The 72,089-nt window shown below is 39.3% G+C and overlaps 4 protein-coding genes and 1 non-coding gene across 14 annotated transcripts; 4 read left to right on the top strand and 1 right to left on the bottom strand.

Annotated features, from left to right (window-relative positions):
* The first annotated feature begins 26,140 nt into the window (after positions 1–26,140).
* On the top strand, positions 26,141–39,634 carry LOC107770400 (F-box protein SKIP19). The gene is made up of 2 exons (XM_016589701.2): positions 26,141–26,546; positions 38,697–39,634. The coding sequence occupies exons 1-2, from the start codon at positions 26,230–26,232 to the stop codon at positions 39,295–39,297; spliced, it is 918 nt and encodes a 305-aa protein (XP_016445187.1). The 5' UTR covers positions 26,141–26,229; the 3' UTR covers positions 39,298–39,634.
* LOC142170088 (small nucleolar RNA U3) lies at positions 36,206–36,422 on the top strand. Its single transcript, XR_012699684.1, has one exon. It is a non-coding gene; the product is annotated as a small nucleolar RNA U3 (small nucleolar RNA).
* An 838-nt stretch (positions 39,635–40,472) lies between the features above and the next one.
* LOC107770398 (photosystem I reaction center subunit psaK, chloroplastic) lies at positions 40,473–42,643 on the top strand. Its single transcript, XM_016589700.2, has 3 exons — positions 40,473–40,671; positions 40,883–40,963; positions 42,342–42,643. The coding sequence occupies exons 1-3, from the start codon at positions 40,588–40,590 to the stop codon at positions 42,567–42,569; spliced, it is 393 nt and encodes a 130-aa protein (XP_016445186.1). The 5' UTR covers positions 40,473–40,587; the 3' UTR covers positions 42,570–42,643.
* A 577-nt stretch (positions 42,644–43,220) lies between these two features.
* LOC107770397 (putative F-box/LRR-repeat protein 9) lies at positions 43,221–53,778 on the bottom strand. 10 transcript variants are annotated; one of them, XR_012699181.1, is made up of 5 exons: positions 53,341–53,778; positions 48,883–49,571; positions 48,699–48,748; positions 47,649–47,745; positions 43,221–43,660 (listed from the first exon to the last, which is right to left on the bottom strand). XR_012699181.1 is itself a non-coding variant. In XM_016589699.2 (2 exons), exons 1-2 carry the CDS (start codon positions 53,727–53,729, stop codon positions 48,959–48,961), a joined length of 1,002 nt encoding a protein of 333 aa, XP_016445185.1. In that variant the 5' UTR covers positions 53,730–53,778; the 3' UTR covers positions 48,471–48,958. The 10 variants fall into 10 exon arrangements, 1 of the variants encoding a protein (XP_016445185.1); XR_001644603.2 differs by having other exon boundaries at positions 48,699–49,571; XR_001644607.2 differs by lacking the exon at positions 43,221–43,660 and having other exon boundaries at positions 44,780–47,745; positions 48,699–48,769.
* Positions 44,864–45,439, top strand: LOC107770401 (uncharacterized). The gene is made up of 2 exons (XM_016589702.1): positions 44,864–44,869; positions 45,032–45,439. The coding sequence occupies exons 1-2, from the start codon at positions 44,864–44,866 to the stop codon at positions 45,437–45,439; spliced, it is 414 nt and encodes a 137-aa protein (XP_016445188.1).
* Positions 53,779–72,089: the final 18,311 nt, after the last annotated feature.

Here is a 72,089-nt window from a genome sequence, read left to right as displayed (position 1 = left end):
AAAGCCAAAAGACTTACCGGTTATCAGTTGACAAAAATAGACAACAAGAAAGAACTAACTCCACAATACTCTAAATATCAATCAAAGAGCGAGAACCCAGAATCTTAGTGCGTCAGAGTTCCCAAGGGCTTCGAATGAATCCCGGGAAGTGTTCGCACCAAAAAAGTTGAAAAATCGAAATTCGGTAGCCTTGGCTTTTAGCCAGCCAAGAATCAGAGTATAGAACAAGAGAATAAGAGAACAATAGAGTAATCGCTTCTATTTTTAGTGAATCCGGGTGATTAAAGTGTCTCTCTTAAAGGGGAATGTGGAGGAGTTTATATAGCAGTAGGAATTGAACGAACAAACATGGAAAATAGTCAATCAAGTGCAAATAAGGAAAGAAAGTAGCACATGCTATCAGTAATGGAATGGGTAAAAGGAAAAGTATAAAATTCTGAACCCTAATTAAACGTAAATCAAGGAATCGACCAAAGGTTTTGGAGAATCGGCTTCATATCGCCTTGCCATGAATGTATATGGACGGAATACCGTCTAGATCTTGAAGATTGAAGACGGTTTTCACATGATTCGGGACTGGTACTTGCCAAACATAGGCAAGTACTAAGTGATACGAAAAATCGTGTAAGTAAAACGGAGATGGAGCATATATGGAAGGCAAATTATGGAGAGATTCCATATTAGAACTGGAGTTGGGAGATTTAGAAGAGGCGACTGATAGGGTTTGAGAGGAGAAGAGAGAACAAATGGAGGGAAATGGGGATTAGGGTTATAGGGTTGGGTAGTTAATTAAAACGGGGGAATGGCTATGGGTCGTTGATCATTTGAGATCAACGGCCAGGATTAGAGGAGAAGCAGGCGGGTCGTGGAACAGGTCCCGACCGGGTTATAACTAAGGGGTCGTTTGGTCTTGGGCCAGGGGGTTAGGCTAAAGATATTGGGCCAATTTGGTTCAATTAGTTTAAAGCTAGGCTATTATTTAAATACACGAAAATAATTTATAAAAATACTTGACAAATAAATAAAAATATTATTTATACACTGAAATACTTAATAATAATAACTTTGTATTATAAAAAATATATAATGCTATTTTGACACAAGTAATATAAATAAAGAGCATTTTTATATAGATATAGGCTATTACTGCAAAATTGCGCAAATAGCTTAAACAATATTAATGTAATAACATAAAATGAAGTAAAATATTTGAAACATGTATTATAGGTGAAAACATAATAACTTTAAGTAGTTAAGTCATCATCAAATAATTTGAAGGAGTAATTAATAATTATTCAAGTAATTTAAGTGCAAGAAAATCAATTTAAAAGTTCTAAAAATTATGAAAAATTATAGAAAATGCTTGTATAGGTTTGTAAATTAAATTATGATTCAAATATGCCATTTTGAAAGTATATATGCATTTTTAAGAAATATGAGGGAAATATTGGGTATCAACAGATGTCTCTCTTTACCCGGGAATGATGAAAGAGTTGTCGGGTAAAGAAATAATGACCAATTTTGACCGAATTGGATGATTTGGAAAATGGAGGCCGAACCCTCGCTCATGAGTTGCCTACATATCCATGGTGTTATGGGAATCAGACCGTGTGTAGTTCTTGATCCAACGGTGAACTGAACCGATGGAGTTGTTATAGGAATAGTCATATGCTTCGAAAGGGCTCTTCTAGGTAGGACAATGTCAAATGAGTTTATCATGAACGGGTATTTGAACAGTTATCAAGTAAAGTAGGTAACTGATAGTGGTTGATAGTGTTTGAAATAATTGGGGGTTATGAGCATTAAACGGAAACCGGAGCGAAGATTGCTCCCGTTAAGAGAACGGTTACCTCCTGGATTTCCTGCAAAACTTAAACACAATGCATGTAAGTATATATGGGATTATTTCGAGAATTTAAACATGATGAAAATTCCCTTTGGACCATGAAAGTTGTCTTTAGACGGTGAGGATAATGTCCTTAGACCATGACGTCCTGGGCCATGAGTCTTGTGATAAAGGATTCGCAGGCCATGAAATGATGTCCTCGGGCCATGAAAATGGTGCCTCTGAACCATGACGCCTTTGAATAATGATGTGCAATCCCGAGAGATCCTTAGGCCATGGAATGGTGTCTTCCGGCTATGAGGATGGTGCCTTAGGACTATGACGCCTTTAGACAAAGATGGCGATGTTTCAGCCCATGAGATGCAAAGATACGATGCTAGGTCATGTGCGAAGATACGACCAGACAAAGCTTAGTCTTGTGTAAGATGAGGGCAGTGCTTAGCCCTAGGTGAACAGAGGATAGTGCTAGATCTTAGGTGGTGTAGTGGAGATAGTATTTAATCCAGAGAAAAAGGCAGTGCTTAGCCGTATGCAAGAGGGGGAGGCAGGGCTTAGCCTCATGCAAAAATAGGAGACAGTGCTTAGTCTCATGCAAAGAAGGCAGTGCTTAGCCTTGTGCAGTTAAGGAGGCAATGCTTTGCCTTATGCAGTTAAGGAGGCGATGCTTATCCTCATGTAAATAGGAGACAATGCTTAGTCTCGATGCAAAGAGAGGCAGTTCTTAGCCTTATGCAGTTAAGGAGGCAATGCTTAGCCTTATGTAAAATAGGAGACAATGCTTAGTCTCGATGTAAAGAAAGGCAGTGCTTAGCCTTATGCAATTTAAGGAGGCAATGCTTAGCCTCATGCAAGAAGAGAAGACAATGCTTAGTCTCGAAGTAAGCAAAGGCAGTGCTTAGCCTTATGCAGTTAAGGAGGCAATGCTTAGCCTCATGCAAAATAGGAGACGGTGCTTAGTCTCGATGCAAAGGAAGGCAATGAAATTTAGGGAGGCAATGCTTAGCCTCATGTAAGAAGAGGAGACAATGCTTAGTCTCGATGCAAAGAGAGGCAGTGCTTAGCCTTGTGTAATTTAGGGAGGCAATTCTTAGCCTCATGCAAATAGTAGACACTGCTTAGTCTCGTGGGGAAAAGTCAATGCTTAGCCTTATGCAATAAAACGATGAATGACAGTGAGAAAGTAAAGTATTTCTTAGCTGGAAGTGTTTGCGTTTGGTAACTTGTCGTTATGAAAATAGTGGTTTTTGTGAATATTCCTGTTATGTTCTTGTGCCTGCATCCAAAGAAAAAATCGTGAGCTTTGTGGGGAAGGTTGGTCCATGCTTTCACCTTCTTGCTTTGCTTTTGCTTTTGTTTTGAGATCCTGTTCGAGTTATCTCGAGTAGCATCTGGCTGTTTATAAAATAAAGTTTTCGAGAAAATATGCATGCATTTGATAAATATAGTTATTTGAAATGTAGTAGTATGCGATTTCAAATAATTTAGATGAACCTGTGACTATGACATATTTTAGAGACATTATGACCTTCTTGCTTTAGAATATTGAGGGTTCCCCTCAAAATTCTGCCCCAGTTTAAATGCAATACTTTGGTTGTTCCATGTATGACGATCTCGGCTGAACTTGCTTTAGAATTTTAAGGGTCCTCCTCAAAATTCTGCCCCAGTTTTCTGATCATGGTAAAATGAAGATTTTATTAAGATGTGACCGAACCCACGTATCCCCTCTTAAACGGAATCATGTCAAGCGTAGTTCAGCTACATCAGATGAAGAAATGTAAACAATCCTAAACATAGTATCTCTTGACTACGTCTGAGTTGATAGGTTTTGGCCAAATTTCTCCGTCCATTTCTGCAAGTATAAGTGCTCCTCCTGTTAGTACTATGTGAACCATGTAGGGTCCTTGCCAATTGGGTAAAAAATTTCCTTTGGATTCATCTTGATACGGGAAGATCCGCTTCAGCACCAGCTGCCCCGGTGTGAATTGTCTAGGCCTGACCCTTTTGTTGAAAGCTCTGGATATTCTGTTCTGGTAAAGTTGACCGTGACATACTGCGTTCATTCTTTTTCAATCAATGAGAGCCAGTTGCTCATAATGACTTCGTATCCATTCTGCATCACTGAGTTCAGCCTCTTGTATGATTCTCAAAGAAGGAATTTCTACTTCGGCGGGAATGATAGCTTCAGTGCCATAGACCAGCAAATAAGGAGTTGCCCTAGTTGATGTGCGAACCGACACGATATCCAAGTAGGGCAAATGGTAACTTCTCGCGCCATTATTTATGATTTTCTACCATCTTCCTTAATATCTTCTTGATGTTCTTATTGGCGGCTTCCACAACTCCATTCATTTGTGACCTGTATGCTGTGGAATTCTTATTCTTGATCTTGAAGGCTTCACACATGGATTTCATCAAATCACTGTTAAGGTTGGCGGCATTGTCGGTGATGATTGATTCCGGTGCCCCGAATCGATAGACAATACGATCCCTAACAAAATCTGCGACAACTTTCTTGGTTACATCTTTGTAAGATGCAACCTCAACCCATTTTGTGAAGTAGTCTATGGCCACTAAAATGAACCTATGCCCATTTGAAGTGGCGGGTTCGATCGGACCGATGACATCCATTCCCCAAGCGACGAAAGGCCAAGGTGCACTTGTTGCATTGAGTTCATTTGGTGGCACCCGTATCATATCTGCATGTATTTGGCACTGATAACACCTTTGAACATACCTGATGTAGTTTATTTCCATAGTCATCAAAAAATATCCTACTCTTAATATCGTTTTGGCTAAAACGAAACCGTTCATGTGTGGTTTGCAAGTTCCGACATATATCTCTTCGAGCAGCTTAGAAGCTTCCTTGGCCTCAACACACTGTAATAATCCTAGGTATGGAGTCCTTCTGTACAGAATTCCCCCGCGTTGGAAGAAATTGTTGGATAATCTTCGGAGTGTGCATTTCTGAGTATGATTTGCATGCTCCGGGTACTCTCATTTTGCTAGGTATTCTTTGATGTCATGAAACCACGGATTCCCATCAGTTTCTTCTTCAGCATGAGCACAATAAGCTGGCTGATTATGGATCCCTACTGGAATAAGATTGATGAAATTCTTGTCTGGGTGTTGTATCATGGAAGATAGAGTGGCCAACGCATTTGCGAACTCATTCTGGATTCTCGGAACATGTTTGAACTCTATTTTTGTGAATCTCTTCATCAACTCTTGCACGTAGTACAAATATGGCAATATTTTTGTATTCTTTGTAGCCCATTCTCCTAGAACCTGATGTACCAAAAGGTCTGAATCTCCAATTACCAGCAATTCCTGAACGTTCATGTCAATGGCCAACTTGAGCCCCAAGATGCAGGCCTCATATTCTGCCATATTGTTGGTACACGAAAATCTAAGTTTTGTAGATACCGGATAGTGTTGATCCGTCTCTGATACCAAAACTGCTCCAATACCTACTCCTTTGAAGTTTGCAGCTCCATCGAAGAACATTCTCCAACCGCCATAGGTTTCAGTGATATCTTCTCCTACGAATGATACCTCTTCATCAAAAAATTACGTTTTCAGTAGTTCGTATTCTCCACCCACAGGATTCTCTTCCAAGTGATCTGCCAATGCCTGTCCCTTGACCGCTTTCTGAGTTACATAGATGATGTCGAACTCACTCGATAGTATCTGCCATTTTGCCAACTTTCCCATAGGCATGGGTTTCTGGAAGATGTATTTTAACAGATCCATTCTTGATATAAGATATGTGGTGTAGGCACAGAAGTAGTGCCTCAACTTCTGAGCTATCCACGTCAAAACATAGTAGGTACGCTCCAGCAAAGAATATCTTGCTTCGTAGGGTGTGAACTTCTTACTTAGATAGTATATGGCATGTTCCTTTCTTCCCGTCTCGTCGTGTTGTCCCAAGACGCAGCCGAAAGCCCCATTCAGTACAGATAAATAGAGTAGCAGATGTCTCCCAGGGTCTAGTGGGACCAGAGCAGGTGGTTTGGATAAATATTCCCTGATCTTGTCAAAGGCATTCTGGCATTCTTCAGTCCAACTTGTTGCGACATCCTTCTTTAACATTTTGCAAATCGGCTCACATATCACAGTTGATTGTGCTATGAAGCGGCTGATGTAGTTGCGACGCCCCAAGAAGCTCATCACATCTCTTCTTGTTCCTTGGAGGTGGCAAATCCTGGATAGCCTTGACCTTTGACGGATCCAACTCAATTCCTCGGCGGCTGATGATGAATCCTAACAACTTTCCAGCAGGGACCCCAAAAGCACATTTTGCGGGGTTCAGTTTTAAATTATACCTTCGAAGCTGATCAAAGAACTTCCTCAGTTCTGCTATGTGATATGTACCTTTCTTGGATTTGATGAAGATATCATCCATATATACTTCTATCTCCTTGTGTATCATGTCGTGAAAAACGGTTGTCATGGCCCTCATATAGGTGACTCCAGCATTCTTTAGGCCGAACGACCGAACGACATCATTTTGTAGCAATACGCTCCCCATGGTGTAATAAAGGTTGTCTTTTCGGCATCCTCTTCATCCATCCAAATCTGATGATATCCCGCGAAGCAATCCACAAAGGATTAGAATTCATGCTTGGCACAGTTGTTAATCAGTATGTGTATATTGGGCAAAGGGAAATCATCTTTGGGACTTGCTCTATTTAAATCCCGATAGTCAACACACACTCTAACTTTCCCGTCTTTCTTTAGAACTGACACAATGTTAGCCAACCAGGTCGGATATTCAACCACTCTGAGAACCTTGGCTTTGATCTGCTTGGTGACTTCCTCCTTTATTTTCATACTCATATCTGGTTTGAACTTTCTGAGCTTCTGCTTTTTAGGCGAACACATAGGGTTAGTAGGTAGTTTATGAGCCATTATAGACGTTCTCAAACCGGTCATATCATCATAGGACCATGCAAAAATATCTTCATACTCTTTCAGGAAACGGATGTACTCTTCTTTCTCTGACGGTGATAGGTGAATGCTTACACGCGTATCCTTGACTGTTTCGGAGTCTCCCAAATTAACTGTTTGGGTCTCATCCAAATTAGACTTAGGCTTGTTTTCAAAGTTTTTCACTTCTCTAACAATTATTCAGGGTATTATATCCTCTTCCAGATCCTCTGAATCATTATCCTTATGTTGCATTGTCTCATTACATGTCACAGTCGTAAGTTCATTGGGATAGGTAATAATAATGCTGTAGAGAAACAATATAAAGAATAATAATAAATACTAAAATAATAATGCATTAGATAAATCTTGAAAACGTCAAACAAGTATGGCTCGATGACTCGAGCAATTATTTCAAAACAAAATATGCTTAAAACAAAATACTGAAAATGTCTTAGATGCTCATAAAATTGCTTTCAAAATAAATGGTGCTAATTGCCAGGCTACCCAAGAACTCGACGGGCCCTTGATGGTGCAGCAGTCCAGTTCTTGAGAATAGCTCCCTTCTCCATAGTCTGAATAATAAGGCCGTCCTTCTCCTCCTCCTTAACTATCGCACCACAATCCATGTCTTCATCATCCAGAAATAGATTCCTTATGCCAGTTAGAACTTCATCTTCTTCAAACTCCCACATCATGTCGGCTTGATGAAATGACTGGCTCAAATATGGTACTGGTTGCTCTAGAGGGTAATAAGGACCACGCCATGGTGGCGACCAATTCTGATACTCGCGCCAGGTGTATTCATACCTAAGCCCAAAAGTTGTGCCATAAAGCTTTAGCTGTATCGGTTTGGTGATCCCCTAGAGATTCTTACCGAGACCCTAGCCAGGCTCATACTCTGTCCATGCCAATATGCATTATATCTTACTACTCCACCATTTTTCCTTTTCAATTGCGTTGACGCGCTCGATGCGATGATATGTTTCTCCACCCAACTTCCTTCTATTCTTGATGACCGGAACAGTTTGATTGGTGTAAATGGGGTTGCTCCCATCCCCATGGATGATTACTTCTTGATGATTCCATTTTAACTTCACGGCCTGGTGTAAAGTAGAGGCCACAGCCCCAGCAGCGTGTATCCAAGGTCGTCCCAACAACAGATTGTATGTGGCGGATATGTCCAACACTTGAAACTCAACATCAAACCAGGTTGGGCCCATTTGTAGGCTGAGGTTGGTTTCCCCAATGTGGCCCTTTGAGACCCATCAAATACTTTCACATTCATACTTCCTGCTCGTATCTCATGCATGCCTTTACCCAATCTCTTCAAAGTGGTTAATGGACAGATGTTGAGACTTGAACCCCCATCTATCAAAACCCTGGCAATGAATTTGTCCTCATACTGCACTATGATGTGCAGTGCCCTATTGTGAATTAATCCTTCCGACGGCAGTTCGTCTTCATGAAAAGTAATCTTACGGCTTTCCAATACCCGACCTACCATATTGGCCATCTCCCCACTGGTAATGTTATTTGGTACATAGGCTTCATTCAACACTTTCATCAACGCATTCCTATGCGCCTCAAAGTTTTGCAGTAGTGATAAAATGGATATCTGAGCAGGGGTTTTGTTCAAATGATCAACCACAGAATACTCTCTTGCTTGCACCTTTCTCCAAAGATCATCTGGGCCAGTCTCAATGACATGCGGTTTAGAAGTGGCTTCTTTACTTGTCCCTCCCAAATGCTCAGGTGTATAAATCCTACCAGTTCTAGTCATGCTTTGCGCTGCACATGTTTCTTCCATTTTTGTCTTTCCTTTCCTTCTTGCTTCTGCAAAAAAATCCCATGGTATAACATTAGGATTATAGGACGGCATAGGTGCTACCATCACAGTGAAGGGCATCGTCACTTCAACCTCAAACAGAGTTGGTGCAGCCACCTCAACTTCAATGGGTGCTTGAGTCTATACCATGATAGGTGGGAGAGTGACTGGAGATGTTTCAGAATTATCCCCTTCTTGAATGAGCCCAATTGATCCCTCTGGGTCCCATTCTCTATCGGTCTCTATCACGTTAACTCCTCCACCCCTATGATCTGGGAGAGGATTATTACGGACATTGGGTGTAGCCTCCTTTGCCTGTATGACTTTGGTGTCAATTAGTGTCTGAATCTTATCCTTCAAAGTACGACACTCATCAGTAGTATGACCTTTCATGCATGAGTGATAGGCACATGTCTTATTTGGGTTAATCCACTGGAAAGAGTTTTCCATGGCAACAACGGGAATGGGAGTGATATAACCGGTAACCTTCAGTCTCTCGTACAACTGGTTTATAGGTTCAGTAATTGGGGTGTATTGCCTAGGTGGTCTGCGGTCGAAACTTGGTCTAGGTTTTTGGTAGTTTTGGCGGGCTGGTGGTGAGTGGTAGTTTGGCTGGGTGTTATAAGTATGGTAAGTGGCGGACGGTTATTAGTATCTGGGAAGTGAAGGCTAATATGTGGGTGGGGGTGTTTGGTATGTGAGAGGAGACTTTGGACCTTGGGCCACCATCACTGCCCCTACTTCCTTCTTTTTAGAAATACCGCCTAACTGTAAGGCTTTGTTTGTAGCCTGGAGTGCTTCAAAATTTGTCACCATTCCGCTCTTAATTCCCTCTTCTATTCTTTCTCCCAATTTGATGATGTTAGAAAATTTATGGTTTTCAATAACCATCAGTCTCTCATAATACTGCGAATCCTGAGCTCGGACAAAGAACTTATTCATCTGTTCTTCTTCCAGTGCTGGCCTTACTTTCGCAACTTCTGACCTCCACCGAGTAGCGTACTCGCGAAAAGTTTCTGTTGGCTTCTTTTTAAGATTCTGAATGTAGAAGACGGCTGGTGCATTTTCTGTATTGAACCTGAACCGATCCATAAAATTTGGCGCCATGCTTACCCAGTTAACCCATTTCTTCAGGTTTTGACTGATGTACCAAGACAGGGCGTCTCCAGTGAGGCTTCTCATGAATAGCTTCATGCGGATTCTTTCATCCTTGCCAACCCCTACAAGCTTGTCACAATACGTTCTCAAATGCACCTTCGGATCACCAGTCCCATCGAACATTTCGAACTTAGGAGGTTTGTAACCCTCTGGCAGTTCTACATCCGGCTGAATACACAAATCTTCATAATTCAAACCCTCAATGCCTTTGCCCCGTTCGACACTTTGAACTCTGCCAGTAAGTTTCTTGAGTTCCTCCGCCATGTTCTTGATGAGCAGGTCCTTCTCGGCGGATTCGGGTATGTATAGGGTCTGTTATGGAGTGTGGGGTAAGGTTTCCATATATATGAGATTGCTTTGGTGAACTTCGGGAATCTGGGCGTAATGGTGGTCATTGGTTGAGTCTTGCGGGTCAAGAGTAGGTTGTGGTGCATTCTGAGGGGTGTGGTATGTGGTTGTTTGTGGGTATTGAGTTGGGTGGTGATGGTGTTGTTTAGGAGTAGGTATCGGTGGAGGGTTGTGGTTCTGGGGAGGTTTGGCGTATTGATGTGGTGCGTGGGGGATTTTGCGGATTTTGAGAAGGTACCGAGTTTTGGGCGTTTGTGTTTTGTTGGTTAAGGTCGGGGACGTTTAGGGTGAGGGAAAGGTTTGCCAAGTTCTGGACCTGCTCGAGTTCCCCTTGTAACTCTAGTAATTTCTGTTCTAACCGTAAGACCAAGTCGTTCTGTGCTGGAGTACTCCGACCATCTGAAGTTTCGACATTCTCTGCATGTGTAGCGTTGTCTTTTCTGATACCGCTCATATCATCCATTTTAGCTTTTCCTTTGTTTTTGGGATCACTTGGAGGATGAGGAGGTTGAGGAGCTCTAGATCTGGTATGATATGTTGATGATGCCAGTACGCACGAACCAACCTTAGGGAATGGGAATAAACAAAAGAAAATAAAATAAAAAAGGTAAACAAGTCAGTAAGGATTATTAAGAGGATATTTGCAGTATTATAAATTCGCGTCCTAATTTTAGGGACCTCATTGTGCCCGAGGTAGGCCTAAGCGACATATAGATTTGGAGAACATTGATGCCAATAATTGCGTCATTTCATTAATGTGATAAATGGATCAAATCTCTACTAAAACGACAATAATTATAAAGAGTTACTAATGGCATTTTCCTTATTACAATCAAAGTCTAAAATGAGTTTAGAAAGCAAATAAAACATTATTCCTAATCTATTTGGTCCTAGAGGGACCTTCTCCATGCTTGGCCTTCTTGGCTCAATCAATCAGGTTCCTAGGTCGCGTATGTCCAACGGCAGATAAGCCCTTGCTATATGCCCTCATTCGATGCCCTCTGCATTCTGACACTCTGAGATCCTTTTCCTCATCTTTCCCTCAAGCTCCATCAACCCCTGCTCCAAATATTCCAACCTCTCTGTTGATTTAGTAGCGATCCCTTTCCACTCGTTAATTGCTTCCATGTCCACTTTGTGTTGTTCCAAATGCCTGGCTTCAGATTCAAAAACCCTTTTGAGCAACATCCTGTATTTGACTTGTGCATCTACAGCGTCGTCTATGACCCTATTCCTCAGATTAATCCCTGGCTTGACGTCTCCCGCTATATCATCTACCAACCATGATGGGTAAAAGTACATATGGCCGGCGTGATACCGATCTAACTCGATGGTATCTTTCTCCACAATGATCTTTTGATGCCACATATGTTGTGCCTCGAACTTGAATGGAATGGTGTTTCCCTTGAAGTCTATTTTGTACTGGACCATGTTGGAAACTCGAGGTATAACCTGCTTTCTCCTAGCTTGCCTCATAACCCTTATAAGAGCATAAGGATAGATTCCTCTCAACCCGATTAGCACTTGATGAGGAGTCTCTCTTGACCTAATGTTGAACTCGCTGCTAGGGAACCATTCGAACATCCAATGCACTTTTTCATCAGTCAAATTGCTGAAGAAACATACCCAGCTCACAACATTTCCCAGTTGCGCAAACCTGTTTGGGATAAAAGTCATTCTCTTCGGATGGTGATAGGCTATGTGGTCATTCCATGGTCGTCACGGAAGTTCTTGACGGAATTCACCTCTCTGAAAGTGTTCTAACAACCATACCTGCAGCAACAGATTGCAACCCTCGAAGTGCCCATACCCTTTTTTACAACGGTCTAAAGCCCGGTACATCTCAACCAAGATCATAGGGACAATGGTGTAATTTTCCCCCTCAATTCCCTCCATTAAATTCCTAGCGACCATAGCTAGGCGAGTGTGGATCCATTCTCCCTTCATCGGAAATATCAGTATTCCCAGAAAACAGACGATGAATACGAATATCCGACGGTGTGTCCAACCCAAAGAAGTAATGGCAAGTTCATCATGGTAAAGGTGATATGACTTGTTGTGCCCATAACACTCATAAAGGAAATCAAATGGTATATAAGACTTCTTCAGACAAAGTAACTCATCATTTTTCTTGAAACCCATCATTTTCAAGAAACCCCGGGAAGTGTGGTTTTCCGGTACCAACAAACTAGGGTTATCCCATGAGAGTCCAGCGAAGCCTCCTATTTCTTCTAAAAGAGGAGTCATTTCTATGTCGCCAAAATGGAAGACGACTCTCTTCTCATCCCAAAACATGGTGGCGGCCTCAATTAATGCATTGTTTGGCTGAATGTCTAATAAATAGGGTAAATTCCCGAGGACTCTTTTTACATGGTATTTTTCACTTGGTGAGAAGTTTTTCCACCAATCCAGCAGCAAAAGTAGGATATTTTGAACCATGTCGAACCTGGGGACTTCGTGCCTCATTTCTGCAAAACAAATAAAGTTATCTCTTGCCCCCTCTGGATTTGACTATTTACACATTAATGATCGGCATACAAGCATGTTTTTCTCCAAATAATGCACATATCATGATAGTGTCCATTGGGATTACGGAAATCCCGGTGGACTTTGGACAAGGCTTACCTTAGCGGGTTATCACGCGGACAACGTTCTAACCCATACTAGGTTTGGACATGATGCATGCACAGTTAATATTAGAGTGGGGTTTCTAGAAGAGTCTAGACCGGTACCCTCAAGCGGACAACTTGAGAGGGAAAGGCATGGAACCGTCGACTACATCACTGATCGACTATTTTTACCGCAAATAAGCCTTTGCAAATTTAAAGGGTGATTTCGGAAGAGCGCGGACACTCATCAAGCGCCGCTATGGTATTAATTGGGCACGAGTAGAATATGATGTGGAGCATGCTTTATGCAAAGATAAACAACACGTTGTCAAATATTTTGCATGATGAAAACAGTAAATGCAGTACTAAAATGAAACATAAAAGACATGGAAAGAAAGGAAAACAAGAAGAAGTTAGTTCGTGTTGTGTGGAAATCATAAAAAGTAAGCGAGGGAGTAAGGGTGCGGAGAAACATAGTGTAGCAATTTAGAAGGCGACTTGGAGCAAATAAGTACGACTAAAAAAAAGAACACGCATGTTAGAGCCAATTTGAGCAAAAAAAGGGAAAATAAGGGAAGGGATTTGCATATTAATACGAATTCAAATAGAGGGAGAATAAGGGAAAGGGTGTGCATGCAGAAATAAAAAGGGAAGTAGGAGCGGGATATTCATGTAGCAATGAAATAATAAAAGAACAAGGAAACACGTTTATCAGAGAAGACTAATTCATATAAACCAAGTTTGCTATGGTAAGAGCCTAAAAATCCCCAGCAGAGTCGCCATATTGTCGCGCCCCTTTTGTTTTCTCGCGAAATCGAGCCTCAACGTCGTGACAACTCTTTTAAAGGAGGTATTAAAAGAGGAGAGTTGCCACCTAACAGTTTAAGGTGAGTTAGGGCACCTATTTGCATATGACTCGGGTTTGACTAGTTTGCATCACCAGAGATCGGGTAAGGGCTCGAAATTACCCCGAAGAGAAGGTGTTAGGTACTCTTCGAGGTCCATAACTGTGGGTCCGGACCGAACTTGAATTATATGAATTAGTCAGATAAACAAAGACGGAGAAAACAAGAAGTTTGGGAAGTTTGATTATCAAAGACTTAGAGTAAATACAAATACTTGATTCAAAGATAAATGGGGGTCCTAATTTTTTTAGCCTAAAGGATCACCTCGTGCAACATAAATAATACTTCGTAACTCCCTCAAGATGGGGTGTTACTCATATTATTCAGCGGGCACAGACTATCATCTCCTGCTATCCGATTATTATCTTTAAGTTACTACCTAAAGCGCACTAGTTGATTCTAAATCGTGCTTTATGTGTGCACTACCCGTCCCATGCCTATGGTCCAGGAGGTTTGGGACCTCTATTTGGATGGTTCTAGACTTTACTTAGGTTGCTAAAAAAATGATAAATCTAAGCGACATTCAAAACATATAGGACTGCACATAAAGACAATAAATGGCTCAAGTCGGCCTCCACATGTAAGCAACAAATGCACGAGAGCAAGTTCATGTTATAGGCAATAGACAAATTTCAGAATTAAGAACCTTAAGACTTATAGTCATGGTTTCTATGTGACTATGCATTAAAACATACAGGAGGTTTCAAAGGCTAGGCGCTGCTTATCTCCAAATAATTATACGATTGTTGTATGCTGATTAAAGATTGCAGATTTCCTATAGATGCTCTTTCTAGGTGATTTACACACTAAGTGACAATGAAATTTGTCGGGGAAGAGCCCAGAATTATTCGTGCTTTTCTAACAGTAGCATAAACAAACAGCAAACAGCGTTTGGAAAATTAACATTTTAAGGCGAGTAGTAATACCCTATAGGCAGGATCTCTAACAACTGGCGATTGGGACCAATTCTATTGTTATATTTTAGCCTTTATAAGCATGCTTTGTAGGTGAACAGGGCGATACAGTAGCAAATGGAATGATTAAAATACTATAGGCATGGTTTCTAGTGGATATGCTGCAGTTACGCGAATTGGAAGAAAGTTAAGTGGTATTTGTTTCCTATAGGCAGGTTTTCTAGTAATACATAGCAATAGAAATAACTGAAGCATTTGTACTCATGTTTGCAAATAGCCGAATAGTGTAAGTGTGTGCCTCTCCTAATGACATGATTTCTACAGTGCACATGGAAATTGAATGGCATATATAGCAAGTAAATCATTGAATCCTATAGGCATGTCGTCTACCCACTTTGCATGTAGATATTGAATTCCACCCATTCCCTTTTTACTAACACCCTAATTATTTATACAAATATTATTACAGGCTCAATAATGAGTAAAGTAACAATATTATATAATAGTGAACAAGCCCATAATAGGACCAAATAAATAAATAAACATCCAGGCTTACTGGGCCTTAAACAACTCTCACATAGCATACCCAGATTCTCAACAGGGAACTATATCCATCAACACAACCCAGAAACCATAGGAGAATTCAAGCCAAACCAAACAGCCTTAGATTGACCAATATTACCCGGACATTGAATCACTCAAACCAACCAGTTTATATATATTCAGTGGTCAGTATGAAGAAAGAGCTGAGTGTTAGAGATAGCTCAGGTCTCAATAGAAAAGAGAGTGGCTAGAAGATCCCAAATCCTAGTATGTCAGAGTTCACAAGGGTCTCAAATGGACCCCGAGCAGTGCTCACACTAGGGTGGTCAATAGAGAAGTCTTAGTGGCCTTGGCTTTCAGCCGGCCAAGAGTAATATATTCAGAATAGTGTAAGTAACAAATGTGAGTGAGGGAATAGTGATTAAGAGGGCAGAATTTGAAGAGGTACATTTGTATTTTAGAAAGCAGACATGACAAGGGTGACATACAAGCAAAGAGAATCAACAAAACTCAAAGAGCAGGTTGTTATCACAAATACACACACTTAGCATATTGGACAGAAAACATTTTTGTGAAAGACAAGGGCATCAAAGTTTCTGACATTACAAGATTGATATACAAAGGTGCATAATACTAAACGAGTCTGAAGTAGAGTATTAACTGGAAGTATTAGAACCTAGGGGGACCAAATCATGTTAAGTATTCATCACAATATCAAAAGATAGACATGTTAACTTATATCATGAAGCTAAACAGTATCAAACATGGTAAGAAAACACAAGTTGAGATAGCTACTCTAAAGGTTCAAATAATCACTAAGGGATATGAGATTCAGCAAACAAAGACATGACGATGTGTCAAAACTAGCATGGGAGCGGATCATAGTTAATAGTGAACACATTATAGATGCGAGTTAGTTATTACAGGAATGCATAACAGAGTAGGAAAAACAAACTCATGTCAAACAACAAATATAGACATTCAGGTATCAACACATTAAGCTTAATAGGGTCTAAATTATTTAGATGAAATATATTCAAACAACATATCTCATAACTGGCAGCTTTATTTAAAATCAAATGCTAAAGAGGTTCAAAACAAGTGCAAAACTAACAAGGCTGCACACAGAAATAGCCCAGAACACATTAGGTCACGAATTTCAGAGGTAAGAATACGCAAATCGTGAACACAGAAGAACAAAATTGTAAAAGCCAAAAGACTTACCGGTTATCAGTTGACAAAAATAGACAACAAGAAAGAACTAACTCCACAATAATCTGAATATCAATCAAAGAGCGAGAACCCGAAATCTTAGTGCGTCAGAGTTCACAAGGGCTTCGAATGAACCCCGGGAAGTGCTCGCACCAAGAAAATTTGAAAAATCGAAACCCGGTAGCCTTGGATTTTAGCCGGCCAATAATCAGAGTGTAGAACAAGAGAATAAGAGAACAATAGAGTAATCACTTTGATTTTTAGTGAATCCGGGTGATTAAAAAAGTCTCTCTTAAAGGGGAATGTGGAGGGGTTTATATAGTAGTAGGAATGGGGATATGGGGATTAGGGTTAGAGGGTTGGGTAGTTAATTAAAACGGGGGAATTGCTATGGGCCATTGATCATTTGAGATCAACGGCCAGGATTAGAGGAGAAGCGGGCGGGTCGCGAAACGGGTCCCGACCGGGTTATAACTAAGGGGTCGTTTGGTCTTGGGCCAGGGGGTTGGGCTAAAGATATTGGGCCAATTTGGTTCAAAAAATAGTTTAAATCTAGGCTATTATTTAAATGCACGAAAATAATTTAAAAAAAATGCTTGACAAATATGTAAAAATATTATTTATACACTAAAATGCTTAATAATAATAACTTTATATTATAAAAAATATAAAATGCTATTTTAACACAAGTATTATAAATAAAAAGTATTTCTGTACAGATATAGGCTATTACTGCAAAATTGCCCAAATAGCTTAAACAATATTAATGTAATTACATAAAATGAAGTAAAATATTTGAAACATGTATTATAGGTGAGAAAATAATAACTTTAAGTAGCTAAGTCATCATCAAATAATTTGAAGGAGTAATTAATAATTATTCAAGTAATTTAAGTACAGGAAAATCAATTTAAATGCTCTAAAAATTATGAAAAATTATAAATAAATATTTGTATAGGTTTGTAAACTAAACGATGATGCAAATATGCTATTTTGAAAGTATATATACATTTTTAAAAAATATAAGGGAAAAATTGGGTATCAACATATGTCATTCACCCATCTTTTATGGGGCAGGGCCAAGTTGATCCTTATACTCCTTCGAGCCTATAGCTTTTGATCCTCATGGCAATACGACTTTTAAAGTCACGTGTTATCAAACATCACATAATATTCGTATTTATAATGAAACTTTTAAAATTTATAATTTTAAATATATTATAGTATTTGTGTAACTATAAATTTTTTATTAAAATAAAATGAAAATTTAAATATAAATATATTTCAAATATAAAAATATATCTTTTTTAAATAACTAATAAGAAAATAATATGGCATCACGGGAACGGAGGAATTGCTATCTTTAAGAGAGAAAAACCAAACTTGTTATAAAATAAAGACCGTAAAGTAAAGACAAGTATAGAGAGAAACAAATATATTATTCAAACTTCAAACTTATGTACATAATAAACTGAATTCTCCTCTATTTATAGAAGAAAGAAAGTCGTTGTGTAAGCTGCTACTGCAAGCTGTTGTGTAAGCTGTTACTTTAAGCCGTTGTGTAAGCTGCTACTGTACTAGATAAAGATAATCTTCTACCATGGGTAATATTTATCCATAACGGAGTAGCGAAAGGATAAGCTCATTGTACCAGATATAGATAATCTTCTACCGGGGGTAATATTTATCCATAACGAAGTACCGAAAGGATAAGCCGCTTGAGGAGGCTTATTTCCAATAGAGTACTAAATATGTCACGACCCAAACTCACCTATAGGTTGTGATGGCGCTCAACATCCCAACTAGGCAAGCCAACTAATGATTTAAACATATATTCATTTCCTTAAAAATTATCTGAGTAATCAAACTCTTCGAAATTTCAAAATTTAAGAAACATATGAGAAAATAAGATAAATCAAAACCCAAGTAAAAATAATTAAATTCACAAATTCTACTAGTGTGTGTGCCAAGACCTGGTGTCACAAGAGTATGAGCATCTAGTAGATTATACAAAATTCTAAATACTGTCCAAAATAAAATAGACAGAATACAAATACAAGAAGAGGCACTAGTTGTTGCAGAACGGCTCGAAAAGGCAGCTCACCATTAAGCCTATGGATAACGTGGGTGCGCGCCGATAGGTCCTCCGATAGTACCTGTCTCAAGTCCTGCACAAAAAGTGCAGCAAGTGTAGCATGAGTACATAAACAACGTGTACCCAGTAAGTATCAAGCCTAATCTCGAAGAAGTAGTGACGAGAGGTTGACTTTGACACTCACTAAGGATCAATAATATCATAATAGAATATAATTAATTAAACATAATTTTTAGGTGAACAACAATAATTTTATTAACAAGCAGAAACGATTAATTCCTTACATTTCAATAATTTCCAATTTATCAATTAACTTCATAAGAAACAATTAAAATATCAAGGTATCGTGTAATTATTATTATTAGGCACGATTTCTGCCGAGGTCGTACGGCCCGATCCAGAGTATCGTGTACACTGTCGAGGGACGTGCGGCGCGATCCATTGATGCATCTATACTGCCGAGGCGTTCGACCCACTCCACAAGAAAGGAGGACATTTTCTTATGAACCTCCGGAATAAGGAGTTATTATAATATTAACACGTAGGATGTTCAATCTCTATTATCAATTCAATTATTTATACAAAAATTTTAATATATGAAGTTTTGATCTTTTACTATTTCCTCAAACAATTTGCAATATAATTTCAGTAATTTAATTAAATAAAAGGAGCAATTATCACAAGTAATTCATGATTTGAGTCCTAAACTACCCGGACTTTAGCATAAATAGTAGCTATGCACGGACTCTTGTCATCTCATGCGTACTTGCCCCCACAATTATCAATAATTATTAATTTAAATCACTTATGGGGTAATTTTTCCCTTACAAGGTTAGACAAGAGACTACTTACCTTGTCTCAAAGCCTACTTCCCGATCATAATATCGCGAAAAATCTTAATTCGGTGCCGAAAAATCCGAAACTATCCAAAAGTTATATAAAATAATTAATACATGCTTAATAATTCGAAATTAAACTGTTAAATATATTACCCAACCCAAAATGGTAAAATTCCTAAAATTTACCCCGGGCCCACGTTCCAGGATTATGGAAATATTTAGAGGAAAACGTTACCCATAATCTCAAGAACTCAAATATCCAATTTTCATCCAATTCCATAACCATTTTCGTGGTTGAAATATCATTTTTGTCAAAACCTAAGTTTTTCATATAAACCATTGATTTGCAAGATTTACAGGTTATAATCTACCCATAATCTATGTATTTAACTCAAAGTGTGTAGAATTAACTTACCTCCAAATTTGCTAGTTGAAATCCTCTCTAAAAAAGCTCCAAAATCGCCCAAGAATGGAGAGAAATGGGCAAAAATGATTGTTTTCCTGTTCTTAAAGCTTTCTGCCAAACATGCCTTTTGCACCTGCGGCTCCGCATATGCGAAAATGCGTCGCAGATGCGGCTTCCTCCTAAGCCGACCCCGTCCGCTTCTACGGCTTGTACATCGCATCTGCGCTCATTCCGCTTTTGCGGTGTCCTCCACGCACCTGCGAGCTTCGCACTTGCGGCAGGCCAAGCTCATGTGCGGTTACAGCAGAAGCTGGAAGTTTCAGTTGTGGCTCCAAAGTCCAAAATTGATTTGAGCCTCGTCGGGTTAACACCCGAGGCTCCCGGGGCCCGCCCGAACATACCAACAAGTTTGAAATCATAAAACGGACTCTCTCGAATCCTCGGAACGTGTAAAATAACATCAAAACTAAGAATCATGTCTCAAACCAAATTGATTCAACTTAGAAATTTTTAAATTCTTCAAACTTACTCTGAACGTGCTGAAATATACTTATACTACTCAGAATGACACCAAATTTTACTTGCAAGTCTTAAATCTCCATACAGAGCTATTCTCAGGCTCGGAATTCTAAACGAACTTCAATTACTCCAAAACCTACTCCAAACCAAATCTAAAGAACATTAAACCTTCAAATAGTTGATTTTCACTATTAAGCTCCGAAATATCCCTGGTTTGTCCAAAACCCGATTCAAACATACGCCCAAGTCCAAAATCATCATACGAACCTATTGGAACCATCAAATTTTGATTCTGGGCCGTTTTCTCAAAATATTGACCGAAGTCAAACTCAACATTTTAAGGCCAACTTAAGGAACCAAGTGTTCCAATTTTATCTTGAACGCTTCCAAATCCCGAACGAATCATCCCCTCAAGTCATAAATTAATAAAAGCACATATGTGGAGCTTTATTTAGGGGAAAATAGTTCTAAAAGTCAAAACGACCGGTTGGGTCATTACAAAATAGATAAACATATTTACGGCGGAGTCTTATATGGATAAGCTTCTTCAGAAAGTTTATTTACAATGGAGTACTAAATGAATATTCATAATATAATATATTTATAATACTCCCCCTTGGATGTTCATTAAAAGATAATGTGTCTCATTAAAACCTTACTAGAAAAAATCCCGTGGGAAAAAAATTCCAGTGAAGGAAAAAGAGTACACATATTTAGTAATACGCATAACTAGTTGTCTCATTAAAAACCTTATAAGGAAAACCCTGTGGGAAAAAATCTTAGTAAGGAAAAAAGAGTACATCGCGTATTTTACTCCCCCTGATGAAAACCTTGTTTTAAATATTTGAGTCTCCGCATTCCAAACTTGTATACCATCTTCTCAAAAGTTGAAGTTGGCAAAGATTTAGTGAATAAATCTGCTGGATTGTCACTTGAACGGATTTGTTGCAAATCAATGTCACCATTTTTCTGAAGATCGTGTGTGTAGAATACTTTTAGTGAAATGTGGTTCGTTCTATCTCATTTTATAAATCCCACATTCAATTGGGCTATGCATGAAGCATTGTCTTCGTATAAAATTGTGGGTATTTTCTTACATTCCAAACCATATTTTTCTCGAATAAAATGAATTATTGATCTCAACCTTACACATTCCCTACTTGCTTCATGAATAGCTATTATTTCAGCATGATTTGAAGAAGCAGCAACAATAGATTGATTTTTGGAGCGCCATGATATGACAGTACCTCCACATGTAAACATGTACCCGGTTTGAGATTTAGCTTTATGGGGATCAGATAAATAACATGCATCTGCATAACCAACAAGATCTGCACTATCTTTGTTAGCATAAAACAAACCCATATTAAGAGTTCCCTTTAAATATCACAATATATGCTTAATCTCGTTCCAATGTCTCCGTGTAGAAGAAGAACTATATCTTGCTAGTAAATTAACAGAAAATGATATGTCAGGCCTTGTAGCATTAGCAAGATATATTAGTGCACCAATTGCACTGAGATAGGATACTTCGGGACCAAGGAGTTCCTCATCCTCTTCTGGAGGTCGGAACAAATCCTTATTCATTTCAAGAGATCGAACCACCAGTGGTGTAGTCAATGGGTGTGCTTTGTCCATGTAAAAGCGTTTTAAGACCCTTTCTGTATAGGCAGATTGATGGATAAAGATCCCGTCTGCTAAATGTTCAATTTGTAGACCAAGACAAAGTTTTGTCTTTCCAAGATCTTTCATCTCAAATTCTTTCTTAAGATATTCAATTGCCTTTTGGAGCTCTTTTGGAGTTCCAACAAGATTTATGTCATCAATATAAACAGCAAGTATAATAAATTCTAAAGCCATTTTCTTTATAAAAATACATGGACAAATAACATCATTTATATAAACCTCTTTTAGCAAATATTCCCTGAGGCGATTATACCACATGTGCCCAGATTGCTTTAAACTATATAAAGATCTTTGTAATCTGATTGAGTATATTTTCCGAGATTTTGAATATGCTTCAGGCATTTTAAATCCTTCGGGGATTTTCATGTAAATTTCATTATCAAGTGACCCATATAGATAAGCTGTAACCACATCCATGAGATGTATTTCAAGCCTTTCACGTAAGGCTAAACTGATGAGATATCGAAATATTATGGCATCCATAACGGGTGAATATGTTTCTTCATAATCGACTCCAGGTTGTTGTGAGAATCCTTGTGCGACAAGGCGAGCCTTGTATCTTTCAACTTCATTTTTATCATTCATTTTTCGCACAAAAAATCCATTTATGACCAACTGGCTTTGTATCAGCACGTGTTTGGACTACTGGTCCAAAGACCTCTCTTTTAGCAAGTGGCTTCAATTCCGATTGAATTGACTCTTGCCATTTTGGCTAATCAGATCTTTGTCGACATTCTTCGACAGATCAAGGTTCAAGATTCTCACTATCTCTCATAATGTTAAGTGCAACATTATATGCAAAAATATTATCTACCATTATTTCAGATCACTTTAAATTAATCCCATCACCAGTAGAACTTATTAAAAGTTCCTTACTCACTTGAGTCTCGGGTTCATTGATTTCTCCAGGAATCATAGAATTAATCAGATCATGGGTCTCTTCAGGAGATCCCTTTATAGTATCATTTTGATCATTTGTTGATATTCGTTTTCTAGGATTTCGATCCTTAGAACCCAAAGGCCTACCACGCTTCAGGCGTGCTTTAGGTTGACTATCTCTCATTCTAGTAGATGGTCCTGCTGGGACATCAATTCGGATAGGCACATTCTCTTCATGAATATGTGACTTAGTTATCCATTTCAAATCAGTAAATGTGTATGGCATTTGATTTGCTATATTCTGTAAATGGATGATCTTCTGGACCTCCTAATTACATATAGAAGTACGTGGATCAAAGTGAGATAATGATGAAACTTTACACACAATTTCTCTTTTGATTTCTTTTTTCTCTCCCCCTAATTGTGGGAAATTTGTTTCATCAAATCGACAATCTGTAAATCGAGCAATAAATAAATCTTCTATCAATAGTTCAAGATAGCGAATAATAGAGGGTGATTCAAACCCAATATATATTTCTAACCTTCTTTGGGGGCCCATCTTACTACGCTGTGATGGTGCTATTGGCACATATACAACACATCCAAAATATTATAGATGGGCAATATTTGGTTCATGACTAAAAAACTAATTGTGACGGAGAATATTTATTATAATGTGTCGGTCTGAGACGGATAAATGATGTTGCATGCAAGATAGGATGGCCCCAAATAGTAGTGAACAATTTTGTTTTCATAAGTAGTGGTCTTGCTATCAATTACATGCGTTTAATAAATGACTCTGCAAGGCCATTTTGAGTTTGAACATAAGCTACAAGATGTTCAACTTTTATCCCAACTGATAGACAGTAATCATCAAAAACTTGAGATGAGAATTCTCCATCATTATCAAGGCGAATAGACTTTATAGGATAATGTGGGAATTGTGCCCTTAATCAAATTATTTAGGCTAATAGCTTTACAAACGCCGGGTTGCGAGATGACAGTAGGCACACATGAGACTATCTTGAAGATGCATCTATTAGGACCATAAAATATCTAAACAGCCCACTTGGTGGGTGAATAGGTCCACATATATCCCCATGTATACGTTCTAAAAAGGTAGGGGATTCAATGTCAACCTTCATTAGTGATGGTCTAGTGATCATTTTGTCTTGATAACAAGCATCACAAGAAAATTAATTATTTGTTAGAATCTTCAGGTTCTTTAATGGATGCCCACTCGAATTTTCAGTAATTCGTCTCATTATTATTGATCCAAGATGACCTAAACGACCATGCCAAAGTACAAAAGTATTTGAATCCGCAAACTTCTGGTTTACGATAGAGTGTACTTCAACTGTACTAATTTTTGAATAGTATAAGCCAGAAGATAAAGTTGGTAACTTTTCAATAATGCATTTCTGGCTAGAAATATTCTTTGTAATACAAAGATATTCCACATTCATTTCATCTATTGTCTCAACATGATGCCCATTTCGGCAGATATCTATAAAACTCAACAAGTTTCTTCGGGACTTGGAGGAGAACAATGCATTGTCGATAATAAGTTTTGTTCCCTTAGACAGAAATATAATGGTTCTTCCGGAGCCTTCAATCAAACTTATATTATCAAAAATTGTTGAAACATTTGCTTTTTCCTTATGCAAATAAGAAAAGTATTTCTGATCCTTGAATATGGCATGAGTTGTTCCACTATCAATTACACTAATATCTTCATGATTGGTCTTTGATCCAAACATAATTTGAGCATTATACATATTCTTCAAAATGACATAAAAAATATATATTATAGTAAACATCATTATCAAAGGATAACTTTTATTTATGTACAATAATTACATAACCATACTATCTATTGCAAACAACCAAAATTAAAATATTTATATTTTTACAGATTCATCACCGATCACATGACTTGTTTCTCCTTCGGGGAGTGCAAAGTAATAAGCTACATCCAAATGCATGAAGTCTAAATTATTTTCAGAAATAAAATTTGCTTCAACATTTTTCTCTATCTTCTTCAGGGAGGCTTGATAAAGCTCAACCAGGTGCTTTGGCGTACGACAGGTACGTGACCAGTGCCCTTTTCCTCCACATCTATAGCATGCATTTTCTGCCTTTGTTGCTTGCACTGTTTCATGCTTTTGTTCCTTCCTTTTCCACTGTTGGTGGTGAGGAGGGTTGTTTGGTGCATTATTATTACCACGATTAGATTTTCTTCCCCGACCACGGCCATGACCACGTCTGAGGCCACGTCCTCTTCCACGCTTAGCTTGGTGGAAGTTCGTCTCATTCACTTCAGGGAATGGACAAGAACTAGTAGGTCGGTTTTCATAATTTTTCATTAATAGCCCATTATGTTGCTCGGCTATAAGAAGATGTGAGATAAGTTCAGAATTCTTTTTGAATCCCATCTCTCGATATTGCTGTTGTAGGAGCATATTCGAGGCATGAAAAGTGGTGAAAGTTTTCTCCAACATATCATGATCAGTAATATTATCACCACATAATTTCAATTGGGAAATAATTCTGAACATAGCAAATTATATTCACTGATAGATTTAAAATCTTGTAGCCTTAGATGAGTCCAATCATTACGTGCCTGTGGAAGAACGACCATCTTCAGGTGGTCATATCTATCTTTTAAATTATTCCACAGTATGATCGGATCTTTAATAGTGAGATATTCCATTTTCAAGCCTTTATCAAAGTGATGGCGTAAGAATATCATTGCTTTGGCACGATCTTGGTTTGATGCTTGATTTTTGTCTTTGATGGTGTCTGCCGGACCCATCGCATCAAGATGAATTTCCGCATCAAGCACCCAAGACATGTAACTTTTGCCCGATATATCCAGGGCTACAAATTCAAGTTTAGAAAGATTTGACATTATTTAGAAAAAGAAAATTCGTACATGTGATACTTTCAAAGTATTTGCTCGAGATGGTAGAGTCTCGTGCTGATAACGTGTTATAAAATAAAGACTAGTATAGAGAGAAACTGATATATTATTCAAACTTCAAACTTATTTACATAATGAACTGAATTCTCCTCTATTTATACAAGAAAGGAAGCTGCTACTGAAAGCTGCTTTGTAAGCTGCTACTTTAAGCTGCTTGTAAGATGCTACTGTAACAGATATATATAATCTTCTATCATGAGTAATATTTATCCATAACGGAGTAGCGAAATGATAAACTCATTGTACCAGATATAGATAATCTTCTACCAGGGTAATTTTTATCCGTAACGGAGTATCGAAAGAATAAGGTTATTCAGATGTTTATTTTCAATAGAGTACTAAATAAATAAATATATTTAATGCGAAATATCATGTGAATAAATTTCTTGAGCAAGTTTATTTACAACATATTAGTAAACAAACAACAAAATTTAACCTTTCATCTAAATTTGTTACGACTAATATTGAATAGGTTTTTAAGCTTTCTTCCTTATTTCTGCCGAACATTTCCTCAGCTCAGCAAAACCCCCAAAATGGAAGTAGACATGGAAAATCTATTTACACCGCCGTGGCTGGAATTACCGCCGGAGATTACATCGACGATACTACAGAAGCTGGGGACGATAGAGATACTGAGAAATGCAGATAAAGTGTGTACAACTTGGCGCCGATTATGCGAAGACCCAGCCATGTGGCGAGTTATCAACATGCGAGACAATGTTTGGGACATGTTGGAAGGTTACTTGGAACAGATATGCCGCGAAGCAGTGGATCGTAGCCAGGGTCAATTAATTGATATCAATCTTGAGTACTTTGGCAGCGATAATTTGCTCTATTATATTGCTGAAAGGTCCCATTTCTTAACCTTAATTTTCCTGTTTCTTTTCTCTCTCTTGTATATGCTTAATTGTCTTACTTTGGAGTCAGTTTATAGGTACCTTTCTGTTATGCTAGGAACAATTTTTAACTAGAATGGGAAAACAGGATTTTGCTCTAGCTTGAAATTTAGTTACAATTCGGAAAAAATACTCCCCTGTCCCAATTTATGTGAGGGCATTTGACTGGGCACAGTATGTAAGAAAGAAAGGAAGGTTTTTGAAACTTGTAGTCTAAAACATGTCACAAGGAATTATATGGCTATAAATAATCTCATTAAGGGTAAAATGAGACGTTAAATTGTTTCTGGATATAGAAAGTTGTCATTCTTTAGGGATACACCAAAAAGGGTAGATTGTTACATAAATTGAACCAGAGGAATAAGCAACAGACGAAGCTCGATCAAACTTCCTCCATTTGACCCATCACCTGAATCGAATGAGGATAGAACAAAATTAGAATAAGATGAGAGAGAGAGAGAGAGAGAGATTGCTATAAACGTGATTCCTTCTTTCTGGTTTTTGTGGCATTTGTATCAATGAAGAAGAAGAGCCTCCACCATTGATGTCAATTTGTGGATTTAAATTGTGGGCCGTTCTATCTGATTTGCAGTGTTGAGTAAATAAGTGTAATTCAGACTTTTCCTGGTCCAAATGTCGTAATCCCCCTTTTAATTTAACTCTCCGGCTCTCAACACTTTCATTTTATTATTTGTGATATTAATCACTTACTCAATACTTTTAAACATTCTTCACCTAACATTCCACCCTCTCCGAATCAGTATCTACCTTAAAACTGCAAATTGATGAATGTGGGAGAACTGATTCTTCAAGAAATCCCAATCATCTCTCCCCAGTGTAAGATTTGACCATTGCACCAACACCTATACTGCAGCTCGATTATTTTTCTTAATCATCCTCCTTTTTGAAATGTCTATTGGCTACTAGTTCAATGAGAAAGTGTCCTTCTTCTCCCAAGTTTGACAAATTAGTATGAACGGTATTGTTAGCTCCTACCTTCTTTTTCAGTAGTGATATGTGGAATACTTTATGTACTGGGACCCCATAGATAACTCCAATTATAAGACAACTGGCCTATCATCAACAGTGCTTTAGAAGGCCACTGTATTTTGAGCTTAGCTTGAAGTTCTTGCGCAAGGCGATGGAACTTATTCTATAAGGTTGCAGCTTGAGGTACCACCCCATGTCTCCTCATGGAATTCATGCTCAGTCTTGTCAGCATAGTATTTCATTCTGGCTTGTGCTTTGGACAGGTTGTCTCTCAGCACTTGTCTCATGGCTTGCCTGTGCGAGATACTATGTGCACCTTAATGAGTGACTGAAGGCCAAGAGATAAATGAGAGGAGGAATGGAGGATAGCCATAAATAACCTCAAAGGGAATGCAACAGAGAGCAGTATGATAGTTGATATGCACCACCATTCAGCCAAGGGAAGCCAAGACATCCATTTCCTGGCGTGTCACATTGTCATAGCTCTGAGATAATTTTTTTTTATAAGGTAAATTGTATTAATCAAAAGGGAGAAAAAACTCCCGCATACAAGAAGTATACCAAAAAGTAAAGAATTTACATCAGAACATGATTCTCTACAAAAGACGCCCAATCTTCTACACAAGTAGGGGCTATATGTGTGCACCAAAAAACGATCAAAGATAAAAGGCTATTCTTAAGATGTGAAAACGGAGACTCAATCCCCTCAAAAACTCTCTTATTTCTCTCTCCCCAGACTATCCACATGAGAGCTAACAGGGCGAACTTCCACGCCTTTTGTTTGCTTCTTCTACGGAAACCGGCCCAGCTATATAGCATTTCCTTTACAGTATTTGGCATCACCCATTGAACACCAAAAAGATTCAGGATTGCCCTCCACAAACCCCAGGACACAGGGCAATGCAGCATAAGATGATCAACTTCTTCCCCTGAGCTTTTACACATGTAGCACCAACTCACATGTGTAATTCCTCTCTTTCGCAGATTTTCAGCTATCAAGATCACTCCCCTCGCTGCTAGCCATGCAAAAAAGCACACCTTCGTGGGTGCCTTAGGAATCCAGATCAATGAGTATGGAAAAATAGCCTCCTCTCTCACCAACATACTCTGGTAAAAGGACTTTACGGTGAACAAACCATCGCCACGCAACCCCCATCTCCAAGAATCGCAAGATGGATGGGGCCTGTCTTGCCCGTATAGCAGTGCCAACAAATTTTGGAGCTCCGCAATCTCCCAATCTTGCATGTTCCTTCTAAAAGAGAGGTCCCATACTACCCCCTTCATGCTCCTTGCGAATCTGTTGGACCATCAATTCCTTCTGGTTTGAAACTTTGAAAACGTGGGGGAAAGAGACCCTCAGAGTATCCTCTCCACACCACCTGTGATTCCAAAAGTTGATTCTCCTTCCATCTCCCACCCTGCAAGTGATGTTGCCATAGAAAGCTTCCCAGTTCTTCATGATGTTCCTCCACATGCCACACCCGAACGGTGCTGTGATTGCCTTGGTCCTCCAACCCCCTCCCGTGGAATCGTACTTTTCTACTATGACCTCCTTCCATAGAGCATGCTCTTCTATCCCGAATCTCCACAGCCACTTCCCCAACAAAGCTCTATTGAATACCCTAAGATCTTTTACTCTAAGTCCACCCCACTTCTTTGGGCAAGTGACTGTCTGTCAATTCACTAAATGAAACTTTCTAGTTCCATCCGCCGTATCCCAAAGAAAATTCCTTTGAAGCCGCTCCAGTTTTTCTGTGATGCTCGCAGGAGCTTGCAACAAGGACAAATAATAGGTAGGGATACTCGACAAAGTGCTTTTGATAAGCACTTCCTTACCGCCTTTTGACAAGTACCGTTTCTGCCAGCCTGCTAATCGTTTTTCAACCCTTTCAATGACTGGATTCCAAACCGTAGTATTCTTTTGCAAAGCGCCCAATGGTAGACCCAGGTAAGTAGTGGGAAGAGAGCCCAACTTGCATCCGAGAACATGAGACAAAGCATCAATGTTAGCAACCTCACCCACCGGGAAAATCTCACACTTGCCGAGGTTGATTTTGAGTCCTGATACTATCTGAAATCACTGCAGTACCTGCTTCAGGCAGGTCAACTGATCCATATCAGCATCACAGAAAACCAGGGTGTCATCCGCAAAAAGTAAATGAGAGACTCTTCGGGCACTGCGCATCCCAATCGGAGCTGAGAATCCTCTTAAGAAGCCTCCACCCGCCGCACGATCCATCATTTTACTCAGAGCATCCATCACTAAAATGAATAGCATGGGGGATAGGGGGTCACCTTGCCTGAGACCCCTGGAGATGCCAAAGAAACCACACGGGCTACCATTAACCAGGACATAGAATCTGACTGAGGAAATGCAGAACTTGATCCATCCCCTCCATCTTTCCCCAAACCCTATCCGCTTCATAATGAAGTCCAGGAACTCCCAATTGACATGGTCGAAAGCCTTCTCAAGGTCCAACTTGCACAGTAAGTCGGGTTCTTTATTTTTCCTTCTGGAGTCTACAAGTTCATTTCCCACCAGAGCAGCATCCACGATCTGCCTACCTTCCACAAACGCATTCTGGGAGGACGAAACAGACACATCAAGAACCTTCTTGAGTCTGTTGGAGAGCACTTTAGAAATAATCTTGTAAATGCTCCCCACGAGACTGATAGGCCTGTAGTCTCTGATACAAGATGTGCCTTCTTTCTTAGGCACAATAGTAATAAAAAAAGCATTGATGCTTCTCTCGAAAGCACCATTCACGTGGAAGTATTCGATGGCTTCCATCAACTCCCCCTTAATGGTGTCCCAACAGAGCTGCAAGAAGGCCAAGGAGAAACCATCAGGCCCGGGGGCCTTATCACCAGCACAACTCGACACAGCATCGTGTACCTCCTCCTCCTCGAAAGCTCTTTCTAGCCACTCATTGTCTCCCTCCCCTATGTGGTTGAACTCTATTCCCCCCAAAGTAGGCCTCCAACTAACTTCCTCTTTGTATAAGTTCTCGTAAAACCCCACTATCGCCCCTTTTACCTCCTCCTCTCCCTCAATCCTCACCCCATCCACAACTAAGGACTGAAGTTTCTCCTTCGATTTGCAACCGCAACCCTGTGGAAAAACTTGCTATTCGAATCCCCCTCCTTTAACCAGAGCGCCTTTGATTTTTGCCGCCAACTAGTCTCCTGAGCTATTGCTAACTCGACTATTTCCCTCTTAACCTCCCCCAATCTCGCTTTCTCAGATTCATCTAGCTCCCTCGCCCCTTCCCCTCTATCTAATTCCCCCAATTCATGCATAAGCTTCCTCATTTTGACCTCTACCCTCCCGAAGACCTCCTTATTCTACCTAATAATATCTCTCTTGAGCAATTTGAGTTTCTTCGACAGACGGAATGAAGGTGACCCTGATACCCTGTAGCTTGTCCACCATTCTTTCACTTTGTCACCAAATCCTGGCACTTTCAACCACATGTTCTCGAATCGGAAGGGAGCACGCACCCCCTCCCTCTGCATCCATCTAGCAAGATAGGCAAATGATCCGAAGTCAGCCTAGGTAAAGGAATCTGCAGCACATTCGGCACTAGCTCATTCTAGGAGGGCGATATCAAAAATCTATCAAGTCTAGACCTTGAGTTGGAATCCTCCGCCCTGACCCAAGTAAACCTTTCCCCTGACAGAGGAAGATCAGTGAGAAAGTGATCATTGATGAAGTCAGAAAACTCCTCCATGGCCCTCGAAATCAAATTACACCCTAATCTTTCCTCCGGGAATCTAATAATGTTAAAGTCTCCCCCTAGAACCCATGGAATGTCCCATTCCCCCATAATATTGGCCAGTTCCTCCTAGAAAGATACCTTGAACCCTTCCCCTACCGGTCCGTACACTCCTCCAAATCCCCACTCCACCCCACTCACTCTATCTTTGACGAGAGCTGCTAAAGAAAAAACACCCTTCCTAATCTCCTTTACCTCCAAGCTTCTATCATCTCACATAAGTAGAATGCCCCCGGCACTTCCCGCTGCTGGGACCCAGTCATATTTCACCCAACTACCTCCCCAAACACTTCTCACGATCGCATCCGACAAAACTTCCATTTTGGTCTCCTGAAAACAAACTAGGTTGGCACCCCACTCCCTAACTCCCACTTTGATGATGACCCTTTTTTTTGGGTCGTTCATCCCCTCACATTCCATGAAAGAATCTTAACTTCCATAAGTAACAATAGCCCCCATTTCCCCACCCCCCTAGCCGAGGTCCCTTTCTCCCCGTCACACACCCCGTCCCTTCTCTGATACACCACTACATTCCCTAAGTTATTTTGCTTAACACTTTTACCCAACTCCCTCCCCGCGCCTTCGTAAAAAGGTTGTTGCTCAATCTCCCTCAACAGTTCTAGCACCCTATCTTCCTTCCCTTTAAAAGAAACACCTAAAATCTTCCCAAAGTTTAATAGTTTATCCTCCATCCAGAAGGACATATCCCCTTCTCCAATCCGTGACGAAATTGGACATGCGTCTTCTGTAAGTACCTTTTCCTTGCCCCTACCGGAGGAATGCAAGACCATAGCATTGCTAGTAATAGGAACTCTAGGTGCCGGGTGGATCTCGTCGTTTCCTTGAGAGGCACCAACCTCTAATATTAATGCTTCTCTGGCAGTGTATCGTGATGGAGCCTTTGGCGGCATATTAACTGGTATTACTGGCCCGCCACTGACATCAATTTGGGGCAAGCACAACAATCTCCCCAGAAGAGGAAGGAGATTGTATTGTAACCTCAGTACAGCTAAGCATAAAGGGAGATGAGGGGGCAATGGAGCTGGGTTCATCAGAGGCGGGGGGCCGTGGAATAACACCACCAGCTTTTGCCGGTGCTGCCCCTGGAGCAGTGGCCGAAGAGGGGCGCAAGTCACTAGTGCTTGGTGAAGAAATACCACTGTGTGAGGCATCATTGGCCGAAGAAGAAAGAGCGACTGCTCCCATATGTTTAGGAGCCTTATCAGACGCAACTTGATATAATCGGGGCTCCTTGGGATCAATTCTAATAGAATTGGGAAAAGTTGTTAGGCCCATGTGTGGAGGCCTATGCCTATACTTGCTGAAATCTTGTCCGACCCTATGATAGTTAAAAGAGGACTGTCCCATTTTGCCTTTCCAGCCCCGCATCACTAACCCATTCACGTCTTTTCCTCCTGTTAAAATTTTGTCTTCTTCTTCCAAATTCAAACCTCCCGTCACTTCTCGATCTAATGTCTGATTCCAGCTTAGTCCACTGATCCGGTGAGCCCTCCCCTCCCCTCAGAGACTGATTTCCCCTTCCCTCCCTTCTATTTGACCTTCCCTTTTCTTCCGCCACTATTACAAGCATAAAGATAGGGCGAAATTCAGGGCTCAACCAAACCCTATAACTCAAGTAGCCATCTTCCACCACAGTGGAGACAGGGATTCTGCCCCCTTTCCTCACCACAATCCTCACTCACGAGAGATCGTGTAAGCTGCAAGTGACATTAATAAAACCCCCACAGATTTTTCCAATCTTCTTGAATAGGTCAAGACACCAAAGATGCACCGGGAGACCCACCATGTTGACCACCAATGTTTCGCCAGTGAAACGAGGGTCGAGACACCCATCGTGCTCCACCCATCTGTCTAGCTTTAAGAAGTTCCCATCGAACCACTTGTTTCCTCTGACAAGAATTTCTGAAGCTTGAGACTCGTCGACAAATCGAAAGAGATATTGCGTGTTCCCCAGTTGCGATATTTTCAGCCCGTCCTTGACGTTCCATGTCTCTGCTGCCCAGTTCCTAACAGCCTCTGGTGAACCAACCCATTTGGAGAAAGACCCAATCAAACAAGATTCCAAGAAACCCTTATGCCTGAGAGTGTGCTCCTCGGACAGCGAGAAGTGCGGCTCCTGCCCTACGTCAAGCTTTCGATGGCATCTTCCCCCAAGTTCTAGGGCTGGCCAAGAGGCAGCTTTGATGAAAGACATGTTTTCCAGTTTTCTAGATTCTAGGGAGAAGTAGGAGCTTCTCTCTGTAGAGTCCATCATAGCTAAACCAAAAGCCTCGATAGGAGGCTGACCGAAGAAGAGGAAGTTAGAGGGAGTGAAATCTGGCCGGAAAAAGCCACATCTATCGTCGGAAAATAGTAAAAGTGGTCGGAATTTGGAGGTTGGTGGATGGGTGGGGTCGGAACAGCCTCGCGAAGAGGCTGTCTGAAGAAAAGAAGTTGAGATCTGGCCTGGAAAGGCGTCACGCGCCCGCGCGTGGGTTAGAGGTAGTCGGAGCTCTGCCGCGCGTGACGGCGCGTGGGGTGTCGGATTCCGAAGATTTTTTCTGGGGTAGTGTCGCGGCGAGGTTGGCTCTCGTATGGTGGTGGTGAAATCTTAGGATTCATGATTCTCAGGCGTCTCGGGGAGAGTGCCTGGGAGCATTTTCTCTGTTTTTCAAACTAAGGGCACAGATTATAGCCTTGCATTCAGAACTTTGATAGTCTAACTTGACTTGGTGTAGCAGTTTTGGACAAATCCAAAGTGACCATGGTTGATTAGTGACTGATTGTTAGCAGTGGATACATTTCCTTAACTTTATGGGAGTTATAGAGTTGATAGTTTCACTATAAAGTTGCTCCCTTGTCTTCTTGTTTTACCTAACTGTGAAAAGATTCAAAATAAAGAACAGTAGGCTGAAGATGAATCTTGATATCCCTCTTAGTAACATGGACAAGAGAAACAATACATGGTAAGTATAGATCTTCCTAATGTCTGATAGACTGGATTATCTTTCAGTGAAGGCCCTAAGAATATACTCTCAACCAGATTCTTTTTGTGTTTATGGTTCTGTTACGAGTGTTTATGCATTATCATGCTTATTGTGCTTAAACAGGTCTGCACAATAACAAACAGCTTTAAAGCGAGTGTTTTCTGAACTAGTTTTTTGTTGTTTAGGTCAAGAGATTTTCTGTCATGTCGGGTATGTTAATAATATTTTTTGTGGAAGTGTTACATTGTCATTTTACATGCTGCAAAACTAAGCAGCGAGAACAAAATACTTTGGTCAAGTCTCTCAGATCAGTTGCCTAGGATCACCCTTCTCTAGTGACCCTTTTCCTACTCTCTTATCTCCTAGGCGGGAGCTGGATTGATCTTTTTTCTCTAATCAAATAAAAGAGGAATTGGATTTGCACACCTGAGTAATCAAATTAATTCAATGAGGCTTTACATGAGATAGTGCCTTTGTTTAAGTTATTCAGATTATTACAACAAGTCAACAACAACTACGCCTCAGTCCCAAACAAGTTGGGTCGGTGATATGAATCCTCATTCCTTCGTTTTGCTCAACTCATATCATCATCATTACCAAATAAAATAAAAGTGCAAGTAAAAAATTTGTAAATAAATTTAATATATATATATATATATATATATATATATATATATATATATATATATATATATATATATATATATATATAGTAATAATAATAATAATAATAATAATAATAATAACAATAATAATAATAATAGAAATTTTCTACCAAGTTTAAAACCTGTTCACAACTAGTAGGTATCACAAACATGGATTTTTCTCTTCCATTGTGCCCTATCTTTAGCTAAGTTATTCAGATTGCTTAGCTGATTTTGAGAGAAGTGAACACTATCCAGATGTCGCTTAATATTGTTTAAGCTTGAGAGAGAAGTGAACAACCTCACAACCTTCTACGGCTGTAACTTGATCCTTTCCGTTTTTTTAAGTACTCATGGTTCAAATTTAATTGGGATATTCAGTTGATAAATCTTTTTTTCTCATATCTTATTATTGAGCCTCTATAATTTGGATGGTACAGGTTCCACTGAGAATTGGAGCATTTATGTGCTCCTTGATTCATGGTAGAATTAACAGCAGTGATTGTGTTGCACTGAGAAGAGATCATAAATCCTTGAATCCTATTGGATGCATCTTGGATGATATCAGCTGACTAACACTCATCTGTTTCATTGTTGTGCTTAGAAATTCTCTAGTTCTTCGAGCAATCTTTAACACGTCATTCCAGAAATTATTAAATGTTAAAACATTAGAGATTTGGTTGAGCAAGGACGGTAGTATTTAGTCAAGCAAAAGAGAGTGGTTAAACCACTAAAGCTTGGTTTGGTTTAGATTTGAAGAGACACTGAATGCTGAAGACAGCTAAGATGGAGTATAGACATTGGGAATGCACTTTGTATTAACTTGGTTTATTGTTGAGGAGCTTCATTAAGTATAAGAACATAATAATTATCAGCAAGTCTTTTTGATAAGCTTAAAAGCTTTATTAAAGAAAGTACCAAGATGGTGCAAAAGAGTACATGAAATAGATAGAGGCTTATAAGCAGCCTATTACTGTTTCCTTCCTGCTATTGAGAATGGACCGCTGGACGACAAACATAAGTATAAATGTGTGTTTCTTTTTTTTTTTTGAAATCTCTTTACTGCTATATATGAAATTGGAATCTAGAACTTAATGAATTTTCATTGAAGGCAACTTCAAGAAAAGTTTGTCTCCCTTTTTTGGTCATGGCGGGGGAAAAGAAAAGAGGGTTTGAGGCACTGTTGGGGTCAGATTGATTTCGTTCATCCTTGATCAGGAGCCTATAGAACAGGATCTGTTCTATAGGCTCGTACCATTGTATCCTTGAGTTCTAAGGAGACAGAAAACCAAGTCTGGTTGATGAGACGTGGTTATAAGACTAGAGCGTGATTAACAGTCTACCATGGTTACTTGTGGCCTTGGAGCAGTAGAGGATCGTTACAGTCTCCAATCTTTTCTTCTCAAAAAAAAAAAAACTTTGTTCGGCAGGAAATTCATAAAGTTTGCACATTTTGATAAAATGGGACATTATGTGCAAAATCAATGTTGTCAAAGGCTCATATGAGCTGTGCTTAAGCCCTGAAGCTCAAAAAAGCTCGGGAATGCGCTTCGCCTCACTTAGGCTGCGCTTTTGTGTAGGCAAGGCATCTGTTCTATAGGCTCGTACCATTGTATCCTTGAGTTCTAAGGAGACAGAAAACCAAGTCTGGTTGATGAGACGTGGTTATGAGACTAGAGCGTGATTAACAGTCTACCATGGTTACTTGTGGCCTTGGAGCAGTAGAGGATCGTTACAGACTCCAATCTTTTCTTCTCAAAAAAACAAAACTTTGTTCGGCAGGAAATTCATAAAGTTTGCACATTTTGATAAAATGGGACATTATGTGCAAAATCAATGTTGTCAAAGGCTCATCTGAGCCGTGCTTAAGCCCTGAAGCTCAAAAAAGCTCGGGCATGCGCTTCGCCTCACTTAGGCTGCGCTTTTGTGTAGGCAAGGCATCTGTTCTATAGGCTCGTACCATTGTATCCTTGAGTTCTAAGGAGACAGAAAACCAAGTCTGGTTGATGAGACGTGGTTATGAGACTAGAGCGTGATTAACAGTCTACCATGGTTACTTGTGGCCTTGGAGCAGTAGAGGATCGTTACAGACTCCAATCTTTTCTTCTAAAAAAAAAAAATTGTTCAGCAGGAAATTCATAAAGTTTGCACATTTTGATAAAATGGGACATTATGTGCAAAATCAATGTTGTCAAAGGCTCATCTGAGCCGTGCTTAAGCCCTGAAGCTCAAAAAAGCTCGGGCATGCGCTTCGCCTCACTTAGGTTGCGCTTTTGTGTAGGCAAGGCATCTGTTCTATAGGCTCGTACCATTGTATCCTTGAGTTCTAAGGAGACAGAAAACCAAGTCTGGTTGATGAGACGTGGTTATGAGACTAGAGCGTGATTAACAGTCTACCATGGTTACTTGTGGCCTTGGAGCAGTAGAGGATCGTTACAGACTCCAATCTTTTCTTCTAAAAAAAAAAAAAACTTTGTTCAGCAGGAAATTCATAAAGTTTGCACATTTTGATAAAATGGGACATTATGTGCAAAATCAATGTTGTCAAAGGCTCATCTGAGCCGTGCTTAAGCCCTGAAGCTCAAAAAAGCTCGGGCATGCGCTTCGCCTCACTTAGGCTGCGCTTTTGTGTAGACAAGGCATCTGTTCTATAGGCTCGTACCATTGTATCCTTGAGTTCTAAGGAGACAGAAAACCAAGTCTGGTTGATGAGACGTGGTTATGAGACTAGAGCGTGATTAACAGTCTACCATGGTTACTTGTGGCCTTGGAGCAGTAGAGGATCGTTACAGACTCCAATCTTTTCTTCTCAAAAAAAAAAAACTTTGTTCGGCAAGAAATTCATAAAGTTTGCACATTTTGATAAAATGGGACATTATGTGCAAAATCAATGTTGTCAAAGGCTCATATGAGCCGTGCTTAATCCCTGAAGCTCAAAAAAGCTCGGGCATGCGCTTCGCCTCACTTAGGCTGCGCTTTTGTGTAGGCAAGGCACTAAGGTGTGTTCCTCATTGCCCATAAGTTCTAATTGGAATAGAGCCGTACAAAAAAATAAATGTAATTGGCAAAAAAGATGTAATTGTTAAGGAAATTATTATGAATGAAATTCTTATTTTCTTCTTGCATTACATATATTTTTTTCTTCGTTGAACCTTTTTTCACTAAAGCCCACACTTTAATCACGCTTTGCGCTTAAAGCTCCCATAGACCTGGAGCGATTTTTAATGCTTTTCGCCTTTGACAACACTGCAAAATGATGAAAGTAGGATGATATTTACCCCGTTCTTAAAAATTAGGGCCACTTACTGTTTCTTTTTTACGATTGAATCTTAGATGTGCTGGGACCATTATAGAATTAGTTTAGAACTATGTTTGGGAGGCTTTTCTGCAGAAAGGCAACTTAACAGTTGAACAAACGAAAAGCAAGCTACTTTATGTTCACAGTATTTTGGTTGCGACCCAGCTAACTTTCATGAAAACATTTGTACAGGCATAAGCATGTGCTCATAAATGTCTACTACTAAAACTACTATATGTGATGCCTTTAAATTATGTACAACAAATGATCATGTAATTTGCTCGGCCAATTTAACTGTGCGCTACTGCTCCTTCCTTGATCGTTTGATGCCTTTGTATGTTCATATCCCTGCTAATTTTTAAATGTTGCATCTGTCTTTCTTGTTATTAAGTTTGAATCTTTTCAACAGGTCACCTCAGCTCAAACGTCTTAGACTCCTATGCTCCTACAATGTCTCAGGTGAGGCGTTGAGTGCGGCATTGAAGAAGTGTCCACTATTGGAGGAACTGCACCTTTACCACATCTTAATCGGCAAAGAATCCATTGAAAATATAGGCCGCTCATGTCGTGCTTTGAAGTCATTTAAGTTGAACAACCAGGTATTTAGACACCCCTGCATTGAATACGATGAAGAGGCAATAGCAATTGCAGAGAACATGCCTAAACTGCACAACCTTCAAGTTGTTGGAAATAAGATGACAAATGAAGGGTTGGAAGCTATTCTTAATGGTTGCCCTAACCTAGAATCACTTGATCTGAGACGATGTTTTAATGTCAATCTAGGAGGGGATGTAGGGAAGCGATGTTCTCAACAGATCATATATCTCAGACGCCCTCATGACTCCACCGAAGATTATGAACTTGATGCAGGAATGCATGATTGTGAATCATTTGATGAGGATTACCCATCTGGATTTTCTGACATCGACCTTATCTCAGATGACGATGATTACTATGAATTTTCAGATGTCAGCAACTATTCCGGTGATGAAGAGATGTTCTTTGAATAGCAGTTTGACAGCCCTTCTGCTCTATTGATGGTAAACATGCTGCTAGTATTTCATGAATATCTCAATTTCCATGTCATTTGAACACCTATATAGTTGTTTTCAATGGTTTAATTTTCTAAATGTCCTTTTTCTCTCATATTGTGAGAATATAGGAAAATGGAGAAGATTAACTAGTTGACTGGTTTGTAAGCCCGAAGAACGTGTAGATTTGTGGTAGTTAAATTAAACGTCCTTTGCCTCTCTCATTGTGCAGCTACTCACTATTATAAAGTACACACTTTAATCATTTGATCCTTGTAACTTTTCCTAATGATACTCCAGCTTAATTTGCTCTTCAGTTTTTCTTGTTGATGCCATTAATCTGTTAGATTTTTGCCTTTATTTATCAAGTTTGGGTTGAAGTGAACATTGGGAACTTCTACCTGTTGAGAACTTCATTATTATATTTTGAAAGAAGTGTCCACAACATGAGCAAATCTGAAAGATGATAATTCTTCAAAAAAAAAAAGAAAGAAAAATAATAAAGCCTTTTGTGATATACACCGGCCTCTTTAATTCCTGCTGAATCTTTTGTTAATAGTATGACAAGCTGAGCCAATAAAGTATATTATGTTCTAATTCTGCTAAGATTGTTGTTTGCTCAATTAAAATAAGTCTGTTGAGATGTGAAGTGAAACTCTAATACAATTACATAAACAGTTGAGATTCATCCGAATTATTTTGAAGCTCACTGATCGCATATAAGCGAACTTTTCGTTTTTGTTTTTTCCAATTTTAACTGCAATGTGAAACAATTATCATAATACTTGTGACTTAAAGATTGAGTATATGTACTTAAAACAAATATCTTGAGAATAATTTTCACAGTCAATGTTCTTTTTTTGTCTCGAATTCAACTTTTTTTTTCTCTCTCTTCTTTTTCTTTTTTAATCGCAATTAGTATTTTAATTGAATTGGCAATATCATTTATTCACATTCGAAGTTCTGAGTAAAAATGACTAACGACGAGAAAAACTAAAAAATCACTGTTAGGACATCGAATTCAAAACAAAATTTAAGAGATACCCCAAAATCTTTATCCATTTGTAATAAGCCAATATATGACTAACACGTCAGCAAACAAGTATCTAAGTGTATCCAGTATAGTCCTTTCTGTGGCCACAAACTCTTCAGTTGGCTATGCCACAGAAACTTCTTTCCACCCAAAAAAGATTTATAACAATTTAAACAAACAAAATCAACAAAATATAGAAAATAACACACTTTCAATTCTTTGAACTTTCTGCAACAATGGCTGCCACAATGATGACTTCTCTCCCACAGTTCAATGGACTCAAACCCAAAACTTTCTCAACTTCTCCAGTTCAGGGCTTGGTCAGTTCCTCTATTTATATTTCTTTCTATCATTATTTGTTTACAAATTAATTCGTTATAGCATGTTATATTTTATTTTCAAAATGATCATATTACGCTTGTTATGAAAAACAAATACTCGTAATGTATGTAAACTTAATCTATTAATATAATTTTTTTTGTAATAGTGCATAGAACTTAAACTCTCATTTTTTTTGTATATTTTATGCAGGTGGCAGTTCAACCAATGAGGCGTAAAGGACATGGCGCTTTGGGAGCTCGCTGCGATTTCATTGGCTCGCCCACAAATTTGGTAAATAACCAATTACCTAGTGCTAAGACTTATTAAAGAAAATCAGAAAATCTTAATTTGCAAAACATTAAAATGGGCTCGATTATTCAGTAAAACTCATGTGTGGATTTATTTATAGTTTCTACTTGCTGAAAAAAATAACCAAGAACCTTGTATTTGGAATTTAAAACATTCCGAGAAACAAAATAAAAGTAAAATTTCAAGAAATAAAATGGAATCTTAGCACTAATTCTACCCTTTTCTTAAAGTTGAATGTTGAAATCGGTCAAAAGTACTGATCACACTAACAACGGGAGTAAAAGACAGGTTATTTCTTAAATTCTTGATTTTACTTGGCTCAAATTCTTAAATTAATATATCTAATTTTAACTTTTTACAATGACGGAATAAAAGAATTTTGGCACTCACAAATCACCTAAACGATAACTATATATAATTGGCCATAAGTAGTAGAATTAGTAACTTGAAAAATGAACGGTTGCTCTGGAGCAACGATAAAATTATTACCGTGTGACCTATAGTTCACGAGTTTGAATCTTAAAATTAGTCACTACATGATGCTAGCGTCAAGATAAGCTGCCTATATCACACCCCTTAAGGTGCGACCCTTCCCCGGACCCTACGCGAATGCAGAATTCTTATCAGGCTACACTTTTAGTAATCTGGAAAAAAAAAAAATCTTTACGAAGTTAGCGCACATAATTCTTATTCTGTTTATCATGAACAACTAATGACAACATCAACAAATCTAATGTTGTTTGCTGGTAAAGTTGTTTCCGTATGACCTATAGGTCACGGGTTCAACTCGTGAAATCAGCCACGGACAGAATAGGCTACCTACATTATACCCCCTTCGAGTGCAATCATTCCCCGGACCCTACGTGAACATAAGATGCTACATGTACCAAACTACCCTTTTAGCAACCTGAAAAATAAAGCAGTTATAGTAGTAAAAAAAAAATAATTACACAATTAGTGCACATAACTCAAATTCTTGATCTTACTTGGCTCAAATTCTTAACTTAACTCAGTCATAAGTTAATTAATGTATTTGATTTTAACTAAACTTTACATATTGACGGTATAAAAGAATACTTATACTATCAAGTCACCTAAAAGATAACCTGAAAAAATGAAGGGTTGTTTTGGGCAATGGTAAAATTATCTCCACGTGACCTATAATTTACGGGTTCGACCTCGTAAAATCAGCCACTGACATGATAGATTGTCTATATCACTCCCCTTAGTGAACGTATGATGCTTCGTGCAACAAACTATCTTGAAAAATAAAACAGTCATAATAGTAAAAATATTCTTTACGAAGTTGGTGCACAATACTGCACATAATTCAAATTCTCATTGTGTTTATGATGTACAGATAATGGTGACTTCAACCAGCCTAATGTTGTTTGCTGGTAGATTTGGGTTGGCACCATCAGCAAATAGGAAGGCAACTGCAGGACTAAAGCTTGAGGTAAGGGACTCAGGCCTACAGACTGGGGACCCTGCTGGATTTACACTTGCTGATACTTTGGCTTGTGGTGTTGTTGGTCACATTATTGGTGTTGGGGTTGTTCTTGGCCTCAAAAATATTGGTGCTATCTAAAATTGATTTGTACTACTAGACATCTCATTTATCTCTGTTTATACCCTTAATTAATCTTTTGTGAATTATTCCTATTTCTAGCATCTTTTTCTAGCTAGCTCGATTACATTTTTTTCTTTTTGAATCATGGATTTGTTTGCAAAGGAAGGAAGCTATTAGAACGAAAAACAACAATAACAACAATAATAACGCTTCAGTCCCATGCAAATTAGAATTGGCTATATGTGCAGTGGCGTACGCATGATATTTCGTAGTCGGTGTCACAATTTGAAGAAGTGAACTAATGGACAAATCATTATAATGATAAGCGGTGTCACTTTTTATATTTATCGTTAATATTTTTCATTTTTCTTATCCATATCTACTAAAAAATTTAATTTCGACGAAGTGTGTCATGTGACAACGCATGCATCAAGATTAGGGGTGCTTATCGGGCGGATCGGGTGAATAATTATGCTTAATGGTTCGGCTTATCGGTTATCTGATTATAAATGTAGTAATCCGCTAGCCATTCAATAAGATAACGAGCGGATTGATATCGGATTAACGATTATCAGGTGGTTATTGGGCGGTTTATTGGCTAAACCAAATAGAAATTATTTGAACAATCAATACTAAACGGCCAAATGCATAGTTCAAATTGTCTCTGTTAGTCTTTGAACAATCAATACCATTAGCATTGTTATCCACAAAGGTAATACTATGGCCTAGAGAGGAATTCAATTCATGTCCACTCATAATTCATGAGAAGACAGAGACGACTGCCATTAGTTACAGACAATTCTATCATTCTATGTACAACTACTTATGCAATAATGTAGTAACAAATTTATATGCATATGGGTAAAAGTGTAAATATAAAAATTCTTAACGGGTTAACGGTTCACCCGATAAGAAAATTGAGTAATCCGCCCCCAAACTGTTAAGTCGTTAATTATAAAATCTCAATCCGTTCACCATCCATTACTCCGATAATCCAATACCAATAAGCCAATAAGCTATCAGTTCGATTTTGAACAACCCTAAACAAGATGCATACGTTCCTGTGTATGAGTTCTCGCTTCTTCAATTAAGCTCAATGGATAAAAATCCTGCGAAATTCAAGATTTACTTAGAAATCATTTTTATGTTATCAATATCTCAAATCCTCACCTCAAGCTCTCTTCACAAATAAATAAAATGTCCAGAGATTCACAGAGAAGACGTGGAAATTATAGACCCAAATGGTTTTCTTTTTGCTTGTTTTCAATTTGTTCTTTGTTTTAGCCATCCATTGAAGGAGAAGTTACTCTTTGCGAACAATATGTGAGGTATCAATCAACACTATCATCAAAAGACATTAAAAAGAAGAAGAAATTGCTCTGAACAAGTACAACAGAAGTAGATTTTAGGCAAAATATATCGATAGCCCCTTAAAGTTGTTCACAATTTTCACTTTGACACTTTATCTTAAATTTGTTCCATTTGAACACTTTAACCGGACCTTCACTCTGTCATTTAGACACAAAATTTAATAGGCAGCCAAACATAAAATATGCGTGTAATTCACACGCCAAGTAACGAATAAGAAAAAGACACGTGAATTTAATTTCAACAAATTAATAAAAAACATTTGGAGAAAATAAAAGAAAAATAAGAACCCCACCCACCCCTTCCCAGACGACCCCTTCTTCCTTTATCCCACCCTACCACTCTTTAATCTTCTACAAATCCCCTACCGACGACCGATCCTTGTTACTCCGATTCATCTCTTCCATCGGCGACCGGTCCCTGTTCACCCATGCTTCTTACAACCCCCTTCTTTCCGTCGTCTTCCCAGCGTCTCCCTCATCTATTTCACCCTCTTTGGCAAAAATCCAAATTTTTTTATTTACAATTCCCACAAAAAAATTATATTTGCAGAGATTTACAACCCTTGAGCTCCAAATATATTAATAAATGGTACTTTTCTTTTGCAATTACAGTGAAAATTCACATTTCAATAATTGCATAGACTTTTAATTTGTGTAATTTTAGATATAAATTAGAGAAGACTGTATGTGTGCGTGATAATAAAACCTTATTTTGTGTGTATTGAACAAGAAAATAGAGGGGTCAAAGGCAATATCGAAATTGACAGCGAAAACTGGTGGAGAAATGACGTGAAGAGGAGTTGTTTTAGAGGTTGTTTTGCAGTGGTGTCATGGTAGTTTGGGGGTGGTTCAGCTGGGTTTGATGGCTGGTTTAATGGTGTTTGTTACTGTTTTTTTGAAAGAAAAATAAGGTGTATTTAATGGAGGTTTTTATGGTGTTTCATGGAGGTAAGGGCGGACGTTGGTCGGTTCGATTAGGTTTTGTAGAAGTTCGGTTATGTTTTTTTGGTTTGCGATTTTAATAACCAAAACCGAATCAAAGTATTTTTGGTGCGGTTCGATTTTCTTGCGGTTTGGTGCGGTTATTTCGGTTTGATTTTTCGGTTTTAGGTTAGAGATCCAAAAAGGACAGGTAGAGTATGGCTTGGAACTTTTAATACAGTAGAGGATGCAACTCGAGCTTATGATAAAGCTGCTATTGAATTTAGAGGTCCTAGAGCTAAGCTTAATTTCTCATTTGCTGATTACACATCAATTCAACAGCACAATACTATCACTTCAATATCTTGTTCAAAGCAGCAACAACAAGAGCCGGTACAGTTAGAGCAGAGAAATAAAACAGATGCTGGTATTGGAAAAGAAGAAGAATTCTGGGATCAATTAATGAAATGGGATAATGAGATTCAAGAATGCTTGAACATGATGGATTTCAATGGCCATTCTTCAGATTCTGCTGGGAATTTGGAGGGAGTATTGCTCATAGCTTCTGATGATCACTTTCAATTAAACAAGAATTGAAAAGGAAAGTAGAAAAAGAACAAAAGAATTTGCTGTAGACTAAGGTGTTTTTCATGCCCATTCAGTTTTATAAAATTTGGGATATTTAATATTTCTATATTTAGATGTACTTCAAGTTTTCTTCTTTTGTTCAGATTGTATCCATCATTGGTAAATGAGAGGCTGCAGGACTCATACTTAAAAAAAACTTTGGTTTTTCGGTTAACCGAAAAATCGAAATACTAAAACTGAACACTGAATCGAACACCAAAGTTTCAAAAAATATAAACCGCAAACTGACCGAAAAATCGAATAAACCGAATCATATAAACTGAAATTGTTGGTTCGATCGATTTTTCCGATTCGGTCGGTATTATGCCCACCCCTACATGGAGGAGTTTCGTTGGTTTCATGGTGCAATACACCTGAATTTTTATTTTTTTTTATAAATAAATTTGGTTTTAGATGAAGCGGTGGGTATGGTGATAGAAGTTGCCGGCACAGTTGTAGTAGTATCCCATTGAGAAGATGAATAAGAGAAATAGATTTTTATTTAAAAGAATGCCTTTTGTTTCCACCTGTAGTTCGAGCCCACATCAATGGCCATATATATGCAGTTGACGCTCTTAAGAGAGGTGTCAGATACGCGCAATGACATGTCAGTATTTTGTGCAGGGAACTTTTAGTTAAAATTGTACCTTATGTTTTGAGGTAAATTTAACTTTATCCTTTTATCTATTGTCCTTAGCACTTATTGTCCTTTAAGTTTGCTAAACTTGAGCAGGTTTAGTCCACTTAAGAGTTTTTAGCCAAAATTATCCCTTATGTTTGGGGTAAGTCTAACTTTATCCTTTATCTATTGCTCTGAGCACTTATTGTCTTTTCAGTTTGCTAAACTTGAACAGATTTAGTCCACTTAACAAAAAACCCAAACTGGTAGGTAAAAAAACTTTCAGTACTCAAATTTTGCAGCACCGATGTATTGAACCTAAACCTGTTTAACCGGCCGGATTGACTCGGTTCCGGACCGACCTAGACCGGTAGTAAATCGGACCGGCCAGGACTGGTGGAAGGGGGGCGAGTAGGGCTGGGTTTGGGGGTTAGTCCGTCTATATTTTTTTACCGGTTAACCGGACCGGTCAAACTCGGTCAATGAAAATTACTGTTAAATCGGTTAACCGGCCCGGTTGAGAAATAAGACCAATGGGTTCTTAAACAAACTTGAAAAAGGAATTTAATTTTTCAACAGGTCGTTTCAGTAGTCAGAGGTCTACTTTGACAATATTCAATCAGCCAACACCTGAAGAACGGTTGAGAAGAAATCACGTGATTCAAAAATCAGGGTAACGTGTAGAAATTGGAGCACTAAGATGGCATTTGGTTGAAAAATTTTGAGTTTTCAAAAAAAGAAAACTGCGTCCATGAAATCATTTTCTCAAACATACACCACTTCATCAACCAGCTCGTTTGGTACGGGGATAAAGAATAATTACCTCGGGATTAACTTTGAGTAGAATTTATTTTATATTTTGTTGGAATAAAATCGTGGTATAATTAATTCGGGAATTAATTATCCCGAGATTATAGTATTTTTTTATTCCTATGGGAGGGTGAGATAACTAATCTTGAGACAATTAATCATGCAATAACTTGTTTCCCAACCCAACAACCCCTTAGGAGGGATAAGGATAATAATCCCAGGATAAAATTGCATCCATGAAATCATTTTTTCAAACATACACCACTTCATTAGAGATGAGAACTTCATCAATTACTTAGGGTCATTTGGTACATGAGATAAGGATAATAATTGTGAGATAAAGTTCGGGATTAACTTTATCCTATGTTTGGTTTGAAATATTAGCTAATCTCCGAAATAACTTTTACACTAAAATGGTGGAATTAACTATCACATGTAGAAGGTGGGATAACTAATTCCATGAGATATCTCAGCATTGTACCAAACAATCCCTTAAGCCTCAAATAATATTAAACTTTTTAGAGCTTCACATCTTTAATCTGACAAGAAATTCTGCTACGCCTTCATTTGTCATACTGTAAAGTGGTGCAAGACTGATAGGTTTTCAGCAATAGCTAGAGCTACTTTATTTCTTTCATCAACTTCATAAATTAAGGAGCATTCAATTCAAAAAGACTTCAACTGTGGCCAAGAGCTTCAATTCAATGCTTTCTGTTGTGATAGTTGTGTGTGTGTATGTCTCAGACTAACCTTTTTTAACAATTGGAGCTTTTGAACTACTTTAACCAAGCCTTCGCATATTATACCATGGCAATTTGCAATACCAAGTCTTTTCATTTTTCCTTACCTGGTGAAAAACACAGAATTGAAATAATGGCAGAATGAAGCAAAATTACCAAACACAATGCCTACTACAGAAGTTTAGTGCAAGCATACCATAGGATAAAACATTTTGCTACCTTAATTCATCAACCTTTTAATATATATATACACACACACACACACATACATTATCTGCAAACATGTTCTAGCAACAGAATAGTTCCTTTGGTGCTTTGTTTATTATATTTCTGCTGGTGGAGTGAAAGAAAACCACAAACAACGGGTGCGTTAGCTTTACCTATTGATGAATATAGGGGGGAAGAGTGGAAGGGAAGTGAGAAAATGGAACTTCAAAGGCAACACAATAAGAAAAGTGCTTCGAGGAGGAGAATTTCTCGACAGATTAAAGATGTTAAAGTGCCCTTGTGACGCTTTGGTATATTTACAATTACTATTTTAGCCTTGGGGCATGCACTTGATGAATATAACATGTCTGATCAATACATTAGTTTTGAAAAGATCTAGTGATTCCTGTACATTAGAGTTCCAGTAACCTGGTTGTGTGCATTACTCAATGAAATTCAATCAGCGAACATCTGAAGAACTGTTCAAAAGTCAATACTTTGCTTAACTATCAGAAGTTGGATGTTGGAAATAAAAATCAGGTGAATTTGAGTCGCACAGAACCAGCAGCCAAGCCTTACCATTCTCTCAATAAGCATTAATAGAGAAGAAACTACACTAAACTAGTACAACAGAAGTAGCTTTTATACACTAGCTCAAAAGAGTAGATAGAATATATAAGATACATAGCAAACTTGAATTGGAGGGGGGTTCCAAAGCCCTTTGAGGTACGAACAAAAGAAGAGCAAGAGTTATCTAGAAGTCATAGAAATCACCTTAGATGCAAAAGGAAGAGGATTACTTTGGTCATTCTAATTACAATCAGCTGTAGACTATATACAGAACTAAACTCACCTGTTACTGTTGCAAAAAGATGTCATGATAATGCAAAAGCAACCTAAAACCTGCAAAATACCGCGCCTGTTCTGCATCAAATAACTTTTTTGTCTTAACCCTTCCCTTTCTATATCTTGTGGTTGAACAGAACAAAACAAAAGATGGATGAAATAATGCTGGTATTCAAATCATTGGTTCTTACCATCAGTGATTTTCGGTTTGAATATGACCTTCGTAAAAGACAACATTTTCGTCGGGATACTTGCTGCTAAATGGATTTAGTCGTAGTAGTCATTATGATCATCATGGTCCCGATGGCCAACGCTGGTATCAGATAACCAATGAACGTCATCATCAGATACAGAATAATCGCTACTTTGATCTGAGTAGTCAGCACCACGAGATGAATGATCAAATATGTCAGCATCGAATTGATAACCATAAGTGGAATCATGAGGGAGCTTTAGATCGACAATCTGTTGTTTACATCTTCTTCCTAAATCCCCTTCAAGACTGAGATTATAACAGTGGCGTACGTCCAGCGATTCAAGGTGTGGACAGCCATCAAGAATGGCCTGCAGGCCTTCATTTGTCAAGATATTTCCAAAGAGGATCAGGTGCCGCAGTTCAGGCATACTTCTGGCAACAGCTAGAGCTTGATCATCACATAGATAACGCGGAGGACTAAATCCTAGAAATCCATAGGCATTCGATGTAAATGACTTGAGCATAGGGCAAGAATGACCAATAACTTCCATATCATTGTAACTAATAACAGAAAAGTATAGATGCAACTCCTCCAACAGAGGGAAGTTCTTAGCAGCTGCAGCCAAACATCCAAATATGATACAATGACACCTGACAAGTCTGAGATGTCTGAGCTGACTTGATCTGTTCAAAAGGTTTCCAAATTTGATTACTTTAAGAGAACTTTTATTTTAGTGGAGGTCAAGAAAAGTAATGAGAAAGTATAAATAAGAAACAACAGCCAGAGCACCTTTAAAAAAGTAGGTTACTGAACCATCAGGATAACGTGAACCCAAGAAATACAAATGAACTTAGCAACAAAAACATGGGAAAAGTGTACTTAACCACCAAAATGCACAGGTGTAACCAATATAAATCCTCAATATGACACTATCACCAAAAGGCAGAGAAGTTTTTTGACATGAACAGAAGATGTAAAGCCACACTTAAAACGCACTATTCAGTTCCTCCTTCCCCGGTCACTTTCCTCTTTCGTTACCTTCTTTCTTCCTAGCAAACTCTGTATTTGTGAGCAAATGAATTGCTGCTTCATCTGCTCTTAGCATCAGCTACATGTTAGCACTTCATCCAGCATTAATCATTTCCTCCTTCAGAATTTTTGCTTTGTTCTTTCTGCAGAAGGGATAAAGAGGAGACATACCACTTTACTTCCATTATAGATATAAACCGAGTTTAGTGGGCATCGGACATACCAATGTTCACACTCTGCAAATTACCATTTCTCATTATCGTTCTCGTAAGCCAAAGAGTTGTCATTTTATGGTTACTTATCAAAGAAAAGAGTCCCTTTTTGTTGTCCCAACTTTTGTAATATTTCTAGGAAATCCTGTTTCAGCTTGCCCCTATTCTATAAGTTCCTCCAGATGTGTATGATCTTTAGGGCGGGTAATCACAAATTGCAACTTACTCACAATTTGAATGATATTAGCTTAAACATTAATGTATGGTGTTTCTGTATGAACTAGGATGTATGTACTAGGAATGCAATTGTATCAAGCCCTTAACACGTACTTCAGGCATGAACTGACATTCAATTGGAAATGTTGGGTTAGGTACTGGTAGAATGACTCGAGCACAAATAAATAAATAAATAAATAAAAAGGTGTTAGGCTAAGGAACTGGCAAGCCAAGATCCCTTATTCAGTAAAAGTAGTTTTATACTTTTATATTACATACACATGCATCCTTTACAAACCTTGCAACGTACTTCCTTCTTAACTGCATGTGTAGATTTCTTTTTTCTTATAAGGTGTAGAATGCTGGGTTTATCTAGTTGTATTAGAATAAATGATGGGTCAATCTAATATTGGAGCAATAATCTGAAAGCCAGAATATATCAGAATGTAGACAAACTTGTGTGATGGGAATGAGGCCTTTTCTTCTTCAAGCATCTTGTTCCTCTCCTTCCCAAAATTGCATTTTTCTCCTCAATCATCAGTGAAGATTTTTGTCTTCTCCCTGACTGTTTTCTGATTCCCCTATTCCTCATATCTCTGCCAAGCATCTCTTCTTCTTTATGTAAAGAAACTTAAAAATCCTCAAGGATATCAGCTGTAATGCTATTAATCTAAAATTCCAAAATCACGGACTCCAGACCCTCCACACAAAGGAGTTGAAGGAACAGCAAATTCCAAAATCTTGGTGATTTCAGGGTATGCCTACTGTATTCACTAAACATTTGCATTATTATTTCTTCTTCTTTTTTTGTTGTTCATTTGCATGATAATGATTCGGAGATCTTGCAAAGTGGAACCATGCAGTACCAAACACATAATTGATCTTCCAAAGAACAAGGCCTTTTCGAATAAGCCAATTCATTTAGTACCCTGCAGATCCACTCCTTTTCTTATTCAAAGATCAGCCCTTGGCTCTTTGTTTTCATATTGAGAATTGTCAACGGGGCTTCTCACTTCCCAAACATATCCTCTTACATTTATATACAAACCAAGAATACGCAAGAAAAATACTTCGAATTGTTGATTTATTGTCAGAGATAAATAGTTTAGTATCTAATGGAAAACATTAAAACTAGAAACCAAACAAAAAACCTCAATATTTTCCTCATTTTCATAAATGTTCTAGGGAACTGTAATATAACTTTTCATGATAATTGTTTCAGCTTTACATTGGAACTTGGAGTTTAAACACGTGGATTTCACATACTTAACAACAGGACAAAGCTCGAAGAAAGAAGCAAATTTCAAATCAAGCTCAGATTTGACCCAAGTACATGATATATAGGGATTTCTGAGTTCAAACATCAAGGATCCAACTCGATTCAGCTGAACAGCCGTCCTACTTATTAACTATGTTTATTGCTTGAAACAAATCAAGAGTTGGTATCAAAATAGTTATGGACGTTGGCATCTAAAAAGGTACGCATAGAGGTTTACAACAGGAACCTAGTGATCTATTTGCCCCGGGGGTTTTGGCCTAACGGTTAGAGCACAACACATGATGTGTTGGTTAGGCGCACATCACTAATTTGAACCTTGCTGCAGAAGTCCTGGTAGTATTTAATTGGAGAAAGGTAGAGGGACGGTCCCAGAGGTGGACCCCAGATTTATATATGGCGGGTGCATCCTGCCTTAATCCGTACAGTTGGCTCTCGTGATAGTGCATTTGATTGGTTGTTCGATTCTACGTTAATTTAGCGCAATTCTTGACTTAGCATATGTTAACTTTGTTACATTTATTCAAGTTATATATATAAATCAATCATCCAATTATTTAAATAGATTCAGCTTTGATTTAATCAGAGTTTCTACTTCCAAATGAGAATTGTACGTTTTACGAGCACTTAATAAATTACAAGGAATCACATCTGTTCAAACGATAATACAAATGAAAAACGAGATGAGTAAACTTAAATATAACATCCGTGAGAGAGTGTGTGTGCAAAAAAGATGTAAATATGGATTAGAAATTAATAGAGATAGAAAAGAATTAAAGGAAAAGGAAAAAGGAGCAAAAGAAGAATGAAAAATGATACCTAAGGACACTACTGGTGAAAACTGTAAGAAACGAGGTAAGGAAAAAGGTGAAAAATAATAAAAACAAAGAAATGGCTCGGGGAGGTACTACCATCTGTCATACTAAGTGTTTACAAGAGTAAACTATCTTTGAATTCAAAAAAGAAAAAAAAAAGATTAATTGCACGAACTGGTTTCGAACCCAAGACGTCATTCAAGAAAAGGGCCTCAGCAAGCTTCTCGACCAACGCTCCCGTCCAAAAGTTTGTGATAGAGGGGGCCAACTAAATTATTTAAGGGGTCCTCCATGTATATACAAATACATATACGGCATGTATATGGTGTTTTTGTTGAGGCTAACGGGTGTTTTTGTTGAGGCTAACGGGCTCCGATGACCCCTCTATACCCAACATAGATCCGCCTCTGGACGGTCCCATTACCAACTGAGTTTCGAACCATACACCATTGCTTTTTGGGGATTTCTCCGTTATCTAATAAAAAAACTTAGTGATCTGTTCTTTCCACTAGATTTAAATAGGGGGCAACAAATCAATGGCAGGGAAATGGGTGGGATTCTAAGACCTTTGGTCCCTGTAAGATCAAGGATAAGTCCATTCCCACAGAGTCATATAAATTATGCTTCTGGCCCTTGATCTGTTCATAAAAACCCACTAAAGGTCTATCTAAAAGCTAATAATATGAAGGATTCTTGTTAAAAGCTTGCACATTTGAAGCCCCTCGCGTTTGAGTAAAGCAGCAGCCCAGACATAGATCGTATTAAGCGTTTAAACTTTGCTAGATTACCTACAGCTTCAGGGATTAAGCAAGACTTAACAATCACTGCATATGCTATAGTTTTGGAGTTATAATTCAAGATAATTTATTGTTAAGACAAGTGCTTTAGACAATATTTATTGTACCTCTCAGCAATGTGGTTGAACAAGTCGATGTCGCCAATATTCTCGATGTTAATTTTGACTAACTGGCCTTGGCTACGATCCACAGCGACCTTACACATCTCAATCTTATCCAAGTCATAGCGCAAGTCGCTATTTACATCATTTATCATGTCAATGACTCGCCACATAACGGGGTCATGGCACACCTTCCACCACGTACTACAAACTCTCTGCGCATTGTTCAGTATATCTATCACTCCCACCCGCTGCAAAATATCTGCCGTGATTTCCAGCGGAAGCTCCACCCACGGCGGCGACAGCTGTGGTGGTGAGGAGCGGGATGATGAGGTTTTTGGGTTTTTCTGTCGGGCTCTCCGTTTTTTCTGCTTACGCCTCTTTGGCCACGGCATTTTCTTTTCCTCCGCATTTGTCAAGGGTTTTGCCTTTAATTTGGAGTATAAAAAGCCACTCCTTTGAGAATATTGAGTTAAATGTGGTCCCTAGAGTCTATTCACGTCGCACCTATTCTCACTTTAATTATTACTACTCACTCCGTTTTCTGGCCCGGAATTTAATATTTAGGGTAAGACTTTGGCCATGTCACTTAAATATGTAGCAAGTGACAAAAATACCCTTAAAGGCCCACTGATTACCTTTTAAGCGGAAACCACAGTAAAAAGAAACAAGCAGCACCAACGTTTCCCATTTCTTCTTACACATTAATTGAGGTATCCATTTTCCCATACTTTACTCATATATCAGCTTTAAGCTTTAGTTCCAAAGTCATAAATTAGTCTGCTTTTTTTCCCTTCTCTTACATATTCTTACACACGTGCACAACTTTTTAAACATTGACTTTTCAACTTAATAAAAAATTCATAAATTGCTATGATTTTTGTAAATTCTTTTTGGAACGGATTAAAAAAAAAATTCATTCACATAAACTGAAACAGAGGGGTACTACTTTCTTTGTTACAATTTATGTGATATTATTTAATTGGATATGAATCTTTTTTTTAAAATAAAATAAATTATAAATATTTATTAAAAAAATTTATAAGTTAAATTATTTTGAAATATAAAAATTGTAATGACCCAACCAGTCATTTTGACTTTTAGAACCACGTTCCCCTAAATAATACTTCTCGTATGTGCTTTTATTAATTTATGACGTGGGGATGGTTGATCAGAATTTGAAGTGATAGGGTTGAAATCGGAACAATTAGTTCCTTAGTTTGGCTTTAAAAGGCCAAGTTTGACTTCGGTCAACATTTTGAGAAAACGACCCCGGAATCGGGATTTAACTGTTCCAATAGGTTCGTATGATGATTTCGGACTTGGGCGTATGTTCGAATCGGGTTTTGGATAACCCGGGAGCGTTTCGGCGCTTAATAGTGAAAATCAACTATTTGAAGGTTTAAAATTCTTTAAATTTGGTTTGGAATAGGTTTTGGAGTAATCAAGGTCCGTTTGAAATTTCGAGTTTGGGAATAGCTCCGTATGGTGATTTAAGACTTGCACGCAAAATTTGGTGTCATTCCGAGTAGTATAAGTATATTTCGGCGCGTTTGGAGTAAGTTTGAAGAATTTGAAATTTTTAATTTGAATCAATTTGGTTTGGGGTATGATTTTTAGATTTAATGTTGTTTTACATGTTGCGAGAGTTCGAGCAAGTCCGTTTTATGATTTCAAACTTGTTGGTATGTTCGGGCAGGGCCCCAGGGGGCCCAAGTGTTAACCGGACGAGGCTTAGACCAATTTTGGAATTTGGAAGAAGAACTGAAGTTTTCTGCTTCTGATACGTTAGCACCTGCGCTTGGACAGCCGTAGGTGCGACCCTCGCAGATACGAGTTTTGTTCGCAGAAGCGGAAAAGGGAAGGGGAGGCCATCGTTGCAGATGCAGAATTTTGGCGTACCTGCGAACGCGCAGGTGCGAAGCAGTGTACGCAGATGCGACCTTGGTCCAGGCGAGTGAAACGCGCACCTGCGAGGAATTTCCGCAGGTGCGAAAAAACTACTTGGGCAGAACCTTAAAAACGGACGAGGCTCAGTTCATTTTACTTTGTTTTTCTTCCATGTTTGGGCGATTTTAGAGCTTTTGAGAGGGGATTTCAACTAGCAACTTGAAGGTAAATTAATTATACACACTTTGAGTTAAATACATAGATTATGGGTAGATTAAAACCTGTAAATCTTAAAAATTAAGGGTTTAGATGAAAAACCTAGATTCTTATAAAAATGAGATTTTAACCACGAAAATGGTTATGGAATTTGATAGAAATTATATATTTGAGTTCTTGAGATTATGGGTAACGTTTTTCTCCAAAAATTTTCGAAATCCGGGCACATGGACTCGGGATGAATTTTAGGAATCTTACCATTTTGGATAGGGTAATTTATTTAATAGATGAATTTCGAATTATTGAACATGCATTAATTATTTTATATAACTTTTGGATAGTTTCAGATTTTTCGGCAATGAATTGAGGTTTTTACGCGACATTTGATCGGAAAAGTGGACTTTGAGACAAGGTAATTCTCTTGTCTAATCTTGTGAGGAGGAATTTACCCCATAGATGATTTAAATTAATAATTGTTGTTAAATGTGGGGGCTACATACATACGAGGTGATGAGTGTCCGTACGTAGCTACTATTTATGCTAAAGTCCGGGTAGTTTAGGACTCAAAAATCATGAATTACGTGTGTAAATTATATTCTTCATTTACTTAAATTATTTATAATACATTGTGAATTGTTAGGGAAAGATAGTAAAAGATGAAAACCTCATACACTTAATTTTCTGTTTAAATTAATTAATTATTAAAATAAATTGTGCATCCTCTCGTATTAATTTATCAATGAATAAACTCTCATTCCGGAGGTACATAAGAAAATGTCCTCCTTTATTGTGGAGCGGGACGAATGACTCGGTAGTATAGATGCATTTATAGATCGCGTCGCACGTCCCTCGGCAGTGTACACGACACTCTGGATTGGGTCGTACGACCTCGGCAGAAATCGTGCCTAATAATAATAATTACACGATACCTTGATATTTAATTGCAGCTTGTGAATTTAATTAATAGATTAGAAATTGTTGCATTTGAAGAAATTTAATTATTTCTGTTGGTTTAATAATATTATTTTTAACTCTTTGAATCATGTTGATTTAAATATTTTTATTTTTATTATATTTATTTATTTATTATTATTGACCCTTAGTGAGTGTCAAAGTCGACCATCTCGTCTCTACCTCTTCGAGATTAGGCTTGATACTTAGTGGGCACACGTTGTTTACGTACTCATGCTACACTTGCTGTACTTTTTGTGCAGGACCTGATATATGTGCTATAGTTGGACCTATCGGCCCGCACACACGATATCAAGAGGCTTAGTGGTGAGCTGCCCTTCTTAGCCATTCTGCAGCAACCAGTGCCTCTTCCTGAATTTTTATTCTGTCTATTCTATTTCAGACAATATTTGAATTTTTGTATAATCTACTAGATGCTCATACACTTGTGACACCAGATCCTGGCACACACACTAGTAGAATTTTTGGATTTAATTATTTTTTTGGTTATTTTAATTTACAAGATCTTTTCACATTATCTTGATTATTGCAAGTAAGAAGAGTTTAATTACTCGGTTAATTTTAAAGAATAGAATATGGGTTTAAATTACTGGTTGGCTTGCCTAGCTATAGTGTTGGGCGCCATCATGGTCTATATGTGAAATTGGGTCGTGACAACACGGTATCAGAGTACTAGGTTTACATAGGTCTCACAAGTTATGAGCAGACCTAATAGAGTCTTGCGGATCGGTACAGAGACATTTGTACTTATCTTCGAGAGGCTATAGGGTATTAGGAAACTACCTTTCTTCATCTTCCATCGTGCAATTGATGTGATACTAAATATCTTCCTCTTATTCTCTCACAGGTGGTGAGAACACGCTCTAATGAGGTTCCAGACCAGGGAAGAGCTACTTCCCTAGTTGTTAGAGGCCGAGACAGAGGCCGGGGGAGGGCTCCATCCCATGGTAGGGGACGAGGATGTCCCAGGACTGTTCCAGTTATGCCGCCAGTGGGTCCAGTAGAGAATCTCGTTATTGAGGAACATGGCGAGGTGCATGTGGCAGAGCCAGCTTTGGTGGATTTCACATCTACACCGGGATTCCAGGATGTCATGGGTCGTATGCTGCGGTTCATGGACACTATGACCCAGGCCGATTTATTTCTGGCAGACCAAGCCACATCTCAGGCAGGCGGGGGAGCGCAGACCCCTACCGCACAGGCTCATGGGCAGGTAGTTGCTGTATATTAGACCCAGGGTGCACTACCCGTGGGTGGAGCCCAGCCAGTGACAGCAGCTACACCTGAGCCCAGGCCAGTTGCAGCCGCTGATCCGCAGAAACTATTGGACAGATGGACTAGACTACATCCTCTTGTCTTTGGGGGTGAGCGACATGAGGATCCCCAGGACTTCATTGATCGGTGTAGGGACAGACTGCACAACATGAGGATATTGGAGTCTCATAGGGTAGACTTTTCTACTTTTTAGCTAGAGGGCAGAGCCCATAGATGGTGGAAGTCTTATCTTCTTGGCAGACCAGCAGATTCTCTTCCCATGACTTGGGACAGGTTTACCTGTGTTTTCTTGGACAGATATATTCCACCCTCCCAGAGAGAAGAGTTGCAGTTTCAGTTTGAGCAGCTCCAGCAAGGTCAGATGTTAGTGACCGATTATGAGGCAAGGTTCTCTGAGTTATCTCGACATGCACTTATGATACTCCCTACTGAGGCAGAGAGAATGCAGAGGTTTGTTGCGGGTTTACATACTGGCATTCAGGCCACTATGGCTCGAGAGGTTGAGATGGGTACTTCTTATAAGCTAGTCGTGGAGATAGCCCGGAGGACTGAAGGTGTGCGTCAGCGTAGCCGAGAGTAGGTTATAAGAGATAAGCGGTTTAGGTATTCTGGAGAGTTCAGAGGTGCTCCGTCTGGGGGCAGAGGTCAGTTCGTGAGAGGACAGTCCAGTAGACCCCCATATCTAGCACCACCGCCTCCTCGGGGTCCTCAGTGCGACCTTATTTTAGTATTATGCTAGAGAGTTCTTATCACCCACCGGTTATTCAGGGTTCTTCCAGTGGGTATTCAGGTCACCAGGGCCAGATTCTTAGTCGGCAGCCCATCGCACCTAAGAGTTGTTACTAGTGCAGGGATCCCAGTCACATGCAGAGATTTTGTCCCAGGCTTCGGGGTAGACCAGTGCAGCAGGGTCAGCAGCCTATGATTACCGCACCAGTTGCTCCACCAGTCTCCCGACCACCAAGAGGTGGAGGACAGGTGGGTAGGGGCCGTTCTAGAGGTGGAGGTCAACTAGGCGGAGGCTAGCCAGTTGGCGCTCCAGCTCGGTTCTATGCTTTTCTAGCCAGACCAGATGCAGAAGCCTCAGATGCCGTGATTACAGGTATTATTTCTGTTTGCGGCAAAGATGCCTCCGTATTAGTTGATCCAGGATCTACATATTCCTATGTATAATCTCTATTTTCTCATTTCCTGGGTGTTTCTCATGAGTCCTTGAGTACTCCTGTTTATGTGTCCACTCCTGTGGGCGATTATGTTATTGTGAATCGGATCTACCAGTCCTATATTATTACATTATGTGGTTATGAAACTAGAACAGATCTCCTATTGCTTGAGATGACCGATTTTGAAATCTTTCTGGGCACGGACTAGTTATCTCCATACCATGCCATCCTAGATTGCCATGCCAAGACTCTTACCTTGGCTATTCCAAAATTTCCTAGGTTGGAGTGGAAGGGTTCGTCTGTTAGTGCATCTAATCGGGTTATTTCTTTTATGAAGGCTTAACACATGGTTGAGAAGGGTTGTTTAGCTTATCTAGCCTATGTTCGAGATACTACTGCAGGACTCCGACTATTGATTCAGTACCTGTAGTTCGGGAGTTCTCCGATGTATTTCCTTCAGATCTTCCAGGCATGCCACCTGATCGTGATATTGATTTCTGTATTGATTTGGCTCCAGATACCCAGCCTATATCTATCCCACCGTATCGCATGGCTCCGAAAGAATTGAAAGAATTGAAAGAACACCTTGAGAAGTTACTATCCAAAGGGTTCGTCAGACCGAGTGTATCGCCTTTGGGTGCACCGGTATTATTTGTGAAGAAGAAGGATGGTACCATGCGGATGTGTATCGATTATCGGTAATTAAACAAAGTCACATTTAAGAACAAATACCCGTTTCCGCGTATTGATGATCTATTTGACAAGTTACAGGGTGCTAGAGTATTCTCTAAGATCAACTTGAGGTCGGGGTACCATCAATTGAAGATTTGGGATTCGGATGTTTCGAAGATTGCTTTCCGGACTAGATATGGTCATTATGAGTTTCTGGCGATGTCCTTCGATTTAACTAAAGCCCCGGTAGCGTTTATGGATTTGATGAATAGGGTATTCAGACCATATATTGATTCATTTGTCATTGTCTTCATTGATGATATTTTGATTTACTTGCGTAACAAGAAAGAGCACGAGCAACATATGAGAGTGGTGTTTCAGATGCTGCGGGAACAAAAGCTATACGCTAAGTTCTCCAAATGTGAGTTCTGGCTGGAGTCTATAGCATTTTTGGGGCATATTGTATCGGGCGAGGGCATTAAAGTTGATCCCAAAAAGATTGAGGCAGTTCAGAATTGGCATCGTCCCACTTCGGCGACTGAGATCAGGAGTTTTCTAGGTTTAATAGGTTATTATCGTCGGTTCGTGGAAGGTTTTTCATCTATTGCAGCACCTTTGACCAAATTAACCCAGAAGGGTGCTCCGTTCCGATGGTCCGATGATTGTGAGGTGAGCTTTCAGAAGCTCAAGACAGCATTGACTACAACACCAGTGTTAGTGTTGCCTTCTGGTTTGGGGATGTATACAGTGTATTGTGATGCTTCATGCATTGGCTTGGGTTGTGTATTGATGCAGGAAGGGCGAGTTATTGCATATGCTTCACGTCAGCTGAAACCCCACGAGAAGAATTATCCAGTGCATGATTTGGAGTTAGTTGCGATTGTTCACGCTCTTAAGATTTGGAGGAATTATCTTTATGGGGTGTCTTGTGAGGTTTACACTGATCATCGCAGTTTGCAGCATTTATTCAAGCAGAGGGACCTAAATTTGAGACAACGCAGATTGCTTGAGTTACGAAAAGATTATGATATTACTATTCTGTATCATCCGGGCAAAGCAAATGTGGTTGCAGACGCCTTGAGTAGAAAGGCGGAGAGTATAGGTAGTTTGGCTTTCATTTCAGTAGAGGAGAGGCCATTAGCTTTGGATATTCAATCCTTGGCTAACCGACTTGTGAGATTGGATATTTCAGAGCCCAGTCAAGTTCTTGCATGTGTTGTAGCTCAGTCTTCACTATTTGAACAGATCAAGGCTCGCCAGTATGATGATCTACATTTATTGGTTCTTCGATAAACGATACTACGAGGTGGTGCCAAGGAGGTTACTATAGACGGAGATGGTGTTCTGCTACTCCAAGATCGTCTATGTGTTCCTAATGTGGATAGACTGAGGAAAAAGATCCTGGAAGAGGCACACAGTTCTCGGTATTCTATTCATCTAGGTGCTGTGAAGATGTATCGTGACCTGAGGCAGCATTATTGGTGGCGACGAATGAAAAAGGACATAGTTGAGTATGTAGCTAGGTGTCTAAATTGCCAGCAAGTTAAATATGAGCACCAGAGGCCAGGTGGCCTACTTCAGCAGATGACTATACCAGAGTGGAAATGGGAACGCATTACTATGGACTTTACAGTTGGGTTGCCGCAGACCTTGCGGAAGTTTGATGCAGTTTGGGTGATTGTTGACAGGTTGACCAAGTCGGCACACTTTATTCCGGTTGTGACTACGTATACTTCATAGAGGTTGGCCCAAATTTATATTCGGGAGATAGTTCAGTTGCACGGTATGTCAATTTCTATCATATCAGATAGAGGCCCTCAATTTATTTCATATTTCTGGAGAGCGGTACAAAGTGAATTGGGGACCAGTGTAGAGCTCAGCACAACCTTTCATCCATAGACCGACGGGCAGTCAGAGTGGACAATTTAGATTTTGGAGGATATGCTCAGGGCATGTGTGATTGACTTTGGAGGCCAGTGGGATCATTTCTTGCCTTTGGCTGAGTTTGCTTATAATAACGGTTACCAATCCAGCATCGAGATGGCTCCATTTGAGGCTTTATATGGTCGGCGATGTCGTTCGCCCATAAGATGGTTTGAGCCCGGCGAGGCTAAGTTATATGGTACTGATTTGGTGAAGGATGCCTTGGAAAATGTAAAGTTGATTTAGGAGCGACTTCGTACAGCACAGTCCAAACAGAAGAGTTACGCGGATCAGAAAGCGCGTGACTTATCTTTTATGGTAGGTGAAAAAGTCCTCTTGAAAGTTTCGCCGATGAAGGGAATCATGAGATTTGGGAAAAAGGGAAGGTTGAGCCCAAGGTTTATAGGCCCATTTGAGGTGTTAAGACGAGTTGGGGAGGTTGCTTACGAGCTTGCTTTGCCTCCCAGTCTATCAGGAGTTCATCCGGTTTTTCATGCATCTATGCTCCGGAAGTATCATGACAACCTATCATGTCTTAGACCTCAGCACAATTCAGCTAGATAATAGCTTGGGTTATGAAGAGGAGCCAATTGCCATTGTTGATAAAAAGGTTCGTTAGTTGAGGTCCAAGAGGATTTCTGCAGTAAAGGTCCAGTGGAGGGGCCAACCAGTCGAGGAAGCAACTTGGGAGGCCGAGGAAAACATGCAGAGCATATATCCACACTTATTCAGCACTCCATGTACAATTCTAAACCCGTTCGAGGACGAACGTTTGTTTAAGAGGTGGAGAATGTAATGACCCAACCGGTCATTTTACTTTTAGAACTCTGTTCCCTTAAATAAAACTCCCCGTATGTGCTTTTACTAATTTATGACTTGCGGGGATGGTTGGTTCAGAATTTGGAAGTGATCGGGTTGAAATCGGAACAATTGGTTCCTTAGTTTGGCTTTAAAAGACCAAGTTTGACTTCGGTCAATATTTTGAGAAAACAATCCTGGAATCGATATTTGACGGTTCCAATAGGTTCGTATAATGATTTCGGACTTGGGCGTATGTTCGAATCGGGTTTTGGATAACCCGAGAGCGTTTTAGCGCTTAATAATAAAAATCAACTATTTGAAAGTTTAAAGTTCTTTAAATTTAATTTGGAATAGGTTTTGGAGTAATCGAGGTCCGTTTGAAATTTCGAGTTTGGGAATAGCTCCGTATGGTAATTTAAGACTTGCACGCAAAATTTGGTGTCATTCCGAGTAGTATAAGTATATTTCGGCGCGTTCGGAGTAAGTTTGAAGAATTTAAAATTTTTAAGTTGAATCAATTTGGTTTGGGGTATGATTCTTAGATTTAATATTGTTTTACATGTTGCGAGAGTTCGAGCAAGTCCGTTTTATGGTTTCAAACTTGTTGGTATGTTAGAGCGGGGCCCCAGGGGGCCCGAGTGTTAACCGGACGAGGTTCGGAGCAATTTTGGAATTTGGAGGAAGAACACGGAAGGGGAGGCCATCGCCGTAGATGCGGAATTTTGGCGCACCTGCAAACGCGCAGGTGCGAAGCAGTGTGCGCAGATGCGACCTTGGTCCAGGCGAGTGAAACGCGCACCTGCGAGGAATTTCCGCAGGTGCGGTCAATCCCTCCGCAGGTGCAAAAAACCTGCTTGGGTAGAACCTTAAAAACGGACGAGGCTCAGTTCATTTTAGTCTATTTTTCTTCCATGTTTGGGAGATTTTAGAGCTTTTTGAGAGGGGATTTCAACTAGCAACTTGAAGGTAAGTTAATTCTACACATTTTTGAGTTAAATACATAGATTATGGGTAGATTAAAACCTATAAATCTTATAAATCAAGGGTTTAGATGAAAAACCTAGATTTTTTATAAAAATGAGATTTTAACCACGAAAATGGTTATGGAATTTGATAGAAATTATACATTTGAGTTCTTGAGATTATTGGTAATATTTTTCTCCAAAAATTTTCGGAATCCGGGCACGTGGGCCCGGGGTAAATTTTAAGAATTTTACCATTTTGGATAGGGTAATTTATTTAATAGATGAATTTCGAATTATTGAACATGCATTAATTATTTTATATAACTTTTGGATAGTTTCAGATTTTTCAGCAACGAATTGAGGTTTTTACGCGACATTTGATCGGAAAAGTGGACTGAGACAAGGTAATTCTCTTGTCTAATCTTGTGAGGAGGAATTTACCCCATAGATGATTTAAATTAATAATTGTTGTTAAATGTGGGGGCTACATACATACGAGGTGATGAGTGTCCGTACGTAGCTACTATTTATGCTAAAGTTCGGGTAGTTTAGAACTCAAAAATCATGAATTACGTGTGTAAATTATATTCTTCATTTACTTAAATTATTTATAATACATTGTGAATTGTTAGGGAAAGATAGTAAAAGATGAAAACCTCATACACTTAATTTTTTGTTTAAATTAATTAATTATTAAAAGAAATTGTGCATCCTCTCGTATTAATTTATCAATGAATAAACTCTCATTCCGGAGGTACATAAGAAAATATCCTCCTTTCTTATGGAGCGGGCCGAACGCCTCGACAGTATAGATGCATCTTTGGATCGCGCCGCACGTCCCTCAGCAGTGTACACGACACTCTGGATTGGGCCCTACGACCTCGGCAGAAATCGTGCCTAATAATAATAATTACACGATACCTTGATATTTTAATTGCAGCTTGTGAATTTAATTAATAGATTGGAAATTATTGCATTTGAAGGAATTTAATTATTTATGTTGGTTAAATAATATTATTTTAACTCTGTGAATCATGCTGATTTAAATATTTTTATTTTTGTTATATTTTATTATTATTATTATTATTATTGACCCTTAGTGAGTGTCAAATTCGACCATCTCGTCTCTACCTCTTCGAGATTAGGCTTGATACTTACTGGGTACACGTTGTTTACGTACTCATGCGGCACTTGCTGCACTTTTTGTGCAGAACCTGATACAGGTGCTATAGTTGGACCTATTGGCGCGCACCCACGATATCCAGATGCTTAGTGGTGAGCTGCCTTTCTGAGCCATTCTGCAGCAACCAGTGCCTCTTCCTGAATTTTTATTTTGTCTATTCTTTTTCAGACAATATTTGAATTGTTGTGTAATCTACTAGATGCTCATACACTTGTGACACCAGGTCCTGGCACACACACTAGTAGAATTTTTGGATTTAATAGTTTTTTTGGTTATTTTAATTTACAAGATCTTTTAACATTGTCTTGATTATTGCAAGTAAGAAGAGTTTATTACTCGGTTAATTTTAAAGAATAGAATATGGGTTTAAATTACTGGTTTGCTTGCCTAGCTGTAGTGTTGGGCGCCATCACGGTATATAGGTGAAAGTGGGTCGTGAAAAAAATATTTTATTCAGACTAAAACAAGTATCACATAAATTAGAATGGAAAAAGTAATTGCTAAAATTAAATTGCTTAGTTTAGTATAAATATCATGTATGAGTAAGTGTCTGATTTTGAGTTTAATATTATAGATTATAATTTAAAATATTTCTAGAAAAACTTTTAGATCCTCAATTTAAAATTACTTCACAACTTTCACCTCTTTCGTGATTTAAAAGATTTAAGATATTTTATACACCAACACTTTTTTTAATAATGACCAATTTCAATTGATAAAGTTTTTATAATATTCTAGGACTGTAATTTTGAAACATAAACGTCCCGCTAAATCACAACTAGTGACACATGTTTGGTAAATACAGTGTTTAACCAAATAAGAAGGAAGAAGTTTCAGAGACCAATTAATAAGTTAAATTTTTCTCTTGGTTTAAGAATTGACGGGTTAAGAAATTGGTAAAAGACTCTTTTACCTAATTAATATTTTTCTTGGATAATATAAAGTTCAAAATAAAACGCATTAGTCATTATCATGAATTTGAGAACATCTTGATCATAAGGTTCCTTCACGTTGGAGGACTTATGAATAGAATAGATAAAGTGCATTTTGCTCTTACCGCGGAGGAAAACTTGATAAAACTTAATTAGGAGATGCCTGAAGAGTTATTCATAATCAATGACCAAAAAAAACCTGCAACTTCAGAAATCGGGCTAGTGCTAAAAAGAGGACCACTAGAGATCTATTCAAAAACAAAGTCATCATCATACTGGTCATCATCGAAAGACATATTTTCATCAACATCATCCCCCAAGGCTAAAATCCGAACGTAAAACCTCTTAGAGAGCCATTAGGATATTTCATATCTTTAATATGTCGTGAAATTCTACTATTCAAGACTTCGTTGAGGCTAATGTTAGAGCACAACCGCAGGTCAAGTGATACAAGATGAGGACAACCATCAAAAATAGCTTGGGCGCCTTCATTTGTCATGCTGTTCCCAATGAGCTGTAGATGGTGCAAGGCAAGCAGGTTTCTACCTATAGCTCTTCATTTCTTCCATCTTCTCCATCAGAGTAATAACATGTTCTCATATAACATGAGTTATTCAATTCAAAGGATTTCTAACTTACCCGTAAAACGGTACAGTTGAGTTTGTGTGTAGTTTATAGACAGACTAATCGATTTGATCCCAAAACAATAAATACATTGAATAAAAATGCAAGATTTAGCGTTGAAATCGAGATAAGATAATAGATAGCTTGGTTCGGGAGCAGAGCTTACGAGAGCAGTAATAGCAATATCAATGAGCAAGAAATAAAATATTATTAAGCTTTTGAATAGTATATAGCATAAGTTTGTCGGAAAATTCATGTCCCTCTAATGGTTGTTGAACTCGATATTTATAGTTGCACCTAGTGAACAAGGTCCTAGGATCAAGCCCCTCTTAAATAATAATTATGGAGGTCATTGAATAATGTGTAACGGTAGGCTATGAATGGCATATTCTCTATAACGGACTATGTATTTAATACTGCAGAATATTCTCCATTGAATGCTGTTGGGTGACAGACATTCATTTGTCTTTATGAGCAATATTCCTTTCGGGACAACCGAAAGTGCTGCCCCCAGGCTTGATTTTCACATGTATTGCTTTTCATTTGCTCTGGTTCAACGTACCGCTCTATTTTGAGAGTACTTAATATGAACATATTTTGCCCTATACAGATAGTCCCCGTGCTTTCCGGTGGTACATCCTTATGTCATCGAAAAGTTGGTGAAGATAACTTTCTTAGCAAATAATTCTCTGACTCCATCTGAAAAGCTTCTGATGCTTGATTAGACGCACGCCTCTCCGTATTTAATGCCCAGAATACGCATTATCCCACGATTCAGTAATACTTTTGCCGGTTCTCGAGGTGACCACGATTTTAGCCGCATATTCCTTTACTTATACGTTTCAATCTTCTTCCTTCACACTTTCCAATTTTTAACTCTCTCAAACTTTCTTTACTAAATTCACTCTTGCTTTCAACTTTCTTTAACCTTCTTCTACAGAGAAACCGTTACTTTCTTCCACTAAATATGGCATCCTCTTCCAAAAACTCCAGTTTCTCAAAGAACAAGGAATGTACTGATAATGTTGTTCTTCCTACGGTGAGCACCATTATCCCTAGAAGGCTTAATACAAACAAGGATTTTGAAGAGAAGTTCCATTCTACTAACTCCCGCACATGGGTTGTTGGCGTGTACTCTTCTTCTATCCGTCCTTCCAGAATTCCGGCTGTGAAGGAAGATAATGGTTGCAATTATTTGAACATCATTGCTCCTGATTTGGTGGAGCGAGTAACTTTTTCCAAGAAGAGTTTTACATACGTTTACATGCATCCCTTTACCTTGGGCCCATTCTTATTGAGTGGGGGATCTGACTGTAACGACTCGGTCTGTCGTTTCGAGAGTTATAACCCCGCTTTCTCCATTCCTACTTCTTGTTATGTTATTCAGCTATATTATGTTTTATCGGGTTAGTTGGTTCGAGTCCGGAAGGAACTCAGAGTGAAATGAGACACTTAGTCTCATAATCGAAAAATTTTAAGTTAGAAAAGTGGACCGGATATGGACCTATGTGTAAACGACCTCGAATTTAAATTTTGATGATTCTAATAGCTTAATATAGTGATTTTGGGCTTAGGAGCATGTACGGAATATTATTTGGAAGCTCGTAGAGGAATTAGGCTTGAAATACCGAAAGTTTTTTTTAAGAAGTTTGACCGTGGGGTTGACTTTTTGATATCGGGATCAGAATCCGATTCTGAAAATTAGAATACCTCTGTTATGTTATTTAGGACTTGTGTGCAAAATTTGAGGTCAATCGGACGTGATTTGATAGGTTTCGGAGTTGTTTGTAGAAATTAGAAATTTCAAAGTTCATTAGGCTTGAATTATGGCATAATTCATGATTTTAGCATTGTTTGAGGTGATTTAAGGATTCGACTAAGTTTGTATGATATTTTAGGACTTATTGGTATATTTGGTTGAGGTCCTGAGGGCCTCGGGTGAGTTTTGGATGGTTAACGGATCAAAAATTGAACTACAACAGCTGCTGCAATTTCCTTCTGTTGGAAATTTATTCTGCCAGATTCGAGCCCAGAAATCTCTCATAATCGAGGGCCACGATCTAGCCCCGGGTCGAGGGCCACGATCGAAGCCCAGATCAAGCCCAGGGTCGAGGGCCACGATCGAAGCCATGATCGAGCCCAGGGTCAAGGGTCACGGTCGAAGACATGATCGAAGGCCTAGGATCTAGAACCATGATCGAAGGCCTAGGATCGAGGGCCAGAATCGAGGACCACGATCGAGGACCTCGATCGAAGGCCAAGATCGAGGCAGAATCGAGGTTGTCTGGGCAAAATTATAAAAACAGGGACTTCGTCCCATTTGTCATTTTTGACAAATTGGAGCTTGAGGAGAGGAGATTTTTGATATATTTTCAAGGAAAACTTGAGGTAAGTCCCTTGTGATCATTTCTACTCCATAATATTGAATTATCATCGAATAATCCGACTAGATTACATGATTTTGAGGTGTAAATCGGAGATTGGAACTTAGAAATTTGGAAATAAGATTTGTAGATTTGAGGGTCGAGTTGAGGTCGGATTTTGGTAAAATTGGTATGGGTAGACTCGTAGTTGAATGGGCTTTCAGATTTTATAACTTTTATCAGGTTCCGAGATGTGGGCCCCACATGCGATTTTTGAGCCAATTTCGGGTTTTGGTCTAATTTTGAAGCTTTTCTTGTGGAATTCATTCCATTAGCGTATATTGATGATATTATACTGATTGTGAATAGATTTGGAGCATTTGGAGGCCGAGTCCAGAGGCAAGATCATTGCGGGATAGAGAGTTGACCGGTTTGAGGTAAGTAACGATTGTAAATCTAGTCTTGAGGGTATGAAACCCCGAATTTTGTATCATTCTACTATTTTTAGTGACGCACATGCTAGGTGACGGGCGTGTGGGCGTGCACTGTTGAGGAATTATGACTTGGTCCGTCCCGTAGCAACTGTAAAGTTGCATACTTTGTTGAAACCATTTGATACTTATATGTTTTAGAAAGAATTTCTGTAAATTGGGCTGAATACCATGTTTGGGCCTTGCGCCAATGCTATTTGGACCCTTAGGGGTCGTTTCTTACTATCCTCTCACTGTTTTCGATTGAAAATTCTATACTCAGTCATGTTTATACTTGTTTACTGCATAACTCTATTTTATGACTCTATTTTGATGCATATAAATGTTTTGGGCCGAATGCCCTATTTTACTGAAATGCCCGAGTGGCTTGAGAGGTTTATTACTTAGTGAGGCCGAGGGCCTGATTTGTGAGGATGAGTGTGGATCGGGGCTGCCCGCCTGCAGCATATTTATGACTGAGTGAGGCCGAGGGCCTGATTTATGAGGATGAGTGTGGATCGGGGCTGCCCGCCTGCAACATACTTTATTATTTTGGCACGTAAGTTATCCGTGCAGATTATAGCTCTTGGGCTGAAGGAGACCCTCTGGAGTCTGTACACACCCCCAGTGAGCGCAGGTACCTACTGAGTGCGAGTGCCGAGTGCCAAGTGCTGAGTGACTGGGAGGCATGAGCGATTATGAGGTATGCCCGAGTGGCAAGAGTGATTGTGAGGTATGCCCGAGTGGCAAGAGTGATTGTGAGGTATGCTCGAGTGGCACGAGTGACTGTGAGGTTTGCCCAAGGGGCTGTATATGAGTGATGTTTTGCCCGAGGGGCTATTTATGATTTCATCATTTTTGCTCACCTTTGCATTGAGCCTTTGTTTGAAAAAATGTTGGAAAAAAAATATCTTTAAATGATTTTTACTGGAACTGGGTTTAAACTAGATAATTTGATTCAAATCCTAATTTTTAAAAGCATGTGGTATTTTACTGAGATTTCCTGATTTGAACGTTATATGCTTTATTGCTCGTCGCTACTGCTCAGTCTTTATTTATTATTGTTACTTACTGAGTTGGCATACTCACGTTACTCCCTACACCTTGTGTGCAGATTCAGGTATAGTTGGACACTATAACGGTTACTGAGTGTTCTGGTTGCAAATTTTCTTGGAGATAGCAAGGTAGCTGTTTGGCGATCGCAGCCTCTGCTCTTCTCCCTCTTATCTTTCTCTAGTTGTATTTAGCTATTTTCCGGGCTGATTTAGCCTTGATATTGTTAGACAAATTGTAGTATATGCTCATGACTAGTGACACCCCGATGTCGGGCTTTTCTTTTCCGCACTTCTATTTTTCTTTGATTTGAACTCTTAAAATAGAGGTTTTATGTTAAATAACCTTGAAATTATCTTTGAAATAAAAATATCGGTTTAGTTTGAAAATGAGTCGGCTTGCTTAGTTCCACGATAGGCGCCATCATGACAGGGGTTAGTTTTGGGTCGTGACAGATTGGTATCAGAGCCTAGGTTACATAGGTCTCACAAGTCATGAGCGGGTTTAGTAGAGTCTTGCGGATCGGTACGGAGACGTCTGTACTTATCTTCAGGAGGCTGCAGAACCTTTAGGAAACTCCATATTCTTGAATTCTTGTAGTGCGAATCTGTTGATTCTAGTAACTAAACATCTATTGTTTCCTTCTCTCACAGATGGTGAAGACTCGTGTTACCGGTCAGGAGGGCCAGCTACCAGTACCACCAGCCAGGGCCGCGAGAGGCCAAGGCTGCGGTAGAGGCTGTGGTAGGGGCAGAGGTACAGCCCGTACAATAGTTGGGGCAGTACCTACAGATCCACCGGTTGTCCCAAATCAGGACCCAGTTCCAGTTGTTGATGTACCAGCTCAGGCACCACCTGTACCTATTGTGATTCCAGGACTTCAGGAGGCCCTAGCTTAGATTCTGATAGCGTGTACTGGCCTTGCTCAAGCGGTCTCTATTTCGACGTCTGCAACCACTTCTCAGGCCACGAGAGGCACTCAGACTCCCGTCGCTCGCACACCCGAGCAGGTTATTCGGGGTCTTCAGACACCAAAGCTACCACCAGCCTAGCCGGTTGCTGTTGCTCAGGATTATGTGGTTCCTGCTATGCCTGAGGATGATCAGCGTAGGTTGGAGAGGTTTGGGAGACTTCAGCCACCACCTTTCAGTGGCACAAAGAGAGAGGATGCTCAGGTTCTTTTGGGCAGGTTTCAGAGGATACTCCGTACTGCTTGTATTTTGGAGACTTGTGGGGTCTCATTCACTACCTTTCAGTTTTCTGGGGCTGCACTCAAATGACGGGAGACTTACGAGAGGCGTAGGCCTGTTGGCGCAGCACCCCTTACTTGGCAGCAGTTCTCCGTCGTCTTTTTGTAGAAGTTCGTGCCTCGATCTTGTAGAGAGGAGCTGCGTAGACAGTTTGAGTGGCTTCGCCATGGTGATATGTCTGTGACACAGTATGAGATGCGATTCTCTGAGTTGGCCCGTCATGCTATCTGGTTGGTTCCCACGGACAGAGAGAGGATCATGAGGTTTATTGATGGCCTTACTTATCAGCTACAGTTGCTCATGACCAGGGAGCGGGTTTCAGGTGCTACTTTTGATGAGGTTGTCGACATTGCTCAGCATATTGAGATGGTTTGCGGTCAGGAGAGGGTTGAGAGGGAGGCCAAGAGGCCTCGTGGTCAGGGTGGATTCAGCGGTGCTCCTTTTGGGGGTCAGTTCCAGCACAGTAGAGGTCGTCATTTTAGACAGGCTCAGTCAGCTCGGCCATTTCATCGGGGTGCATCATCTGGCCATGGTTCTCAAAGTTCTCATCAGGGCCGCTCATCACTTAGTGCCCTTCCAGTTCAGAGTTCGTCCTGTGCTCCGCCTGTTCATGGCTCTTCCATGCCAAGTTCTTCTACCAGTTATCCTGGTGCTAGGGGTTCCCTTCAGTTTCCGCCGCCAACACCAGGGAGTTGTTTTGAGTATGTGGAGCTTGGGCATATGTGGAGGCAGTTTCCTCATCGTCATGGAGGTCTATCTCAGCAGAGGAGTCAGCCTCCGACTACAGCACCAGCTACCTCACCACCCGCCCAGTCAGCTCGGGGTGGAGGTCAGTCAGCTAGGGGTCGCCCTAGAGGGGGAGGCAGATCAGGGGGTGGTCAGGCCCGTTTCTATGCTCTCCCTTCCAGACCAGACGCTATTGCTTCAGATGCTGTGATTACATGTATTGTCTCAGTTTGTCACCGAGATGCCTCAGTACTATTTGACCCTAGTTCCACGTATT

This window comes from Nicotiana tabacum, chromosome 15 (assembly GCF_000715075.1).
Source record: "Nicotiana tabacum cultivar K326 chromosome 15, ASM71507v2, whole genome shotgun sequence".
Classification (NCBI taxonomy): domain Eukaryota; kingdom Viridiplantae; phylum Streptophyta; class Magnoliopsida; order Solanales; family Solanaceae; genus Nicotiana; species Nicotiana tabacum.
This window is presented reverse-complemented; position numbering and strand designations above follow the sequence as displayed.

What these genes read in the sequence shown, in the direction of transcription:
- LOC107770400 (XM_016589701.2), top strand. Translation starts at nt 26,230, where the DNA reads ATGGAAGTAGACATGGAAAATCTATTTACACCGCCGTGGCTGGAATTA. An exon ending in CTCTATTATATTGCTGAAAG is followed by an intron (nt 26,547 to 38,696) that starts GTCCCATTTCTT and finishes TCTTTTCAACAG; the next exon opens with GTCACCTCAGCTCAAACGTC.
- LOC107770398 (XM_016589700.2), top strand. Translation starts at nt 40,588, where the DNA reads ATGGCTGCCACAATGATGACTTCTCTCCCACAGTTCAATGGACTCAAA. An exon ending in CTTCTCCAGTTCAGGGCTTG is followed by an intron (nt 40,672 to 40,882) that starts GTCAGTTCCTCT and finishes TATTTTATGCAG; the next exon opens with GTGGCAGTTCAACCAATGAG. An exon ending in TTGGCTCGCCCACAAATTTG is followed by an intron (nt 40,964 to 42,341) that starts GTAAATAACCAA and finishes TATGATGTACAG; the next exon opens with ATAATGGTGACTTCAACCAG.
- LOC107770397 (XM_016589699.2), bottom strand. Translation starts at nt 53,729, where the DNA reads ATGCCGTGGCCAAAGAGGCGTAAGCAGAAAAAACGGAGAGCCCGACAG. An exon ending in TTCAACCACATTGCTGAGAG is followed by an intron (nt 49,572 to 53,340) that starts GTACAATAAATA and finishes CCTTTTGAACAG; the next exon opens with ATCAAGTCAGCTCAGACATC.